The sequence below is a fragment of the Nicotiana tabacum genome, chromosome 22, assembly GCF_000715075.1.
Source record: "Nicotiana tabacum cultivar K326 chromosome 22, ASM71507v2, whole genome shotgun sequence".
Lineage (NCBI taxonomy): Eukaryota > Viridiplantae > Streptophyta > Magnoliopsida > Solanales > Solanaceae > Nicotiana > Nicotiana tabacum.
The window spans coordinates 110,970,199-111,042,287 of record NC_134101.1 but is presented as its reverse complement, the minus strand read 5'-3'; the positions used below and the strand labels follow the sequence as shown (position 1 = coordinate 111,042,287).

Sequence of the window (72,089 nt, the reverse complement as noted above, 5' to 3'; positions counted from 1 at the left end):
AAATTTCCTAAAGCCTTATTGCCTCTAGAATATGAGTACATACGCCCCCGTACCGATCCTTCAAACACTACTAAGCTTGCTCATGACTCGTGACCTAGGCAACCTAGTGCTCTAATACCAACTTATCACGATCTGAAGTCCCAATCACGGGGCCATGATGGCACCTAACATAGTATGTCCAAGCAATCCAATACAACATATAATACAAGATAAGGAAAATCAATAAAAGACTAATACTGGTCAAGAACATAATATAAACCACCCTAAGATCCGATTTCACAAGTACATGAGCGTATAGATTTAGCAAAATATAAGGTTTCAAAAGAAATACAACATTGCCAGAAATAAAATAGAAAAGTGACTTCTAAGGCCTGCGAACGGGATGCAGCTCTACCTCGAGTCACTGACTGGTATTTGCTAAGTTCTTCTCGGGACTCCGCTGATACCAACGTCAGAATCTGCACAAGAAGTGCAGAAGTATAGTATGAGTACAACTGACCCAATGTAATAAGTGTCGATCCTAACCCCGACAAGGTGGTAACGAGGCTAAGACAAGACACCTAAAGTCAAGTTTAACCACGACACTTACCTCACTATGTAACCAAATCAACAATCAATCACAGCTTTGCCTTTCGAACAAGCCTCCAAACAAACTGCATCTAGCCAGTTACAAATCAAACAGTTGAAAATAAGCTTTCGAAACTACCCACGAATAATAAATATTTAATTTTGATAACTTTTTTAAAAAGGAACATTAAAAGTCAACCCCGGGCCCTCTTGATCGAAATATGAGATTCGGGCCAAAACTTATTACCTATTCACCTCTGATCCTGAATATGTGATTTGTTTCAAAAGTCATTGAAATTGATTGAAAAGTAATTAGAGATGCTTATCAATGAATTTGGGAAGAAAATATGCTTCAAAAATCATATCGAGAGAGCATAGGGTTGAAAAATGGTGTAAAATAAGGTAAGTCCTGTTTTTCCTTCTTTTACCCAACTGTAGATGTCGCATTTGTGAACACTGGTTCGCAAATGCGACACACTAATCGTGTGACGACCCGACCGGTCGTCTTAAGAATTAATGCCCCAATCCCCTATTAACTGCTTTCCCCGTGTTTATTTCTGCTATTTTGATTTACCGGGATGTTCGATTTTGAGTTTCAGAGAGTTTTGGGACACTTAGTCCCTAAATGAGAGCTTAAGTGTTGGAAAGTTGACCGTAGTCGGAACAGTGTTAAGATGGCCTCAGAGTGGAAATCCAATGGTTCCGTTAGCTCCATTGGGTGATTTCGGGCTTAGGGGCATGTTCGGATTGTGTTTTGGAGGTCTATAGCTAATTTAGGCTTGAAATGCCGAAAGTTGAATTTTTGAAGTTTGTCGATAGTGAGATTTTGATCCGAGGATCAAAATGGAATTCCGGAAGTTGGAGTAGCTCCGTAGTGTTTAACGTGACGTGCGTGCCAAATTTCAGGTCATTCAGACGAGGTTTGATAGACTTATTGATCGAAAGCGTATTTTTAGAGTTTTTGAAATTCTTAAGCTTGAATCCGATGAAACATAGGTGTTTTGATGTTGTTTTGACCATTTCGAAGGTTGGAACAAGTTTGAATGATGTTTTAGGATTGGTTGGCATGTTTGGTTGAGGTCCCGGGGGCCTCGGGTGTGTTTCGGATGCTCAACGGGTCATTTTAGAACTATAGAAATTGCAAGAAAAATTGTAGCAGCACAGTTCGGGTTTCCTTCTTCGCGTTCGCGAGTGGGGTCTCGCATTTGCGAAGAGGAGCTGGTGCTGGTGAGGAATTTACTCTTTGCGTTCGCGAAGGAGCTTACGTGTTTGCGAGGCTGTAGGACTTGGTGCCTACGAGTTCGCGAAGTCAGTCTCGCGTTCACGTAGGGGAAGAGAACTGAACATCGCGTCCGCGGCTCAGGCATTGCGTTCGCGAAGAGAAAGACTGGACAGTGGAACTTTAGTGCATCGCGTTCGCGAAGAAGGAAATACCTGGGCAGAATATAAATTTTCAAAATCGAGGGTTTAGCCATTTTTATCAAAACTTAAGCTTTGGAGCTCGGATTTGAGCGAGATTTTGAGGGATTTTCAGAGAAATCAATTGGGTAACGATTCTTAACCCCTTTTTTCTTGTAACCCATTATCCAAACATGAATTCATCCTTTAATTTCGAAATTTGTATGAAAATTGGGGAAAAGTTCTTAGACCAAGAAATTGAGTTTTGATTGGGGATTTGACATCGGATTTGGATAATTTTGGTATGGTTAGACTCGTGAGAGTTTAAGGATTCTAAAACTATAAATTACCTGATTCCGAGACATGGGCCCGAGGGGCATTTTGGTCATTTTACCTAATTTCACGTATTAGCTTGGAATTTAATTGTAGAATTAGTTACTTGAAGTGTTATTTACATTATGAAATTGAATTGAATAGATTTGGGTCATTTGGAGTCGAGTACTCGTGGCAAGAGCGTGGTTTCGGATTGATTTTTGAGCCGGTTCGAGGTAAGTGGCTTGTCTAACCTTGTGTGGGGGACCTTCCCCTTAGGATTGGTGTACTTGGTAATTGAAATGCCTTGTACGTGAGGTGACGAGTGCGTACTTAAGCTAATTGTTGAAAATCCGATTTTCATTAAGTAACTTTAATTGTATTTTCCCTTTCTATTTATTCTACTTGCACTTTTAAGCCTGCTGTTAGTTAGAGAAGCATGTCTAATTGACTTAATTGCTTTATTTGCTTTAACTGCCTTATTTTGTATTACGTGAAGCATGCGAGGTTATAATTGTATGTGTTACGTTGTTATAAAGTTGAGTTTATTTGAGTATTCCTTGTGCCATTGTTGTGTGTTATACTTTGGGACTACGGGACGGCATCTTAGGAGATCCCCTATACGCATTTACGATTTGAGTTGAAGTGCGGGATACCGAGAGATTCCCAGCACATACATTGAGGATACCAAGAGATCCTCGGGATACCAAGAGATCCATATCATACATTGAGGATACCAAGAGATCCTTGGGATACCAAGAGATCCCTATCAAGAGATCCTCGGGATACCAAGAGATCCCTATCATACATTGAGGATACCAAGAGATCCTCGGGATACCAAGAGATCCCTATAATTCATTGAGGATACCTAGAAATCCTCGGGATACTAAGAGATCCCTATCATACATTGAGGATACCGAGAGATACTCGGGATACCAAGAGATCCCTAGCATACATTAAGGATACCAAGAGATCCTCGGGATACCAAGAGATCCCTAGTATATATTGAGGATACCCAGAGATCCCTAGCATATATTGAGGATAGTGAGAGATCCTCGGGATACCAAGAGATCCCTGGCATATATTGAGGGTACTAAGAGATCCTCGAGATACTGAGAGATACCCGGTTATTTCCTTGTGATTGTTTTGCCTCTGTTTCAGTTATTGAATTCCTTGTTTTCCTGTATTAAATTCTTATCGTTAGTTTTTAACTGTACTGCTTATCTTATACTTTCATATCTTATATTCTTTATTTTAATCTCAGTAGGGCCCTGACCTTCCTCGTCACTACCCAACCGAGATTAGGCTTGGCACTTACTGAGTACTGCTGTGGTGTACTCATGCCTCATCTGCGCATGTTTTTCATGTGCAAATCCAGGTACCATTACTCAGGCCTATCATCCTTAAGGAGACAACTGCTCTAGAGACTTCGAGGTACATTTGCCGCGTCCGCAGACCGAGAAGTCCCTTTTTATTCCTGATTGTAGTATTTAGCCCTTCTGTATTTTTTTCTGTTCTTATTAGACATTCCGGAGTTAGAGCTATGTAGTATTGATCTTAGTTTGTGATTCATGGGTTTCTGGGTTTTGGGATAGTGTACTTGGTTTGAGAATGTTGCGTTGTATATGCCGAGCGGCATTATACTATTGTTTCCATTCAGTTATTTTGGTTTTGATTAATTCTTGCGCAAGTTTTATTTATGTTCTGCATTTGGTAGGCTTACCTAATAGTAGAGACTAGGTGCCGTCACGACAGTTCACGGAGGGCGATCTGGGGTCGTGACAAGTTGGTATCAGAGCTCTAGGTTCATAGGAGTCATGGATCACAAGCCGGTTTATTAGAGTCTCGTTGATCGGTACAGAGACGTCTGTACTTATCTATGAGAGGCTATGTAATTGTTAGGAAAATTTCCACTTCATTTGATTCCTTTTTGTGCAATATTTTGACATCACAATTCTAAACTTCTGTCGTCTATTCTCTCACAGATGGTGAGGACACATGCTACCTGAGATGATCAGGCACCCGCACCCCCTACTACAGCCGTCAGAGGCCAGGGCCGGGGTAGAGGCCGAGGAAGCGCACGTGGTACAGCGAGAGCACCTGTGCGAGCTGCCGTTGAGATACCACCCACAGTTCCAACCGGAGTCCAAGAACCTGATACGCCTACTGCTACTACTGCTCCAACCCTTCAGGAGACTTTGGCGCAGTTCATGAGCATGTACACCACCTTGGCTTAGGCAGGGTTTCTTCTCGTTGCTGCAGCCATATCTCAGGCCGGGCGAGGAGCACAGACTCCTGCCGCCCGCACTCCTAAGCAGCGAGTGCATATTGAGCAGGTCCTTGAGATTATTCCTGGACTGCCTGCTATGCCAGTTCAGCCCAAGGACAGGGCCACGGCTTCCGAGGAGGAGAAGCTGAGGCTTGAGAGGTTCAAGAGGTACAAGCCTCCTGTATTCAGCGGTCTAGCATCGGAGGATGCTTTGGGATTTCTAGATGAGAGTTACCTCATTCTCCGTACCATGGGTATATCAGGATCGAGCGGGGTTTCCTTCACTACTTTCTAGCTTCGAGTAGCCGCCTACGAGTGGTAGCGCACCTATGAGTTAGACAGTCCAGATGAGGCTGTTTCACTGACTTGGACTTAGTTTTCAAATCTGTTCCTGAGAGAGTATGTTCCTCATAGCCTTAGGGACGCATGGCACGCAGAGTTTGAGCATTTGCGCTTGGGTTCTATGACTGTCTCAGAGTATGTTGTTCGTTACACTAGTTTGGCTAGGCATGCACCAACCTTGGTTTCTACTGTTCGCGAGAGAGTTCGCCGATTTATTAAGGGCCTTATTCCCAGCATCAGGTCTAGCATGACTCTTGAGTTGGAGATGGATATTTCTTATTAGCAAGTGGTGAGCATTGCTAGGAGGATTGAGGGTATGCATGCTAGGGAGAGAGAGGAGAGGGAGGCCAAGAGGTATCGAGAGTCGGGACATTATTCTGGTGCTCGTACCCCAGCTGCAGGTCGTCATGGTAGGGGTTATATAAGTCATCTTGTTCATTCAGCTCTTCAGCAGCCATTAGTGCTCCAGCTCCTCCTAGGCCTCAGGAGCCTTATTATGCACCTCCGGTTTCTAGCGCGCCTCCTGCGTGGGGTGCTTTCAAAGGTCAATCCAGCAAACCTAGTCCGAGCCAGTCACAGCTGCCACGTCCTCCCAGAGCTTGTTTTGAGTGTGGTAACACACGCCATGTGGTAAGGGATTGCCCTAAACTTGGGAGGAGTGCACCTCCACAGACTTCTCAGCCACAGCATACCCCACAGAGTTCACAGGCTATGATTACAGCTCTAGTTGCTACCCCACCTGCTCAACCAGCTAAATATAGAGGTTGGGGAGGTAGAGGTCACCATAGAGGGAGGCCAGGCCAGATACTATGCCCTTCTTGCCCGTACCGAGGTTGTTGCCTCCGATTCTGTCATCACAAGTATTATATTGGTTTGCCACAGAGATGCATCGGTTCTATTCGATCTAGGCTCTACTTACTCTTATGTGTCTTCTTATTTTGCTCCGCATTTGGGTGTATCTAAGGATTCTTTGAGTTCCCCTATTTATGTTTCTACTCCTATGGGAGATTCTCTTGTTGTGGACCACGTCTATCGGCCGTGTTTGGTTGCTCTTAGTGGTTTTGAGATCAGAGCCGATTTATTGTTGCTCAGCATGGTAGATTTTGATATTATCTTGGTCATGGACTGGTTGTTGCCCCATTATGCTATTCTTGATTGTCACACCAAAATCGTGACGTTGGCTATGCCAGGTGTACAGCGTGTTGAGTGGAGGGGTACTTTAGATCACACTCCTAATAGGGTTATTTCTTTTTTTTAAAGCTCAGTGTATGGTTTATAAGGGGTGTGACCCGTACTTAGCTTATGTGAGAGATGTCAGTGTTGATACCCCTTCAGTTGATTTAGTCCCAGTAGTACGGAATTTTCTCGATGTGTTTCCAGTTGATCTTCCAAGCATGCCGCCTGATAGAGATATTGATTTTGGCATCGATCTGTTGCCAGGCACTCAGCCCATTTCTATTCCTCCGTATCATATGGCTCCTCCTGAGTTGAAGGAGTTGAAGAGTCAGTTATAAGAATTGCTTGATAAGGGTTTTATTCGGCCCAGTATATCACCTTGGGGTGCTCCTGTCTTGTTTGTGAAGAAAAAGGATGATTCTATACGTATGTATATTGATTATCACCAGTTGAACAAAGTGACAGTTAAGAACCGTTATCCTTTGCCTCGTATTGATGATTTGTTCGACTAGCTTCAGGGCGCACGGGTGTTTTCTAAGATTGATTCACGCTCTGGTTACCATCAGTTGAAGATTCAGGAGCCAGATATCCCGAAGACTGCTTTTAGGACTCGGTATGGTCATTACGAGTTCCTTGTTATGTCATTTGGGCTGACCAATGCCTTAGCAACCTTTATGTATTTGATGCACAGTGTGTTCTGGCCGTATCTTGACTCGTTTCTCATTGTCTTTATTGATGATATTCTAGTGTATTCCCAGAGTCGAGAAGATCATGAGCAGCACCTGAGGACTGTGCTTCAGACTCTAAGAGAGAAGGATTTATATGCTAAGTTCTCGAAATGTGAGTTTTGGTTGGATTCAGTGGTGTTCTTAGTCCACGTGGTATCGAGTGAGGGTATTCAGGTGGATCCGAAGAAGATAGAGGTCGTGCAGAGTTGGCCCAGACCATCCTCAGCTACCGAGATCCGTAGTTTCCTTGGCTTGGTGGGTTACTACTGCCATTTTGTGGAGGGGCTTTCATCAATTGCAGCCTCTATGACCAGGTTGACCCAGAAGGGTGCTCCGTTTCAGTGGAAGAAGGAGTGCAAGGCGAGCTTTCAGAAGCTCAAGACAACTTTGACTACAGCCCTAATTTTGATACTACATATAGGTTTAGGGTCTTATATGGTCTATTGTGATGCCTCGAGGGTTGGCCTCAGAGCGGTGTTGATGCAGAACGGTAGGGTGATTGCCTACGCGTCTAGACAGTTGAAGATACATGAGAAGAACTACCCTGTTCACGACCTTGAGTTAGCTACCATTGTTCACGCCCTGAAGATTTGGCGCCATTACTTATACGGTGTCCCCTGTGAGATTTATACTAACCATCGGAGCTTGCAACACCTGTTCAAGCAAAAGGATCTAAATTTGCACCAGGGGAGGTGGTTAGAATTGCTGAAGGACTATGACATCACTATTTTGTATCACCTGGGCAAGGTCAATGTGGTGGCAGATGCTTTGAGTTGTCGGGCATAGAGTTTGTGGAGTATGGCTTATTTACCAGCATCGGAGAGGCCTATGGCGATGGATATTCAGGCCTTAGCCAGTCAGTTTGTGAGATTGGATCTTTCGGAGCCCAGTCGGGTTCTAGCTTGCGTGGTTTCTCGATCTTCCTTATTTGATCGTATCAGGGAGTGGCAATATGATGACCCTCATTTGCTTGTCCTCAAGGACAAGGTTCAGCACGGTGATTCCAGAGATGTGACTATTGGTGATGATGGGGTATTGAGGATGCAGGGTCGGATTTGTGTACCCAATGTTGATGGGCTTCGAAAGTTGATTCTAGAAGAGGCCCATAGCTCGCGGTATTCCATTCATCTGGGTGCCTCGAAGATGTATCAGGATTTGAGGCATCACTACTGGTGGAGGCAGATGAAGAAGGATATAGTTGGATTTATAGCTCGGTGCCTCAACTGTCAGCAGGTGAAGTATGAGCACCAGAGACCGGGTGGGTTACTTCAGCAGATATAGATCCCGGAGTGGAAGTGGGAGTGGATCACCATGGACTTTGTAGTTGGGCTCCCACGGACTTTGAGAAAGTTCGATGCTATTTGGGTGATTGTGGATCGGCTGACCAAGTCCGCTCACTTTATTCCTATGTGTACTACTTATTCCTCCGAGCAGTTGGCGGAGATTTATATCTAGTAGATTGTTCGTCTGCATGGTATTCCAGTGTCCATCATTTCAGATAGAGGAACTCAGTTCACATCACGATTCTCGAAGGTCGTTCAGCATGAGTTGGGTACTTGGGTGGAGTTGAGCACGACATTTCACCCTCAGACAGACAGACCATCTGAGAGCACTATTCAGATTCTTGAGGATATGCTTCGTGCGTGTGTGATTGAGTATGGAGGGTCTTGGGATCAGTTCTTGCCATTGGCGGAGTTTGCCTACAACAACAGCTATCAGTCCAGCATTCAGATGGCACCGTATGAGGCTTTATATGGGAGACGGTGTAGATCTCCGGTGGGTTGGTTTGAGCCGAGTGAGGCCAAATTATTGGGTACAGCTTGGTTCAGGATGCTTTGGAGAAGGTTAAGGTGATTCAAGATAAACTCCGTACAACCCAGTCCAGACAAAAGAGTTATGTGGATCGGAAGGTTCGTGATGTTTCCTATATGGTTGGAGAGCGGGTTCTGCTTCGGGTTTCGCGTATGAAGGGCGTTATGAGATTCGGGAAGAAAGGAAAGTTGAGTTCGAGATTTATTGGCCCTTTTGAGATATTGAGGCGTGTTGGAGAGGTTGCTTATGAGCTTGCCTTACCTCCCAACTTGGCAAGAGTTCATCCGGTATTTCATATTTCGATGCTCCGGATGTATCACGGTGATTCGTCACATGTGTTGGATTTCAGTTCAGTCCAGTTGGACAAGGATCTATCTTATATTGAGGAGCCAGTGGTAATATTGGATAGACAGCTTAGAAAGCTGAAGTCAAAGAACATTGCTACAGTAAAGGTTTAGTGGCGAGGTCAGCCGGTCGAGGAGGCGACCTGGGAGACCGAGCAGGATATGCGCAACCGTTACCCTTATCTTTTCGCTACTTCAGGTATGTCTCTATGCTCGTTTGAGGATGAACGAATGTTTAAGTGTAGGAGGATGTGATGATCCGGCCGGTCGTCTTAAGAATTAACGCCCTGATCCCCTATTAACTGCTTTCCCCATGTTTATTTCTGCTATTTTGATTTGTCGGGATGTTCGATTTTGAGTTTCGGAGAGTTTTGGGACACTTAGTCCCTAAATGAGAGCTTAAGTGTTGGAAAGTTGACTGTAGTCGGAACAGTGTAAAGACGGCCTTAGAATGGAAATCCGATGGTTCTGTTAGCTCCGTTGGGTAATTTCGGGCTTAGAGGCGTGTTTGGATTGTGTTTTGGAGGTTCGTAGCTAATTTAGGCTTGAAATGCCGAAAGTTGAAACTTTGAAGTTTTCGGTTCGATAGTGAGATTTTGATCCGAGGGTCGGAATGGAACTCCGGAAGTTGGAGTAGCTCCATAGTGTTTAATGTGACGTCCATGCCAAACTTCAGGTCATTCAGACGAGATTTGATAGACTTTTTGATCGAAAGCGTATTTTTAGAGTTTTTGGAATTCTTAGGCTTGAATCCGATGAAAAATAAGTGTTTTGATGTTGTTTTGACCGTTCCGAAGGTTGGAACAAGTTTGAATAATGTTTTAGGATTGGTTGGCATGTTTGGTTGAGGTCCCAAGGGCCTCGGGTGTGTTTCGGATGCTCAACGGGTCATTTTGGAACTATAGAAATTGTAGAAAAATCGGCAGTAGCACAGTTTTAGTTTCCTTCTTCGCGTTCGCGAGTGGGTCTCGCGTTCGCGAAGAGGAGCTTGGACTGGTGGGGAATTTACTCTTTGCGTTCGCGAGGCTGTAGGACTTGGTGCCTACGCGTTTGCGAAGTCAGTCTCGCGTTCGCGTAGGGGAAGAGAACTGAACATCGCGTTCGCGGCTCAGGCATCGCATTCGTGAAGAGGGAGACTGGCCAGTAGAACTTTAGTGCATCGCGTTCGCGAAGAAGGAAATACCTGGGCAGAATATAAAATTTCAAAATCGAGGGTTTAGCCATTTTTATCAAAACTTAAGCTTTGGAGCTCAGATTTGAGCGAGATTTTGAGGAATTTTCAGAGATATCGATTGGGTAACGATTCTTAACCCCTTTTTTCTTGTAACCCATTAATCCAAACATGAATTCATCCTTTAATTTCGAAATTTGTATGAAAATTGAGGAAAAGTTCTTAGACCAAGAAATTGAGTTTTGATTGGGGATTTGACATCGGATTTGAATAATTTTAGTATGGTTAGACTGGTGAGAGTTTGAGGATTCTGAAACTATAAATTTTACCCGATTCTGAAACGTGGGCCCGAGGGCATTTTGGTTATTTTACCTAGTTTTGCGTATTAGCTTAGAATTTAATTGTAGAATTAGTTACTAGTGTTATTTACATTATGAAATTGAATTGAATAGATTTGGGCCATTTAGAGTCGAGTACTCGTGGCAAGAGCGTGGTTTCGGATTGACTTTTGAGCTGGTTTGAGGTAAGTGGCTTGTATAACCTTGTGTGGGGGACTTTCCCCTTAGGATTGGTATTGTGATAATTGAAATGCCTTGTACGTGAGGTGACGAGTGCGTACTTGTGCTAATTGTTGAAAATCCAGTTTTCAATAAGTAACTTTAATTGTGTTTTCCCTTTCTATTTATTCTACTTGCACTTTTAAACCTGTTGTTAGTTAGAGAAGCATGTCTAATTAACTTTATTGCTTTATTTGCTTTAACTGCCTTATTTGTATTACGTGAAGCATGCTAGGTTAGAATTGTATGTGTTACCTTGCTATGAAGTTGAGTTTATTTGAGTATTCCTTTTGCCATTGTTGTGTGTTTTACTTTGGGACTACGGGATGGCATCCTAAGAGATCCCCTGTGCGCATTTACGATTTGAGCTGAAGTACGGGATACCGAGAGATCCCCATCACGTACATTGAGGATACCAAGAGATCCTCGGGATACCAAGATATCCCTATCATACATTGAAGATACCAAGAGATTCTCGGGACACCAAGAGATCTCTACCATACATTGAGGATACCAAGAGATCCCTATCATACATTGAGAATACCAAGAGATCCTATCATACATTGAGGATACTGAGAGATCCTCGGGATACCAAGAGATCCCTAGCATATATTGAGGATACCGAGAGATCCTCGAGATACCAAGAGATCCCTGACATATATTGAGGGTACTAAGAGATCCTCGAGATACTGAGAGATACCCGGTTATTTCCTTGTGATTGTTTTGCCTCTGTTTCAGTTATTGAATTCCTTGTTTTCCTGTATTAAATTCTTATCGTTAGTTTTTAACTGTACTGCTTATCTTATACTTTCATATCTTATATTCTTTATTTTAATCTCAGTAGGGCCCTGACCTTCCTCGTCACTACCCAACCGAGATTAGGCTTGGCACTTACTGAGTACTGCTGTGGTGTACTCATGCCTCATCTGCGCATGTTTTTCATGTGCAGATCCAAGTACCACTACTCAAGCCTATCATCCTTGAGGAGGCGACTGCTCTAGAGACTTCGAGGTATATCTGCCGCGTCCGCAGATCGAGAAGTCCCTTTCTATTCCTGATTTTAGTATTTAACCCTTCTGTATTTTTTCTGTTCTTATTAGACATTCCGGAGTTAGAGCTATGTAGTATTGAACTTAGCTTGTGATTCATGGGTTTTCGGGTTTTTGGATAGTGTACTTGGTTTGAGAATGTTGCGTTGTATATGTCGAGCGGCATTATAACTATTATTTCCATTCAATTATTTTGGTTTTGATTATTTCTTCCGCAAGTTTCATTTATGTTCCGCATTTGGTAGGCTTACCTAGTTGTAGAGACTAGGTGCCGTCACGACAGTTCACGGAGGTGAACTGGATCGTGACAAATCGCAAATGCAATCATGCATCAAGTGTTCATAGGTCGCAAAACGACAAAAATCTCGCAAATGCGAGGAGTCCTCTCATCGCAAATGCGAGCTAAGCTTCGCATTTGCGAAGCTGCCAGCACCTAATTCCAAGTCGCAAAAGTGACTCCAAGGTCAGAAATGCGACCATCCACTGTCCGCAAATGCAATCATGTCTTCGCATTTACGAAGTCAACAGCCGTCCCCCAGATTCGCATTTGCGAGTCCGACTTCGCAAAAACTGAACTCGCAATTACGAACTGGTCATCGCTAATGCAAGACCTGCAAACATGAGACACCTAACATGCATCAGCAATTCAAACCTTCGGAGAGTCCCTCGGGCTCCAAACCAAACATGCACACAAGTGTAATAACCTCCTACAAGCTCGCTACTTCAAATCATCAAAATAACATCAAATAACAAGAATCGATCGTTAAAACTCAAGATTCCAACCTGTAAACTTAATTTTTAAAAAATTTCACATAATACGCCGAAATACACTCGGGTCACCTCAGACCACAACTAAACGCGCGTAGAAGTTCAAAAACATCATAAAAACCTACCAGAATAGTCAAAATACCGATCTAGGATTGCTTACCAAAAATATTGACCGTAGTCAACTCTAGCCTCTTTTAAGTGAAGAATCTAATTTTCTTCAAAATTTTACATAAAAACTTTTCGGAAAACGACACGGATTACACACGTAAATCGAGAAACATCAAATGAAGCTATGGGAGGTCTCGAAACACTGAAATTAAGGCTAGTACTCAAACGACCTATCGGATCGTCATAGTGTACCCTCCTTTTCTAGTAAGCACTCATCCCCGTCTTTGATTATTGGTATTTATGTGCATGAACATAATCAAAATTAGCACTTTATAATCCATTTTATCCTATAATTGTAATGACCTCAGTTACTTGAAAGAAAAAGAAACAAATAAGAGAGATAACATGATCACACATGATGATAGAACGCTCATTTGGAAAATTTTAATGCTTTTGAGAACAAATACGAAAATAAAGTACATATAGTATATTGAGTTATACTGATCCTTCTATGAAAATTACCAAAGTTTGACCTTTTCTTCTGTATTCTCATTCAACATACATATCCTTCTTTCTCAGGGAAATGCATATCTTTCTCTATAAGGGAAATGCAAAGAAATCAACATGCAAATTTATAATTATTTATATATATTTACTATTCTTACAAGGATATAATGCAAGTTTACATGAAATAAAAAGATTGATAATATTTGTCAAAAGTTCGATAAATGTTAAAAATACATGAAATTACAACTGTATTTGGTTAAAAGGAAGGCTTATGGTGATATCTATCCATTAGAATTGACCGATAAAATTAGTCGACATGTGCGTCAGCTTCGTCATTAAAAGGTGATAAAATTTTGTATTTTAGATTTATTGCCTGAATATATTTAATTTTTATTGTAATCCGATTATTGGTCAGTTTTTCGAAAGCATGAACAGTTTCGATAATTTTACTTTGACCTATGTGTCATCGTGGCTATTTTCCTTTTTTGTTCACTTTAGAGGTCTTGTTGTGATATGATAGACTTATGGTTTAGCTTTTGAAAATTTATATATCAAAAAGTACCTTAGCATTGGAGCTTCAAACTTGTATGCTTAGACTATCTTTCCAAGCAAAATTAAACATATTTTTAGTTTTTGCAAAACTCAATTTAATTATTTCTAATAAGCAATAATATTTTGCGCTCGCGCGAAACGCAGATAAATTAACTAGTTATAATATACTCTCTTCATTTTAATTTATGTGAATTTATATGATTGAGTATGGAGTTAAGAAAAAAGAAAATACTTTTGAATTTGCGGTGTAAATGACGTACATATATTTTGTGCGACTAGTCTTAGAGTACGCACTTTGTGCGTGTAACCTGTCTCAATGCGTTATATGCTTGTTATAGTAAAAATTATGTTTGAGTTACAAAAATAAAAGTTTATAAAAAAAAATTCTTGAGAATAATAATTGTTGATCTTATTTAGCTAATTACTCAAGAAAGAATAAATTCTAACCCATGGAAGTTCTCAATCATGCATCTCAATTACTATATGCAACTTAATATTTCTCCCAGTTTATAATTTTATTACTTTAATTTTGTTTTCTTTTTAGTTTCAATAAGAACCTATAACCTTTGGATATTTAAGAGTTAACTAAAAAAATTGAAAAGTTATATATTCTCAAGTTTATTCTAGAAGACACAAGTTAATTGACGGGTCGGGCCAAACAGGCCTAAACGGGCCGGGCCAATTGTTGATCTCTATAGCTACAATGATAATGAGAAGGCAACGACATGTGTTTCAAAATAGTGATGGTATAGGTAGGATTTAACATTTCCTAAGTAGATAAAAGAGGTTATAGAGGAATTCTCTACTTCACTTTCCAAGAGGAAAAGAAGTTTGATTGATAGTGACAACGTTGATGAAGACGAAATGTTTTCCGTTGGTCATGGCAGTTCCCATAAAGCGGGGATCATAAGACTCTATGATGACAAAGATTATAGGAAGTTTTGTTCTAAACTTTCTTCCAAGTCTGATCCGTACAAGCTTAATATGATATTGGTGATATTTCTTCGGATTCAGACAATGATTTGACCGACAAAAGTATGGAAATGCTCTTAAAAAGAATTAAAGGTAAAGTGTTTTAATCTTTTGTCGGTCAAATCATTGTCTGAATCCGAAGAAATATCACCAATATCACATTAAGCTTGTACGGATCAGACTTGAAAGAAAATTTAGAACAAAACTTCCTATAATCTCTGTCATCATAGAGTCTTATGATCCTCATTCTATGGGAACTGCCATGACCAACGGAACATATTCCGTCTTCATCAACCTTGTCACCCTCAATTAAACTTCTTTTCCTCATGGAAAATGAAGTACAGAATTACTCTATAAGCTCTTCTTTTATCTGCTTAGAAAATACTAAATTCCTACCTACACCATCACTATTTGAAACACATGTCATTGCCTTCTCATCATCATTGTCGCTAATGAGAAGAACAATTAAAGGCACACTTTGCCAGGTACTGTGTCTTAGTTATTCTTGGTGGAAGTTCCATTGCATGTCTAATAACGTCATCAACCTCTTCTAATAATCCTCCGACAATCTAAAATTCCAAAACATAAACTAAAAGTTCAATTCATATCCTAAACCTTCAATTCATATCCACAAAAGTTCAAGTCATATCCTAAAGGTTCAACTCATATCGTAAAAAGTTTAAGTCATATCGTAAAATTTCAATTTATATTGTACAAGTTCAATTCACAAGAGCAAAACCTAAAAACTAGAAGTTCATCAATTCTTATCCTACGAGTTTAAACATAAACTAAAAGTTCAATTTATATCCTAAAGGTTTAATTCATATACACAAAAGTTCAAGTCATATCCTAAAAATTCTATTTATATCCTAAAAATTCAACTCATATCCTAAAAGTTTCAATTTATATCCTACAAGTTCAATTCACAAGAACAAAACCTAAAAACTAAAAGTTATATTCATATCCTACGAGTTTAAACATAAACTAAAAGTTCAAGTCATATCCTAAAGGTTCAATACATATGCTAAAGGTTCAATTTATTTCCTAAAAGTTCAACTCATATCCTAAAAGTTTCAACTCATATCGTAAAAAGTTCAAGTCATACATAAAAGCTTCAATTTATATCGTACAAGTTCAATTCACAAGAACAAAACCTAAAAACTAAAAGTTCATCAATTCTTATCCTACGAGTTTAAACATAAACTAAAAGTTCAATTTATATCCTAAAGGTTCAATTCATATCCACAAAAGTTCAAGTCATATCCTAAAATTTCTATTTATATCCCAAAAATTCAACTCACATCCTAAAAGTTTCAATTCATATCCTAAAAATTCAATTCACAAGAACAAAACCTAAAAACTAAAAGTTATATTCATACCCTACGAGTTTAAACATAAACTAAAAGTTCAAGTCATATCCTAAAGGTTCAATACATATGCTAAAGGTTCAATTTATTTCCTAAAAGTTCAACTCATATCCTAAAAGTTTCAATTCATATCCTAAAAAGTTCAAGTCATACATAAAATTTTCAATTTATATCCTACAAGTTCAATTCACAAGAACAAAACCTAAAAACTAAAAGTTATATTTATATCTTACGAGTTTAAACATAAACTAAAACTTCAAGTCATATCCTAAAGGTTCAATACATATCCTAAAGGTTCAATTTATTTCCTAAAAGTTCAACTCATATCCTAAAAGTTTCAACTCATATCGTAAAAAGTTCAAGTCATACATAAAAGCTTCAATTTATATCGTACAAGTTCAATTCACAAGAACAAAACCTAAAAACTAAAAGTTCATCAATTCTTATCCTACGAGTTTAAACATAAACTCAAAGTTCAATTTATATTCTAAAGGTTCAATTTATATCCACAAAAATTCAAGCCTAAAATTTCTATTTATATCCTAAAAATTCAACTCATATCCTAAAAGTTTCAATTCATATCCTAAAAATTCAATTCACAAGAACAAAACCTAAAAACTAAAAGTTATATTCAAATCCTACGAGTTTAAACATAAACTAAAAGTTCAAGTCATATCCTAAAGGTTCAATACATATGCTAAAAGTTCAATTTATTTCCTAAAAGTTCAACTCATATCCTAAAAGTTTCAATTCATATCCTAAAAAGTTCAAGTCATATATAAAAGCTTCAATTTATATCCTACAAGTTCAATTCACAAGAACAAAACCTAAAAACTAAAAGTTATATTCATATCTTACGAGTTTAAGCATAAACTAAAATTTCAAGTCATATCCTAAAGGTTCAATACATATCCTAAAGGTTCAATTTATTTCCCAAAAGTTCAACTCATATCCTAAAAGTTTCAATTCATATCCTAAAAAGTTCAAGTCATACATAAAAGTTTCAATTTATATCGTACAAGTTCAATTCACAAGAACAAAACCTAAAAACTAAAAGTTCATCAATTCTTATCCTACGAGTTTAAACATAAACTAAAAGTTCAATTTATATCCTAAAGGTTCAATTCATATCCACAAAAGTTCAAGTCATATCCTAAAATTTCTATTTATATCCTAAAAATTCAACTTATATCCTAAAAGTTTCAATTTATATCCTACAAGTTCAATTCACAAGAACAAAACCTAAAAACTAAAAGTTATATTCATATCCAACGAGTTTAAACATAAACTAAAAGTTCAAGTCATATCCTAAAGGTTCAATACATATGCTAAAGGTTCAATTTATTTCCTAAAGTTCAACTCATATCCTAAAAGTTTCAATTCATATCCTAAAAATTCAACTCATATCCTAAAAGCTGCAATTTATATCCTACAAGTTCAATTCACAAGAACAAAACCTAAAAACTAAAAGTTATATTCATATCTTACGAGTTTAAACATAAACTAAAACTTCAAGTCATATCCTAAAGGTTCAATACATATCCTAAAGGTTCAATTTATTTCCTAAAAGTTCAACTCATATCCTAAAAGTTTCAACTCATATCGTAAAAAGTTCAAGTCATACATAAAAGCTTCAATTTATATCGTACAAGTTCAATTCACAAGAACAAAACCTAAAAACTAAAAGTTCATCAATTCTTATCCTACGAGTTTAAACATAAACTAAAAGTTCAATTTATATCCTAAAGGTTCAATTCATATCCACAAAAGTTCAAGTCATATCCTAAAATTTCTATTTATATCCCAAAAATTCAACTCACATCCTAAAAGTTTCAATTCATATCCTAAAAATTCAACTCATATCCTAAAAGTTTCAATTTATATCCTAGATTTCTATAAACCCTAGATTTTTATAAAATGTTAAATAATGATAAATACAACCTAAACCCTAGGTTTCTATAAAATACAATGTTAAATAATCAATTGAAACACTAGTCATTTGAAACTAATTCATAGCTTAATAAACAAAACATTATAAGCTTACACAAAAGATATAAATTGTAATTATAACCTAGAATTTTTAGGAGGTGGAGAAGGAGAGAGACGCAGCAGCGGCAGAGGCGACGGCGACGGGGCGACGGCAGCTGGGCGGTGGTCGTTGGTGGCGTGGGTGGGACATCTGGTGCTGGGAGTTGGAAGGGGGGGGGGGTTTGAGTGTGAGAGAGAAAAGAGAGATTTTGGGAAATTTTTAGAAAGAATGGGAGGGGATCCCGGTTTTGACACTCTGGAATTAAAAATAGCGACCACAGTTGGTCGCTATTTTGGTAGGTAAATCAGTTTTGAATTTTTAGAAATAGCGACCAAAGTTGGTCGCTATTTCTAAAAAAATTATATTATTCTTAATTCAATTTCAAATTATATATATATGTAGTATAAATTTAGGATTTTAATTCAATTTAAGCTATATATATATATATGTGTGTGTGTGTGTGTGTATATATAATACAATTTAAAATTATGTACATATGTAGTATAAATTTAGGATTTTAATTCAATTTAAGCTATATATATATATATATATATATATTCGATATAATACTACCTAATACACTTATACTTAGTGCATAGTATAACGTAAGTATATATTATATATATATTTAAGTATATATATTATATACATAAGCTATATTCGATACAGTATTACCTAATACACTTATACTTAGTGCATAGTATAGCGTAAGTATATATATATATATATATATGTAAGTATATATAATATATATATATATATAAGCTATATTCTATACAGTATGACCTAATACACTTATACTCAGTGCATAGTATAGCGTAAGTATATATATTATATATATATAAGTTATATTCGATATAATACTACCTAATACACTTATACTTAGTGCATAGTATAGCGTAAGTATATATAGTATATATATAAGCTATATTCGATACAGTATTACCTAATACACTTATACTTAGTGCATAGTATAGCGTAAGTATATATATTATATATATATATATATATATATATATATATATATAAGCTATATTCGATACAGTATGACCTAATACACTTATACGCAGTGCATAGTATAGCGTAAGTATATATATATATTATATATATATAAGCTATATTCGATACAGTATGACCTAATACACTTATACTCAGTGCATAGTATAGCGTAAGTATATATATATATATATATATATATATATATATAAGCTATATTCGATACAGTATTACCTAATACACTTATACTTAGTGCATAGTATAGCGTAAGTATATATATATATATATATATATATATATATATATATATATATATATATATATATATATATATATATATAAGCTATATTCGATACAGTATTACCTAATACACTTATACGCAGTGCATAGTATAGCGTAAGTATATATATATTATATATATATAAGCTATATTCGATACAGTATTACCTAATACACTTATACTTAGTGCATAGTATAGCGTAAGTGTATATATATTATATATATAAGCTATATTCGATACAGTATTACCTAATACACTTATACTTAGTGCATAGTATAGCGTAAGTATATATATAAGCTATATTCGATACAGTATTACCTAATACACTTATACTTAGTGCATAGTATAGCGTAAGTATATATATTATATATGTAAGCTATATTCGATATAATATTACCTAATAGACTTATACTCAGTGCATAATATAGCGTAAGTATATATTTTATATATATATATATATATATATATATATATATATATATAGAGAGAGAGAGAGAGAGAGAGAGAGAGAGACGCACGATTCATAGTACTATTCATCCCTTGTATTACAAAAGTATTAACGGCTTATATTTATATTATTTAGATAGTAAATACAAAAGTGATTTTTAATTTTGACCATTGTTGACCTGAATAGAGACCAACTTTGGTCGCTATTTATTCAAGAATTTAGTTTAGCGACCAAAGTTGGTCGCTATATTTAAATTAGATTTAATTATATTTCATATAATATTTAAATTAATAATATAATTATTAAAATTGTATAACTGGGCCCCATTTAAGCGACCAAAGTTGGTCGGTATCTGCCTACCCTTTAAGTAGCGACCAACGTTGGTCGCCATTTTTATATTATATATATTTATATTTTATAATTTTTTTAAAATAATAATATAATTATTAAAATTTTGTAGGTGGGTCCCACTTTAGCGACCAACATTGGTCACTAATCTCAGTAAATGTTTGACCAAGAAAGTCTGACCAGTCCAGTCAACATTTTGACTAATATAGCAACCAAGTAGCGACCAACCTTGGTCGCTATTTTGTTTCTTTTATTTATTTTATTATTTTCGCTAGTTTAGCGACCAACTTTGATCGCTTTTTCCCACAGACCAATTTTGATCGCTAAATTTTGATCGTTTTTTTCCGGATTTCTAGTAGTGAGAGAACTCCTGGCCTCTTGGACATCATTTTCAATCAAATAAAAAAAAAGAGGTCAAAATTGAAGTACAAACTCTTTAGAAAACATATATGAAAGTGCAGGAAAAGAAATTCACAGACAATTGGTATAAATAATAAGAATGGTACAGGAAAATTTATTTTTCTTGCTTAATTCTTCTTTTACTTCCTCTTCGATCTTTAGGTAGATCGTACAACAGAAATCATGACCAAATAATTCAAGAAAGGTCTAATAAAGAAACAATCTCCGAACGATAATATAATTTTAAATTTTTAAGATCACAAATAATAAGAATTTTTTTTCTACATGTGTTGATGAACTTGATGATATGAGTGTTAAAGTAGATAGAATTTGATTCATAATCTATTGTTTTACAAATTCGAGTTTTCTTCAACATATCATTAAATTATATTCATATGGCGAGTTATTTTATATGTGCTATAAATAAACTCGGACATATCACTTTCTCTATGAATCTAAAAACAAAAAGTTGTGAGATTGTGAAGGAAAAAGAAAAAAGTATGCTTGCGTATCTTGGAGTTGGAGAGATGGCCACAAAAGAGATACTGGCGGACGAGATTATATACGTATTCACCACTCCACAAATACTTAAAAAGTAAAAGTTAGGATATTTAGTACAAAATTGGTTAATATATAATATGCAATGAATCCCTAATTAAATTGAGACTCAGCAGAAAGTTTCCTTTGCAATCACAAATTCCTCAATCTCGTTCCATCACAAAGTCTTCCTTTTGTAAGATCAAATTGTTCCATACGTTCCATTACAAAAATTTAGTAAAGTTTGAATTGATTTCAAAGTCCTAAATATTATGAACTAATTTTAAATTTTATAATTTTATCCAACATGGAGTTATTTATAGGAAATATAATTTAGTACTAAGGGTATAAAAGTCGATTAATGTTACAAGAATATTTTTATCGTTTAATATTTAATATATGAAATATTGATGCTTTTATAATAATATAGAAGATAGATAGATAGATATAAATATAAATATAAATATAAATATAAATATAGATAGATATAAATACACATAGATATTGATTACATAAACTATTGTACAAAGAGAAATTATTTTCAAATATAAAAAAATATAGGAAATCATAGCGTCGCCGACACGAGTGATGGATAGTGTACTTGCGTGCGAGAAAGAAGATATCAGAATCTCTCTATATAGAACCCAACGCATCACCCAAATAACAGATATGGCACACACTTCAATGACATTATTCCATCAAGTACACCGCAATCTTCCCTTTCTTCCTATACGGATGTGCACTAGGACGAGTTACTAACTATACAATTCGCGCATACACTTATAGAGTACAATCAAGAATATGGAGAAATCATCACAGGAAAATCTGATACTGGTGAATCGGGAATCCGACGGGGTTGCATGGGTCACAATAAACCGTCCCAAGTCCCTAAATTCCCTGACCAAGTCAATGATCGTTGATCTTGCTCGAATTTTCAAGTCCTTGGACGCAGATGATTCGGTTCGGGTCATTATACTCACCGGATCGGGTCGATCGTTCTGTTCGGGCGTTGACCTGACGGCAGCGGAGGACGTGTTTAAGGGTGATGTGAAGGATGTGGAGACTGATCCGGTGGCCCAAATGGAGCGCTGTAGGAAGCCTATCATTGGGGCTATTGGGGGATTTGCTGTGACTGCTGGTTTTGAGATTTCTCTTGCTTGTGATTTGTTGGTTGCCTCTAATGATGCTAAATTCTTGGACACTCATGCTAGGTTTGTCTTATTTTTCTTTTGCTTTTTTTTCTATATTGATAGTAATATGGAAAAAAGAATGGGTTTTTTTTTTCCTTCTAAATTTACTCATTTGGGCGGTTCTGTTTATGATGTTACTCTGTTGATGATGAAACATACGATCAATTTTAGGATATATTTGGATAATGGAACTGTCGAAGCTGGATGGTGGTGATTTTTAAGATGTGAGCTTTATTACCTAAGTCATGCTATATTGGAGAAATTGAGACTGGATTTAGCATTTTAGCTTGATTCTTAATTAGTAAGTTATGACTAGGCTGAATGAGTTCTCCCCCATACTGAGCATCTCAATTCTCAGGTTTCAATTTAACTAGTTGAGCCTTCCCATAAAAATATTGGAAAATAAACCACTTGGCTTTTGATTAGTGTCTTAAGAAGCTTAGATTACACCAGATAGGAGTTGGTTTTCCTGCAAAATTGTGCTTTCAATTGTATCTTAAGTAGTACTTCTGTATTGACAGTTAGCAGCAAACCAAACTATTTAGCTTTACTGTTTTTCGTTTTTGAACTTGATTTTTAAAGTATTGACTGTGCTTCAGTTTCATAGTTGATTTTAAGTTTTACTTACAGAGTAGTTTAAGTTTTAAGCTTATTGTTTATGTGACCTAAAATGAAATTTCTGCATTTGACCAATCATTAGTCACCTGTGGACTTTAGCCCCCTGTAAGCCGCTATAAAAATGAGACAAAGTCCTTAGCTGTATAAATCCTAAGCTGAAAATTCTTTTGAATCCAGAGAGTTCCCGTCAGCGTCTGTGTTACTAGTTAATTGAGGCTATCAACCCCTTGAAAAACCTGATCTACCTAAAGTTATAAGTGGTCATGTTATTTTCAGTTGTTCTACTCGAGTCCTAAGCTACTTAAACACTTGAACCCAATCTATATACAAGTTCTGTGATAATAATGTTAACTTTCATATGTGTTTCTAGATGATTTTCTGACAAGTGTCTTTGCTTTTGTGTTGCAGGTTTGAGATATTTCCTTCTTGGGGTCTATCTCAGAAACTCTCTCGTGTTATTGGACCCAGCCGAGCTCGTGAAGCATCTTTAACTGCAATGCCTATCAGCGCAGAACAAGCTGAGAGATGGGGTTTGGTAAATTATGTTGTAGACAGAAGTGAACTTTTGAAGAAAGCTAGGCAAATAGCAGAAGCCATCATCAAGAACAACCACGACCTGGTTTTGAAGTACAAGGCAGTAATCAATGATGGGTTCAAACAAGACTTGACCCGAGCCCTTGCTCTTGAGAAGGTAACAACATCTCCTGTTTTTGTTATGATCTAGTTTGAAGCAGTGTCCATCCTGTCTAATTTTAACTTATTGCCTATTATCTGTATCTAAATCTATTAAGTATTATATTAAAAGAGAACACATGCATGCATTGCAGGTATACTAGATGCTAATAGCAATTAGAAAGAAAGGGCCATACTCTGGAAAAACAGTCTATCGCTCCTTCCTAGTACCCATAGCCCCATCCACCCTCCAGTTCTCTCACCGGGAAAAAAAATGACCTCGCGAAATACCAGATAAGAACCCATCCAACAGCCCTTGAAGAAAAAAGATAGCTGAGATTGAAATAGGGGGAAAGGGAGAAACCAATTCAGGTGGTTGCACCTTTTTAAAGCTAATCCTAAATCATGCGTGAAGACTCTGATATTTGTCTAACATCAAGATCGATAGTTGATTATTAGTCTCTGGTGTGGCTATTCCCTATGGTGTTCATACCCTCAAATGTAGTAATTCACCTTACATTGCCAATATCGTTGTTGACGTTGGTGGAGCACAAGTCCATACAATATCTTGTCGCAATGTTGTGTCTCTCATCTCTCTCTCTCTCTCTCTCTCTCTCTCTCTCTCTCTCTCTCTCTCTCTCTCTCTCTCTCTCTCTCTCTCTCTTTCTCTTTGCTGCTTTTTCTTGGTTGTGTTGCTTGTCTTGTGAAATCTTCTAGCTGCAGAGAACTGTTGACGAGATAAAATAAAAAAGGGAAAAATGGATGTCGACTATCCAAGTTACTCTCCAACTTAAGTGATCCACTTAATCTTGTTAGTTCACCTCTTCTGGATGCGTTAAGGCTGTATCATCAGAGTTAATCTGACCAGCTACTGTCTGCCATGTCAAAAATTAGAAACTAATGAATACTTGTACAAACTCTTGCAGTCACCCTCTAGTCGCATTACCTGCAAGGCTACAACTTAATATATTGACACTTAGAAACTAATGAATACGCATACCAAATCTTGCAATCACCGTGTAGTCGCATTACCTGCAACATAATATATTGATGTGTGCGCTTTATTGTCATTTCCAGGAGAGGGCACACAAGTATTACGATGGAATGTCCAAGGATCACTTTAAGAAACTGCAAGAGTTCATTGCTGGTCGGAGTTCAAGCAAACCTTCCTCAAAATTATAGATTTCTCATGTTATTCTGCTTTTGAAATAAACTAGTCTAGGCGCATGTTTTATTGAGAAATTTCAAATAAAAAAGTAAATATTACTTTGTTTGTCTCATTTTACATGGCAATGTATTGATCAAACGCTAAGAAAGATGTTATTCTAATTTCAGTAGAGCGACGATCTTGTCTTGTTAACAAGGGACAACCATGGTCAACAATTTCACTCCGTCTTCCTTGTGGCATGACATTGTTAAGGTTTTGTATTACGCCCTATAATTTCTTCCGCGGTTTACAGATTTTTCTTCCGCGGTTTACAGATTTTGATAATTTTAATGATCTCTGATCATGGCCAACTTTAGTCCTAAATAGGATAAGCGATCGTTGCAATTATAATTCGGTCTAAAAATCCGGAGTCGAATGAATCCCACAAAGAACTAAGGCTTAGCTATAATTGTTCACAATTGCGATTTTTATGTTAAATTAATTAACTAGCAAGTATTAAAAGCAGTAAAAATTATTAATTAAGGAGACTAAGAGTTGGAGACAAGATTAAAGAGGCCTAGAGTTATGATTTTTTCAATTGTTGCAATCTTTCCCTCTACGTTTTCTATAATTTCGCTTAAGTATTCTCTACTGATCGTGAGCACTTCAAGTGTCGTAATTCTCTCTCGAGCAACTAAAATAATTTACTAAATATATTTTTTCGAACTACGCTAGCTGGCACAATGTTATCCCTCACTATGATCACGTCAAGACTTTGTTATTCCTAAACTCATCTTTAAATCAGTCGTATTGATTCCTCACATACGTTAGGAGTGATGTTGTTCAACAAGCACCTAAATATGTACCCTTTTCCAAGTTGTTCATAATAAATAGGCACAATCAAGTGATGACTATTCAATCAACTTAAGTAAGTAGTAACCAAGTAGAGAAAGTTAAGTAAGCAGTTGTAGACAATAAATTTGCTTTGAGAAAATAAAATCAAGACCGAAAATATTGCAACAACCGTAGTATTTTATTTCGAATATTTGAGTGTTACAATCTCTATGAATCCTCTGATTCTTTCTTCCAATAGTAAATAAATTCAAGGGCCTTTGAGCTTGATCTTGAATATGTATTTGTTGCCTCGAACGATGATCTTGTTCTTGAGCTTGAGCTTGAGCTTGAGCTTGAGTGCTTGAACTTGACTTTGATTTGTTCTTCGTTCTTGAACTTGCACTTGATTTCTTGAACTTGAACTTGAAGCTTGAAACTTGTGGAGGAATTTGCAGCGTTTGATCCACGAGCTCTTTCTTACTTCTTGTTATAACTTCTGGTGTCTTTTCTGAGTTATGAAGACCCCTATTTATAGTTGTGGGAGGGAAGAGTTATAATAAGAACAAACTCTTTCCGACCAATCAATTTGAAGTGTGACATGGCCGTATTTGATTGGCCAGAGCATGTCACTTGCACACGTGACACGATTTCATTGGCCTTTTAGTGTGACTTGGCATGCCTTGTCATTTTGACATGTGGCATGATCCTATTGGCTCTTTCGTTTGACTTGGCGTGCCACATCATTTGACACGTGGCACCAAACTGGGCCTCTAGGAAGATGACATCTTGGGCTTAATGAAGTGGGCTCATCACTTTAACCCAATTAAATGGGCTAGCCCAATGGATTAAGACTTATTTATTTAATCCATTTATATTGGACTTATATGATTAATTCAATTATATTAGCCCAAATCTTTATTTGGACCAATATATCTTGAATTTAAAATATAGTCCAAATCATTTTATGAATTTAATTTCAATAAAATTTATATGCCTACAACAGTAACCAGTAGAGAAATCCAAAGGCTAAATTATATAAAAAGGTAACAAGAATTTATCCTACAAAGGTTCCATCAAAACCCTTGATAAGAAATTATAATAGTATGTAAAACTACAATACTAAAATTCATAACCATGGAAAATAGGAAGAAAGAGGAAAAACGTGAAGTTGAATCATTCTCCTTGTTCCAAGCATGTTCGTGCCTCTCCAAAGTCTTCCTCTTCCTCCCTAAGTAGTGTTTCCTCTCAAAAGGACGTTTTAGGATGTATTATATCCATTAGGGTTTGTATGGGGCGGATTAAACACTTCTACTTCGAATTGGAAACTCTAGGGCATGTCTGGACGCACGACCCAGACCGCTCCCAGTTGTTGTATTCTTCTGCTCCGGTCCCGGTCTGGTGAAGTGAACCTTGCTTCGATGTCCGGAACTTTTCTCTTTAACTCTTTTTTCACTAATTTTCCTCCAATTTGATCCCTTTTTCGCGCAAGTTCATTCCTACACATAAGAAACACATAATGATCATATTTTCACTTAAAAAATCATGTGACTTCCCATAACTCACATACGAAATAATATACAAACATACTAAAAAAATATGCACTTTTCATCATTTATCACCCCCCTCCCCCCACTTAAAATCTTGCTCATCCTCGAGCAGCTTAAAATTAAGCACATTGACAAGTAAACCAATTCTAAAACATACTCAAGCATCATACCAATGACAATGGTTTATATCAATGCTTAGAACCCAACATAAAGACTATTGATATCTTTCCTCATTTTTAGACCAATGTCAAGACTATTTAAAATATTTATGTGACTTTTCTAACATCCTATCCTCAAAAATTGACTCCAATACGTTATGTACTATGACTTGCTTCTTGTGCCAATTACTCAAATATCAAGGACTTTACCAATCCTTTGCAAACCATGTGCCCTCACCAACAAATAAAATAAAGACAATAGTCCATACACTCAATTATAAGTTCAAGTATAGTCTAAGGACTCAAATATTGAAAGAATTCACTCACTCTCACAAAGAAATTCTTATTCCACCCAAGTTCATACCATAGGCTTGCCCGTAGTGTAAGACGACTAATTTAAGCTTGCAAAGTCTAGGATCAAGTAGGACTTTGTAGGTTGTACTGTAGGCTAAAGGATGGGTAGGATATATTTGAAAAAATAGTGACTAACCCTCCTAAGCACTTTAATACAACATACTTCACTTAATCTTCTAACTACTTAAGTGCTTTCGGAGGTAAAGGTTCAGTAAGATTTGATTAAGAACAAAGGAGATTCGTCTGATAATGTGGTTGCTAAAGAAAAGGCTACATACTCAAAAGGGGTGACTACGGATAATATTGGCACTGGTAAGCAAATATTTTAAATAGTCAATCACGGAAAGCCTATATCACTTCCCAAACTTACAAGACTTAACCATTTCGCTTTGACTCACACGAGATAAGTCTGAGACTATCAAGAGATGGCACAGAGTACACTGAGATCTCACCTCACATAATGCACATGACTCACTCAGTATGGCTCAGACTCGATTTTTAAGTTATGGCAACTTAGCACAATCATCATAAAATTCAACCACGTAGGAAGTACATAACAAGAGTCAACAGATGATCCCAAGAGTGTGTGTGTGTGTGTGTGTATATATATATATATTCTCAAGGCATATAATTACAAGAATCACGAAGAAAGTACTCAACGCAAATATTACTGCTCTAAGCCCCGATATAAAACATGTCAAAAAGCAACGATATTCAAGTTCTCCCCATTCCATTATCAACCCAAAAAGAGAAAAAAAATATTTTTCTTTAAACTTTAATACCCTCAATAAAACTGTCTAGGAAGTCCATCGTCGGGGAAAGTTCAAAATAAAATTTTAAAAGGGTTTAAAAAAAATCTACCTAAACTCACCCGGTTCAAAGAAAAAAATCATCTCTTGAAAAAGAACCGTATCCATAAGAAAAAACAAGAGGGGTTTTTTATTTTTTTTAACACACATAACATAGCACAAGAAACCACTCAGATAATTTTTCTACCCCACACTTAAAATTGTGCATTGTCTCTAATGCACACCTTAAATAACAAGAGGATAAAGAAACTCCCTAGTAGGCTAAAAACCGGAGCATTAGCAACTCATGGGGTAGTTAAACATCTCCCAGGCATTGGTCCTTTATGCGGGCACCCCCCACTTAGTCTAGTCATCTTGTTTTCTTTTGCTTCCTTCCACTGGCTTTGCATCTTATGATCCTACTTCTACAATACTAAAGTTGCAATACAAAAATAATATAATAAAATAAAAATAAAAATTAACAAAATAGTAAAGTTGAATTTTGTCCCAACAAGTGTCTTAGTTAATGTCGTGGCACAACGTGAATTAATCACTTTTCGCCTCCACCTGGAGCTTATGAATTGAACTCCTAATTTTGATTCAAGTTTTTGTTATGCTCCAGGAGTTGTGGAACAAATCTAACTGGTCCAACTCACTTTTTGGCTTTTGCATGAGGTGTGTAATCCTGACTTTCTATCAAGAGAAATTCCCAAATGTAGGAACGTTATTCCTCATTCCTTGACTCCTCAATTGGCTCGGATGAATCTACTTCCATATTATTATCCAAACATAATGTGAAAAAAATGCTTGGAGTGAAAACAAATGCCCTCAAACTGAAAATTCACAGGCTTATTCACATCATCTTCATGACACAATCTAGAGTCAACTAAAGTTGCATATTTAAGGTCCTTAGTTGACTCAAATGCATTCTTTAACATCGACATCATCATATTCTATTTGGTTAGTTTATTGGTATTCAGCCCTTAACTCCTCCATTATAATATCAATTTTTGCCGCTAATTCATGCTCTTCTTGGCTTCTATCCACAATGTCAGTATGTTGCGCTTTACAAGGTTCACCTAGTTGATTCACTTGGGCCTTCAAGTCGTGAATAGTTGCCTCTTGCCTATGTATCTGCAGTGATTTCTCATCATATTGTTCCACAAGGCAAATTAACATACCCATAATCTCCTTCAGGTCAGTATCCCTGGGTTCTTTGATCCTATTAACTTCACATGAAAAAGTAGACTCGTCATAATAAGGATCTTGGAGAGGATAAGAAACAAGCACAATCATAAGCGTGACCATCTTGACCCCCACACATATCACGCACATTCAATATATAAGATTGAGTTGGTGCACATAACTCGCTCTCGAAGATATTTTGATAATTTTGCCACGGGTGGTTTACTCCAAAATAAGTATAAGGAGGAACAAAAGTAGAACTATAGTAGTTGACAAAGTCCAGCGGATTACAAGAATGGGTAAACAAGATTTCCCATTCACCTATTTAGGGTGTCCAATGTTTTACAATAGAAGGAATATGGATCACTATCAGGGGTTTATGAATAAGATTTTGGACAAATTACAATCCTGGAAGGGCAAGTTATTGTTAATTGGAGGAAGAGCAATTTTGATCTCACATGTTTTGCAAAGCATATCTACTCACTTGCTTTCAGTTGTGAATCCTCCTAATTCTATGATCAATAAGCTCCATAAGCATTTTGTTAGTTTTTTCTGGAGCAACTCTATTGATGGAAGAAGTAGGCATTGGGCATCGTGGGACACCTTGTGTTTACCAAAGAAAGAGGGTGGGGTAGGTTTTAAGTCCTTACATGATGTCTGCAAAGCTTTATTTTGCAAACTTTGGTGGAATTTTAGGACCAGACCTTCTTTATGGAGTTCATTTATGAGCCAAAAGTACTGTAAGAAGACGAATGCCATGGTGGTGCCTTGGAGGCATGGTGGTTCACATGTATGGAGAAAGATTCTTGAATGTAGGGATCAAATTGAGCATCAAATTGGATGGCATATTCGAATGGGATCCTCATTGTTTTGGTTTGAAAACTGGACAGGTTTGGGGGCCCTATATTACATCACACCCCCAAATTTCTTTTGTGATGAATCAATTCAGAATGTAAAGGATGTTGTGCAAGTTGATTTATGGAATGGTGATAAGCTTAGGGAAATTTTACTGAAGGAGTTGACTGCCCATATTCGTGGCAATATCAAGCCTCCAAATGTACAAAATGAACTGGACAATCCTTATTAGATACTCGAAACAAATGGATCTTTTAGTGTCAAGTCTTCTTGGGATTACTTGAGGAGGAGGAGGAGGAGGAAGGAACCTGACAATGCTTACAAGAAGATTTGGGTAAAGGGACTACCTTTCAAAATTTCCTTCTCCATGTGGAAATTGGAAGAACAAGTTGCCACTTGATGATTCCATGAGGAGATTGGGATACTTAATAACTTCTAAATGTTGGTGTTGTATGAATCCGGAGGAGGAAACTTTTCACCAACTGTTTTTCAGATCTTATGTTGCTAACAAAGAGTGGTCATACTTCCTATCATGTGTAGATATAAGAGTAAAGGAATTGACATTTCATCAAGCAGTCATCAAATGTTGGATTGCTAATGTTGTGCCCAGATTACAACCAATTACGCAAGCATTACCATCCATTATTGTGTGGGAACTTTGGAAGTGAAGAAATGGCTACAAATATGGAGATCCAGTTACTCTAAGTAGGGTAATATATCAGGTGTCTACTACTCTTCAATCACTTCTTAAATTGAGAAAGCCAAGACTCCAAAATTTTCCTCATAAGTGGCTTTCTTACTGCATATAGTGGAGCGTTACACTCCTCGTTTGAAGGTTACTAAAGTGATATGGGAATACTCTAATCCAGGGTGGATCAAGGTGAACACAGATGGAGCTTCTAGGGGCAACCCAAGTAGGAGTTCAATTGGTGCATGAAATGAATATGAGGGTGCAGTCTATGCATATAGCACAAAATACAAGATGGTACCAATACAGAAGCTGAAGCAAAGGCAGTAGTAGATGCTTTGAAGTATTGTATTGAGTAGGATTATGTGCTTATTGATTTGCATACAGTTCAATGTTACTTCATAATGTAATATCTGGAGAGTGGGTTGTCCCATGGTCAATTGCAGTATATGTGGAGGAAATCAATGAGCTTATGGCACGAGCTAATGTCACAGTGTCACATACTCTTCGAGAAGGCAATAAGTTAGAAGATCACCTTGCAAACTATGCCTTGGATGTAGGCCATATAGAATGTCATTGTTTTGGAGATCTGGATATTCAAGGAAGGAGGATTGTCAATAACGACAAACTACAATGCCCATACCTAAGGATCAGAGTTGCAAGGAGATACGAGGTGAGGAGGAAAGGAGTACAAAGGAGAAGAAGAAAAGTGGAGACAATATATATGATCAACATGCTCAAATCCTTAAGGAGGAGAACATGGGGGTATATTTTTATACTAACTTTGTGTTCTTTTTTGTATGAGATATTACTGTATCCATGCCTCACCATTCATGTAACGATCCAACGGTCATTTTTCTTTCTAGAATCCTGTTTTCCTAAATAAAACTCCCCGTATGTGCTTTTACTATTTTATGACTTGGGGGATGGTTAGTTCGGGATTTGGAAGGTTTCGGGTTGAAATCAGAACATTTAGTTCTTTATTATGGGCTTAAAAGGGTTAAGTTTGACTTGGGTCAACATTTGTAGTAAACGACCTCGGAACCGAGATTTGCAGTCCCAATAGGTTTGTATGATGAATTTGGACTTGGACGTATGTTCAGATTGGTTTTGGTTGACTCAGGAGCGTTTCAGGGCTTAGTATTGAAAGTTGGCACATTGAAGGTTTTTAAAGTAATTTAAATTTGGTTTGAAGTTAGTTTTGGTGTTATCGAGGTACGTTTGGGATTTCAAGCCCTGAAATGGTTCTGTATGGTGATTTAAGACTTGCATGCAAAATTTGGTGTCATTCTGAGTAGTTTAAGTATGATTCGACGCGTTCGGAGCAAGTTGGAAGAACTTGAAGTTCATAAGTTGATTCGATTTGGTTTGGAGTGTGATTCTTAGTTTTGGTGTTGTTTCCCTATTTTGAGAGGTCGAGCAGGTCCATCTTATATTTACGAACTTGTTGGTATGTTTGGGCGGGGGCCTCGGGTGCTATTCGGACGATGCACGAACCAAGTTTTGGACTTCATAGAACTGCTGGTGCAACAGTTTTGGTGCATCCGCACCTGCGAGATTTTGGCTGTAGGTGCGAACTCGCAGGTGCGAGCATTTGACCACAGAAGTAGCCTGGCATGGACTTCCCAGTGATCACAGAAACGAGGCAGGGACCGCACCTACAAAAGCGCAGGTGCGAGGCAAGCGACCGCAGAAGTGAGGAAAGTCGCAGGTGTGACACGTGTGTCACAGAAGTGAGCGGATGTTTGCATAAGCGAAAGTAGGCCAGATGGGGAGGGGCCGCATCTGCGATGCATTTTTCGCAGATGCGGAGCCACATAAGTGGCCAATTCTCCACAGAAGCGGAAATCGCTGGAGGTAGAAGGGTTCATTTAAGACGGGACTTAAACCATTTTGGTTCATTTATATCACTTCTTGTGCGATTTTTGGAGCTTCTTAAAAAGGGGTTTCTACCTAGCTATTGAAGGTAAGTAATTCCTACTAAATGTAAGTTTAATACATAGATTATGGGAAGATTTTAACATGTAAAATTGTGAAAATTATGGGTTTAGTTGAAAAACCTAGGTTTTGATAAAAATAGGATTTAACAACGAAAATAATTATGGAATTGGGTGAAAATGATATATTTGAGTTCATAAGGTTATGGGTAACAATTATCTTTGAAAATTTCCAAAATTTGGGCAAGTGGGCCCGAGGGGTAAATTTTTAGAAATCTTCCAATTAGGGGCGAATAATTACCCTAATAGTTAAATTATGAACTTTTAAGTATATATTGACTTATTTATATAATATTTGGCTAGTTTCGGGTTGTTTGGCACCAAGTTGAGGATTTAGAGCGTATTTGTAGATTGGAAGTGAGCTTAAGAATGAGGTAAATCTCTTGCCTAACCTTGTAAGAGAGAACTTATCCCTTTAGGTGTATTTTTTTGTTGTGAATTACTTGTGTGGAGAGCTACTACGCACTAGGTGACGAGAGTCCGTGCATAGCTATATTCCATGAGGTTTTCGGGTAGTCGTAGGTTTACATAATGCTTTAATTGTACTGTCATGTTTGTTGTACATATTAATTATCTTGAATAGAGCTGAGACTAGAGATTTTAAAGTTGAAAACTTCCAGGTTAGATTTCTTATTTTGGGGAAAGAATTAAAGAATATTTAATAACTCTGAGAAATTCATGTCCTCTCGTGTCGCAAGTGCTTCCGCGAGCGAGGTAAACTTCTCTATCCTCATGGGAGAGGGCCATTCGCCTCAACAGTTTAATAGATGCATCTATAGTTCGTACCGTTCGACCCTCGGCAGTGCACACAGTATATTTTTGGATCGTGATGTATGACCACGGCATAAATCGTGCGTGATAATACTCGGAGCCTAATTACACTTGATCTTATTTTATGGCTTGAGAGGTTATAATTCATTTAATGACATGAATTGACTTGGGATTTAGTTTTAGGGAAATAATTAATAATTTATTATCAATTAAGGAACCAAGTATTCACTGCTTGTTATTGTGTTATTATTATTATTATTATTATTATTATTATTATTATTATTATTATTATTATTTTCACGTTCCATACCTGTTTAGAATTTTTGCATTTTATTATTGGCCCATAGTAAGTGTCGATGTTAACCCCTCGTCACTACTTCTTCGAGGTTAGACTTGATGCTTATTGAGTACATGTTGTTTATGTACACACACTACACTTCTGCACTAAGCGTGCAGTATCTGAGGCAGGTGCAACTGGCAATCATCCCGACGCGCACCCCTGATACTCTGAGACTTAGTGGTGAGCTATTTCCGAGTCCGTTCTGCCGCACTCGAAGTCTCTCTTTTATATTTACTTTCTATTTACTCTATTTCAGATAGTAGTTTAGTGTTTGTAAATTCTACTAGTAGCTCATACACTTGTGACACCGGCAATGTTAGTAGACATTTGATGGTTTTTTGAGTATTTATTTCACCACACTTGTTCTTATATTTGTTTAAGCTTTATATTATTAAATTTTTCACTTCTTGATTACTTAATAAATAAAAAAATCAACTATTTCGAAATTGTTAAAAAGAATAAATACATGGCTAGTTCATCGTTGGCTTGCCTAGCGGCAGCATTAGGCTCTATCACAACCTATAGGAAAAATTGGGTCGTGACAATATGGTATCAGAGCAGTAGGTTCACGTAGGTCTCACAAGTTATGAGCAGGCCTAATAGAGTCTTGTGGATTGGTGCGGAATGTCCGTACTTATCTTCGAGAGGCTATATGGTATTAGGAAACTACTCTTTCTTCATCACCTATTGTGCAGTTGATGTTGTTCTAAGTATATTTCTCTTATTCTCTTACAGATGGTGAGAACGCGCGCGGTAGATGTACCCGACCATGGAGGAGCTGCTCCTCATGTTGCTAGAGGCCAAGGCAGAGGCCGAGGGAAGGCTCTAGCTCATGGTAGGGGACGAGGACGTCCCAGAGTTGCTCCAGTTGTGCCACCAGTGGATTCTATGGAGGATCCTGCTATTGAGGAGCATGTTGAAGTGCCTGCAATGGAGCTAGACCCAACGGGTTTCATGTCCGCTCTAGGATTCCAGGACATCATGGGCCGTGTGCTGCGGTTCATGGATTCTATGACTCAGGCTGGTTTATTTCTAGCATACCCAGCCACATCTCAAGCGGGAGGAGGAGCACAGACCCCTACCACTCAGGCTCCTAGGCATGCAACTGTCATATATCAGACCCCGAGCGCACTACCTATGGGTGGATCCCAGCCAGTTACAGCAGTTATACCTGAGCCCAGACCAGTTGCGGCCAGCGAGCCGCAGATGCTATTGAACAGATGGACCAGGCTACACCCTCCTGTCTTTGGAGATGAGCGACATGAGGAACTCTATGACTTTATTAATCGTTGTAGGGATAGACTACACAACATGAGGATATTGGAGTCCCACGGGGTGGACTTTACCACCTTTCAGATAGAGGGCAGGGCCTGTAGATGGTGGCAGTCCTATCTTCTCGGCAGACCAGCATGTTCTCCTCCCTTGACTTAGGACTAGTTCACGCGTATCTTTCTGGATAGGTATATTCTACTCTCTCAGAGGGAAGAGTTGCGGTTTCAGTTCGAGTAGCTCCAGTAGGGTCAGATGTTAGTGATCGACTATGAGGCGAGATTCTATGAGTTGTCTCGCCATGCACTTATGATACTTCTCACCGATGCAGAGAGAGTGAAGAGGTTTGTTGCGGGGTTGCACTCTAGTATCCAGGACACTATGGCCCGAGAGGTTGAGATGGGGTCTTCTTACGAGCTAGTTGTAGAGATAGCTCGGAGAATCGAGGGTGTTCGTCAGTAGAGCCGAGAGTAGGTGTCTAGAGACAAGCGGTTCCGTTATTCCGTAGGGTTCAGTGGTGCTTTGTCTTAGGGCAGAGGTCAGTTTGGGAAAGGTCAGTCTAGCAGACCCACATATCCAGCACTGCTGCCTTTTCAGGGTGCTCCAGTGCGGCCCTATTTTAGCGTCATGCCAGAGAGCTCCTACCACCCACCAGCTATTCAGGGTTCCTCTAGTGGGTATTCAGGCCATTAGGGTCAGGCTTTAGGTCAATAGTCCTGCTTACTGAGAGGTTTTTTGTAGTGGAAAGGTTCGTTTGTTAGTGCATCTAGTCGTTTTATCTCTTTTCTGAAGGCTTGCCACATGGTCGAGAAGGGTTGTTTAGCTTATCTAGCTTATGTTCGGGATACTACTACGGAGACTCCGATGATTGATTTAGCCCCCGTTGTTTGGGAGTTCTCCGATGCGTTTCCCTTATAATCTTCCAAGCATGCCACCAGATCGTAATATCGATTTCTGTATTGATTTGGCTCTAGGAACCCAGCCTATCTCTATTCCACCGTACCGCATAGCTCCAAAAGAGTTGAAAGAATAGCTTGAGGAGTTGCTAGCAAAGGGGTTCATCAGACCGAGTGTGTCACCTTGGGGTGTACCAGTGTTATTCATAAAGAAGAAAGATGTGACTATACGAATGTGCATTAACTACCGCTAGTTGAACAAAGTTACCATTAAAAACAAGTACTTGTTGCCACGTATTGATGATTTATTTGACCAGATGTAGGGAGCCCGTGTGTTCTCTAAGATTGACTTGAGATCGTGGTACCATCAGTTGAAGATTCATGATTCGGATATTCCGAAAACGGCTTTCCGGACTAGATATGGCCACTATAAGTTTCTGGTGATGTCTTTCGGTTTGACTAACGACCCGGTGGCATTTATGGATTTGATGAACCAAGTGTTCAGGCCATATATTTACTCGTTTTTTATTGTCTTCATTGATGACATTTTGATCTACTCGCGTAGCATGGGGGACATGAGCAATATTTGAGAGTGGTGTTACAGACCTTGCGGGAATAGAATCCTTTAAACATAAAGCACTAGTGTCACGAACATGTACGATCCCAATAAACTGCTCCACCATAGATCCCATTCTATCAACATAACGCAAGACAATAACCATTTGTTCCTTGCATGAAGTGTCACAAGATCATCCACTAACAATGCAAAATAGTCACCATTTAGATCCTCTATAATAGCTTTAATTGTCTCAAGCTTACATGCAGTGACAATATCTTTTTGAATTTTATGAGAAGTCAATTTATCATTTTTTGGAGCCTTTTCCAACACAAGATCACGAATTTTATCACACCTTTTCACATACCTATCACGACCCAAGTTCTCCCTCTGTGAACCATCGTGACGGCGCCTAGTCTCTACGACTAGATAAGCCTAACATTTTGTGAAAATGAAACGAAAACATAAAAGCTAACAACTAAAAGGTAAATTTTAATAAGAAATTAAGAATGTCGCCCGGCATATACAATAACCACTCTCGAAGTGTACATGAACTCTCCCAAAACCCGGAATATCGCAAGTCATAAGCTACAGAAAGAAACAGTATTTCTATACTCCAGAGTCTAACAAAAAAGAAGATACAAAAAGTGTTTGACATGAGGAAGAGTAGATAGGGACTCTGAGGTTTGCGGACGCGGCAGATATATCTTAAAGTCTCTACAGCTGGCCCGCCTTACTGATAATGCGGCTGATAAGCGACACCTGGATCTGCACACGAAAACATTTGCAGAAAAGGGCATGAGTACACCACAACGGTACCCAGTAAGTGCCAAGCCTAACCTCGGTCGAGTAGTGATGAGATCAGGTCAAGGCCCTACTGGTATAGATATAATAAAATAAGATAATGAAATATCGCAGTAAGAATAAATACTAAAATTTAAGAAGAATGTAATCATGGAAAAGCAACAGCTCAGAACACAGAGATAACAATAGGGGATCTCCCAGGATATCGTCTCATAGTCCCAAACGTAAATATGCAGGGAGGATCTCCCGAAATACCGTTCCTTAGTCCCAAAATAAATATGCAGTGCTGGGGGATATCCCGGAATACCATAGTTCCAAAGTAAATATGCAGTATAGAGGGATCTTCCGGAATACCGTTCCATAGTCCCAAAGTAAATATCCAGCTCAAATAATAGAATTACAACTACCACAAGGAATCCTACAATTTAGACTAAGTACAAGTCCACGAAGAAGCAGGAAATTACTAAGCATGCTGCACAGAGTTTAGTTAAGCAATTAAGACACGTGAACATGCTATTCTAAACTAAACATGATAATTACATATACTAGTGTAGCTTAGTTAAAGAAAAAATAGAATATTTTATTTAATGAAAATGGAGTTTTTGCAATAAATAGCCCGTGTACGCACTCGTCACCTCACATACACGACACTCATATATCAAAGCAATACCAAATCCTAAGGGGAGTTTTCCCACACAAGGTTAGGCAAGCCACTTACCCTGAATCAAGCTCAATCAATCAGTCACAATGCCTTTCCCATGAATATCCGGCTCCGAGTGGCCCAATCTAGCCAAAATCAATTACATAACATAAATATAACTACAAAAAACTAATCTAACTAATAGAATCATAGCTAACGCAAGAAATGGGAAAATCCCCCAAAAGCCTCCCCGGGTCCACATCTCAGAATCGAGTAAAAGTCACAAATTATGAACACCCATTCACTCACGAGTATAACCATATAAAATTTACTCAAATCCGATACCAAAATCCCAAAATTCGGCCTAAGAACTTTTCTCAAATTTTCCCTAATTTCTCACCCAAATTCCATAATTAAATGAAGAAAACAACTATGGATTTATGGAATACAACAAAAAACGAGTTAGGAATAGTTACCCCAAAGCTCTCTCTGAAAATCCCTTGAAGAATCGCCAATTCCCGAGCTCTCAAGTCCAGAAATGAAGAATAAATTCAAACCCTTGAAATTGCCCCTTTTCTGCCCAGCAATTTCGCTCCTGCGACCTCTTCATCACAGGTGAGGAAGGGATTTAAGGGACCTGGGACCGCTTCTACAATAAGGTGGTTGTACCTGCGCGTGCACACCTACGGAAACTGGTCTGCTCATGCAGTACTTCACCGCTTCTGCGATCCTCTCTCACATCTGCGGGCATCACAGATGCGGAATTAACCTCGCACCTATGATTCTAGCCTGGGCTTCCCAAATCTGCTTTTGCGCTTGCTTCTCTGCATTTGCGAGCCCCCACATGCGGCCTCCCTATCACAGGTGCGAAAACACCAGATGTCTGAAACTTCAACAATCGCCTAAGTCCAAATTTCAACCAGTTGAGCATCCACACACCTGAGGTCTCCGGGACCCCAATAAAATATAGCAACAAGTCCTAAAACACCATACGAACTTACTCAAGCCCTCAAATCACATCAAACAATGCTAGAATCACGAATAACCCTCCAATTCAAACTTAAAGAACTTGAAACTTCTAAATTCAACAACCAATGCCGAAACCAACCAAACCACGTCCGATTGATCCTAAATTTTTCACACAAGTCATATTCAACATTGCGGACCTACTCCAACTTCCAGAATCAAAATCCGATACCGATATCAAAAATTCCACTACCGGTCCAAATCTCCAAAAATTTGACTTTCGCCATTTCAAGTCTAAATGAGCTATGGAACTCTAATATATAATCCGAACACGACCCTAAGTCCAAAATCACTTAACAGAGCTAAGGGAATTGATGGAACTCCATTCTGAAGTCATCTTCATACAGTTCCGACTACGGTCCGAATTCTAAGACTTAAGCCTCCGTTTAGGGACTAAGTGTCCCAAAATACTCCAAAAACCAAAACGAAACCTCCCGGCATAATAGCAGAAATAGATATGAGGGAAACCATTAATAGGGGACCGGGGCTCTAACTCTCAAACGACCGGCCGACTCGTTACAATACCACTTAAGAATTTCAAAAAAGTTACCTTTGTTTAATGATGATTCATCTTCATGATGTGCACGGAATGCTAATCCTCGATTCAGAAGGAGTCTCACCACCTCTATTGAAGCCTATAAACGAATTCGCTGTTCGAGCTTTATTTGACCGGATTGCCTATCAAATGCAGTTTGAATTGACTGTTTTTGTTGCATTAGATCTTCACATTTTTTCTTTGCTTGGTTATGAATACTGCTCAGCCCTCCAATATGCATGTCTAATCTTTTCTTTTTGTGCCAACTTTTAAATTCCATACTCGAAAATACATCACATCCACCTTGATGAATGCTTTCATCTTGAAATAAATAACAACACAAATAATAAGCTGCATCTTCTATCATGCTATACTCCAACCAATCATGATATTTATCAACCCGTTTGAGAATAAAACGATGCTTTAAACTGGAAAAATATCTTTTAGGAGACTTATAATTTCGAGGTTGGTAAGGACCTCTTTGAAGGTATGCTCTTCTAATCTCATCACGCTCATTTGGATGATAGTCCCTAACAGATGTTCTTTCCGTTGTATCAGCCTTTAAAGAGTCCAGATCAACTTCTTGCCTTTGCTCATATGAACCCGTTTGATCTCATGTAGGTTCGCCCCTGAGGAAGTCAATCAAATTACATTGAAAGACATTAAAGCCCGCTTAAGCTTGAATGTAAAAATTTGATTTTCTAAAATTGAAATTTATTTAGAGTGAAAGTTGTTGGAATATATTAGGTACACTTCAAAGAGTTTGAATCTTAATTTTGGGGCAACTTGGTGGGTTGAGCCAAATTTAAAGTATAAGATGAACATGGAAGAAGATGAGATGTGTATCCCATATGTATAATTTATATATCCCATAGATATTGTGTATCCCTTATATTTTTCTATATATCCATATATACATGTGTGTGAGATACATGTTAGATATATGTATTGTAAAGAATCTTTTAAACTAGATTTCACTAACAAATTTTGACTTCAAACCAGTCCAAATCAGCACCAATATTCCTCAAATTTTTAATATTACCTTATCTATGTGTTTTCAACGAATTCTAATCATAGCCATTGAAAAATAACCCCATTTTTTGGCCTAGGTTGAATATTGTATATCATTAGTCACAATTTTAGCTTCAAACCAGTCCAAATTACCTCCAATCTTCTTTAAATCATGCATATTGCCCCATTTATGTATTTTTCACAATTTTAAACCATTCCTGTTGAAAAAAATAAATCCTTTTTAGCATATATTTTTTGAATGTTGCATATTATTGGTAACTTTTTCTGACTATTTTTAATAGGCCTTAATAGTTAATTGGTGATAAGTAGTATCTATTTATGGCTTATTTATGTAATTTTTTCTTAGGTTGATTCTCTTGAATGAATACACTCTCACAACCAATATTGGGCCTCTTGAAAGGCAAGCTTGAGGATAAAGTACACAAATAACTCTCAAGGTGGATAGTCTAAAATTTTTGTCTCTATTTGCTTTATGAGGTGGATAGAGCTTCAAATTTCTTAAGTGTTTGATGGATAATACTTTTAACTTTTGACCTCAAATTCACCATGAGGCAAACAAGGGTCAATATTTAAAGACCGCCCTCAAAAATATCATATTTCTGCAACTTTTCGCAAGCTTGAGGAGGGGGCCCTGTCTGGCCCGTATTGGAATGGATTCAGACAGCAGTAACAGCCTAACAGGGCCATTCGGGGAATTTACTTCAGATGTCATTTTCCGTGACCGTCCATCAGTTTCTTCTCCTGTGAAAAGGTCAAACATTCCCGGCCACCGGGAGACCGCGATTCTTCTCGCCGGAGAACAGAACTCTGTGCGCTCGATACCGTTGCAGCATAACCGCTTTCTAATACTACACCTTTGAGAAGGAAATAGAAATATAAATTACAGATGGTTCGAATAACAAGCTGTTTTTGCATAGTGATAGTTGCACTGAGTCTGTTCACGACTCAGTCCGAATCAGCTGCTCAGGCCTATCGTAGAGATCCAGGTCACCAACAGTGGCACCATGGAGCTTTTCAAGACGTTAAAGACAGTGTTCGATCGGATGTTCGTCAAATGCTTCTCTCTCGCGCCGAGGTAGATCTAAATTTTATCTAATCTGGCGTTAATTACATATATTTATTTTCGACAATACCATCAGTTATTGCATAATTTACTTAAAAATCACCTTGCTGGTTCACTGCTTAAACTAGAGTGAGAATATAGTGAAATTAGTTCGAAGTTCGTATCAAATTCTACTGGAAGCCTAGAATTTTGTTTTAATTTGTTTTTGAATCTCCTAAATCCACGTTAAGGCTGTTACTGTGTTGGTGCTATTAGTCAACTCAAAAGTCCAACGCATTGAAACTTTCAATTTTTACAAATGCGATTTAGCTTCTAGTATTGTGGCATAGGCCCATAAATTGATCTTACTCTTCATTCACATATCGGATAATCTTATTTCCTATTTGGCTTGAATGCTGAGAGAAATAGATAATAGGCCGTCGAAGAACCTGGGGAATATTGGCAACTTGAGGTCATAATGCAGGCTATTTACATTTTCAAATTCTCTTCATATAAAAAGCTCGTTTCAGATGCCTAATTGTGTTAGTCTTGGACAGGTTCCATTTCAAGTCCCTCTTGAAGTGAATATAGTTCTTGTTGGTTTTAGTGGCGACGGGGGCTACAGGTACGCATTAGATTCTCCTAAGTTGGAGGAGTTTCTGAAAGTTAGTTTTCCCACTCATAGGCCCTCATGTTTGGAGACGGGCCAGCCACTTGATATTGAACATCACATTGTATATAATGCATTTCCGGTGAGCTTCCTTGCTTCTCTGACATATACTTCTACCATTTTGCTATTGTGGTTTTTCAAGTTCGTGATTCTTTTTCTTTATGTGGGATTTTACTGGGTATGTTGTTGATTCTTTTTCTTTATGCTGGGAATCTTTAATTTTGCATAGAGCTACAGTACAGTTGCAATTACTGCTTTCTCACTGTTGATTGCTCTCCTATGAATATGTTTCTTTTTTCTTTTTCTTTTTGTTGAGAAATAGTAGCAGTTCCTATGAATATGTTTCTATTATTCATTCACAAATCATTATGCCTCAAAATGATTAGTTAGACAATATCGCCTTGGGTTCCTTTGTTCTTAGCAACAAGATTCTGATGCTAAGGATATTGAGGAATTTTTGAGTGAAACATAAATATGAAATTTCACCACTAGATAGAAGTCAGATGGCCTAATTTAGTGGGAATTTTTAATTAGGATTATGGCTTATTCCTGGCAATAAGACAAAATCTAATTTCATCTCAATAGTGATTTATGGTACTTTGGGATTGCGGCATAAAGGTAGTTGTTGTTGTTGTTGTTGTCGTCATCATTGTAATCTTGTTTTAAGGCAGGAGATTTTAACTTATTCAAACTTAAATGTTCATCGAGTGGGGTTCCTGATGAGCAAAAAGCTGTCCTTCATCAGACAAATGAAGTAGGAATACTCTTCCGGAAATGGATGTAGTTCTTGCCATTAAAATTATGTGTTTGGTGTCCCTTACCCAAAAAGTAAATAAATAAAAACATAGATGTTTGGGTCCTTTGAAAGATGTTTAGAAGATGAAACTAGAATTGTTGGTGCTAATGTTTAATGGTTAATGTTGTGATTCTCGTGTCACCTGTCCCTCAGGCTGGGCAGCCAGAACTAATAGCCTTGGAGAAAGCACTTAAGGCAGCCATGGTGCCTGCTGGAAATGCAAGAGAGGTAACTGCAATGATTCTGCTTCAGATTTTCCTATTTAAGTTTCTAGTTCATGAAAATCGAAATGAGATGTCAACCCTGTTTGGTGATTTGTAGACTGATTTTGGAAGGGAAGTTCCCCTTTTTGAAGTTGAGGCAACTGCAGTGGAACCAAGAATTTCAGAAACTTTACACTTATCTATTTGATCTTGAGAGTTGGGGACAGTCCGGTGAAGAGATGGATAGACCTTGGCCTACTGTAATCTTTATTGTTAACTTTGATAAGGTTTGTTTAGCAAACTTGACCATCAAATTTTTGATTGTTCTGAACTGTTGATTTTATTACTGAAGGATATTAAGTGTTCAGGTTGACTTTTTGTTTTAAGTTTGTTATTTTGTAAAGTTTTTTATTTCCTAGCCTTGGATTGCTTTTCGTCCTTACCCAGAAGTCAGTTTTTCCACACTAACCCATATCATCAGACTTCAACCTTATTCACTAAGTTCTCTCTTTCTTAGTGCTGAATAGGGACGTCGATTAACTGACCGTTGTTCCCATGAAAATTTCATTGCAGGTAAGATTGGACCCCGGGAACAAGGAAATTGACCTGGACAGTTTAATGTATGGCAGAATCACACAACTCAATGAGGAAGAGATGAAAAAACAAGAAGGAGATTACATATATCGCTATCGTTATAATGGAGGGGGAGCTTCTCAAGTCTGGCTTGGCTCTAGCAGGTATTGTTGGTTTTTCTCGTGTGTTACACTAGATATAGAAATAGTGATTTTAGTTTCTACAGAGAAGATAACAAACTGTGCCCTTAAAAAAAGTGCCCTTTACACTCGATAATTACAGTGCTTCCTCTATTTGGATTGCAGTGTAGCACCTTTTGTCTGCCTTTGTATTCTAATCCATTTCTGGCCTATGATTGACACTACGTCCTAATCAAATCTTTATCCTTTTCCCAATCCTCCAATTTCTTTCACATGCAAGTTTCGAATTGCATAGATTTTGCAGGTTTAAATATCTGTGCTGTGGGTTTAAAGCTACAGTCTTGTGATTATGTGGCATACAAGGCTGACGATTAGTTTCTCTCTTGTTGGTGTCTTCATGTACCTCTTCATGCTTTGTAGCTTGTATTTTCTTTTCTCATAAGTTTAAGCCCTTATATTAACTTACATATGGAAGCCTAAAGCCAGGATGATCTGTTTGGGCCAGAGATAAGTAGCGGAGGTAAAAGGTGACGGGTTTGCTGTAACATAGAGTTAAACAGTAGAAATAGCTCTGCAAAAAAAGTTGCAGCCAATCTCACTTTCTTCATTTGACCGTCAAGTGGTCATGGAAAATCATGCATTCCTTTTTGGTTTTCCTTAATAGAAATCCTTACTTTGTTCAGATGCCGTATAGTGTATGCTATTGAATTTTTAATAATCACAATGATCAATTAATTGAAAGCTCGATTGGCTTTAGCATGTTGTCCAGAAGTTTGAGTTTCCTGGCATTATTTTTTCAGGTTTGTTGTGGTTGACCTCTCAGCAGGTCCTTGCACTTATGGAAAGATTGAAACTGAAGAAGGAAGCGTTAGTTCTAGATCATTGCCTCGTTTGCGGAATGTTGTTTTTCACAAAGGGTTAGGTGTAGTTACTGAGCATGCCGCTCATGAAACTTTTGTTGGTCAGCTTGCCTCACTAGTTGCAACCACCATTGAACACGTCATAGCTCCGGATGTTAGGTAAAGTCATTTTATTTCTTCACACAAGGTAAACAAATGTTTTGGTTACTTTTAATGATGGTTTTCTTGGTTCTGAAGGCACTAAATTAGTGTTTAAGCGTGTATTTGATTCTTGAACTCTTATCCCTAGTAATTTATGTCTCATAACATCTAAAGAACAGGAAGAAAACTAAAAGGCACTAGCAATTGCAAATATCTCTCTGTTACACTTAACATATCAATGTGTTTCTTTGCATACTTATGAAGATGCCATCGTGAGGATTAGATCTGTTTATTTTGTCATATAGTATAACTATGGTTGTCTCTGTCCCCTGCTTTCTCTGTGCTGACATTTTGTAGCAGTTATAGATAAACTTTGTTCTTTCTTGGAATACAATCTTAGTGTTTTTCTCATGTATTCGTCAGGTTTGAAACAGCTGATATGACAACAAGGTTGCTTATCCCTATCATTGTCCTTCAAAATCACAATCGCTTCAATATCATGACACGTGGGCATAACTATAGTCTTGATGTTGGAGCAATAGAAGCTGAGGTAAAACTTGGACCACATTATCCTGGGCTCCTGTGATGCTTTTCTGTGTATCCAGCGACTTGGATGGTTGAAATGTCTTAATGTTTTGTAACTGAGTTGAGAATGTTTTGCACTTCAACATTGTTGTGGAGACTTCAAATTTTGTTTCTTCAGTGAACCACTTGTAAGCTTTCAGATTTTTATGAAGAAGGTATACTTACTTTCTTAATATACTTGACATCAATCCTTGCCTGTAGAGAAATGTCAATTTAAAGACTGCTACTTGGTCCTTATCAAGACTGCTACTTGGTTACTTATCAAGAGTGTGTGTGTGTTGAGGGGGGAGGGGGGACTGCTACTTGGTTGCTGAGGTATTAATCCTATTATTGATGATTAAATTAAGCGATTTACTTTGCTTATGTTTTTCCTTTTACATGTTTTGACAAGTATATTGACTTAAACATGTGATCTACAGAAGCAAAAAGTTTCTAATAATTATTGTTTAGTCTATAAGATTTCCCTTACTGGAAATCTTTTTATATTTTCCTTTATCTATTTTCTCAAGTTAATAATGACGCCACCCAAAAAGAGAAATTCTTAAAATTTAGACAGAACCAGAGGTATACATGAATTATGAACTTTTAGTTGTTTGTCCTTCAGGTGAAGAAGATGCTTCACAAAGAACAGGAAGTAGTGATGATTGGAGGTTCGCATGCTTTACATCGCCATGAGAAATTGGCTATAGCTGTTTCAAAAGCCATGCGTGGTCATTCCCTTCAAGAAACAAAGAAGGATGGACGTTTCCATGTTCATACAAAGACATATCTTGATGGTGCGATCCTTAAAGAGGTGGTTTCTGATTTTTCCTTTTGTCTTTTCCTTGTTACCTGCCAGTTGAGATAATAGATGCAGTTCGATGTGAAAAGCCTTAGGAGTATGTGAGAAAGGGTCTTCAGTTAGTTTCAGTAGGCAAATGGTGTATCTGTTACTGATATCTTTTTTGTTCTTCATAGCTCCAAGGATTTGTCTGTGTTGGTTATCTGATGCTTTTATTAATTTTTTGTTTATTTATTCATTTGTTTTGGTCATCTGATATTTCTGTCAGATTTGTCATTAGGAGTTTCTTATCACGTATCTTTATGCAATTGCCAAATGCAGGAGATGGAACGATCCGCAGATGTGCTTGCCGCTGGTTTACTTGAGGTTTCTGACCCTTCACTCTCAAGTAAATTTTTTCTCCGCCAGGTTGTTTTCTCCATTTCCTTGCCTCGTAAATATTCTGCGGAACACACCATTTGGCTTGTATCAATATTTATCCGTTGCACAAGCGTATACCTCTATCTATGCCTGATTTTTTTGATCTTTTTCTTTTTTCTAGCACTGGATGGATGAGAGTGATGGTACAAGTGATTCCATACTAAAGCATAAACCTATATGGGCTACTTATAGCCAGAGCCGAAAAAAGGAGAAGAAAAGAACAATAGAAAAGAAAAAACAAGGAGATCTGCACCGCACATATGGTACTAGAGTCATCCCAGTGTGAGCACAACAACTTTTGACCTCATGCTTTGTGGATTGCTCAGAACTTGCTCTATTGATGCCTCTCTCTCTCTCTCTCTCTGATGTTTAACATTGCCTTCTGATACTGAATAAACACATTAGAAATATCCCTATATAAATCGATAGTGCTAATTAGCAGCTTTCTTTCTTTGCTCAGTGACCAATTATTAGTTCTGCTAAAAGACTCGTCTTTGATCTTCTAGAGTATGTGTATTTTACTTGCTGAACCTTTTTACCTATGGCAGTCAATGATTAGATATGCTCATCAAATGCTTCTGCATTAATCATTGGTTTGGTATGTGATATTGGATGGCTAGCATAATTCACTATGTCTATAGCCCTCTTTTAGTTAGGTCAATCAGTAAGATTGATGAATGAAAACAAACTTCTGCTGTTTGCTGTTCCATTTTTACATTATTGACTTATAGCAATTTGATTGCTGAATTATTGGATGATATTCCCAAAATGCGAATAGAACATTGTCTTTGATACACCTGTCTCTTCTATTTGATTGTTCTGATTCTTTCTTATTAATTTTAAAATTGTTGCTTCTGTTTGTTTGGCAATGAATGAATTCAACAACAACAACAACAACAACAATAAAAACAACTGAATCTCTGTCTACCCTAGAAGTTCTATACATTTTCCGCTGACATATAAATTCCCTAACAAGATTAAAGAGACTCCTAGTTTTGCAATGAATTTCTTTTTGCAATGAGCCAATGAATGAATAGATCTCTAAAAGGTCTAAACCTAAATTCCAGCAGATTTTTGTTCCTATTACTGCCATTTTGAACAAGAGAGGCATATTTAATTGTCATTATTTTGATGCTCTAACAATCTCCTCCTTGTTTACAGATTTGTTCTATCTTTAGCTGATGTGGATGAACATCTTATGATGGAAGGTGAAAGTCTTGTTTGGACAAGTAAGGATGTAGTTATTGTACTCCAACATCAGAATGATAAGATACCTTTGAGGTTAGTGTAAAGTCTTTCCTCATTCTTCACTGCCTTGTTTATCTTGTTTGTTTTCATGTCTTTTAGTATGGCTTTCTACTTTATGCTACCATCATGTAATTTTTAATTTGCCATGTCAAGGTTGCTTTCAGTTTCCTTTGTTGGCAATGTTTTAGCTGCAGAAACTTCTCCTATGTAAGGAGTAGTAGTTTCTTGGTTCTGTCTTCCTGGCCTCAAATAAATTATGAATCTAGCAAGCTAAGTATAGCGGTTGATAATATTTACAATTTTGACTTTGCAACTATTCTTATCAGAGTATGTCAATAGAAGCCTAATTCCCTGATAACAAATTCATACCTGATTCAATTTCATAACGGGAGATCGATGGCTTATGTTCTCCAACCAGCCTAACTTTTCTGCTAACTGGAATGACACAGAGAGCGAATGAAGATGGAATGTCAATTGAGAATCATATGCGAAGTAGATAGCAAAATTCTAGATCTCTTTCCTCCTTGAAGTAGATAGCAAGATTCTATTTCCCTTTCCTCCCTCGTATTCTCCTGTATTCAGCCTTTAGGCATCTAAAAGATTTTGCATGCAATCTCTCTCCAGTATTTTTCTATTCATCAGAGGCATTCTTAAAACTGGTGTTCTAAGTCTATTACATCTACGAGAAACACAAAATGTGGTAAAGGAAGATTTATTTTTTTAAAATTATTTCATTAGATGAACTTACAATTCTTCCCCGTAAATGTTTTCTGATGTTTATTCTCCTTACATGCATCTGGTTATGGACCTTTGCTTCCTCTTGGTGTTTGACAGCTACGTTTCAGAAATAGAGAGAAGGCATGCTATTCCAGTGCTATCCCAACGACATATATTGGCAGGGTTGGCTTCTGTAGTTGGTGGATTGAGTGCTCCATATGAAAAGGCTTCTCATGTGCATGAAAGGCCTGTTGTTAATTGGCTCTGGGCAACAGGTTGCCACCCATTTGGACCATTCTCTAACACTTCCCATGTCAGTCAATTGCTCAAGGATGTCGCCTTGGTATGTCATGCACTTTCTTTATCTGCTTTACAATTATCAAAGAAGAGTTTACATGATGTAGATTTGATTGTAACTCATATGGAACTAAACTCTCATCATTTACCATCACCTGCAGAGGAACACAATATATGCACGTGTTGATTCAGCCCTTCACCGGATCAGGGAGACATCAGAGGTACTGTTAGTTGTCATTCACTATCTTTTTGGTTCTAATCTGTATTTATCCATATCCCTCTCTTTCCCAGGCTGTCCAAGCTTTTGCTGCTGAACATCTCAAAACTCCTCTTGGTGAGCCAGTGAAGGGTAAAAAGAACAAAACAAGCACTGAACTATGGCTGGAAAAGTTCTATAAAAAGACTACCAACTTACCTGAACCATTCCCCCATGAGTTAGTTGATCGACTAGAAAAATACTTGGATGTAAGTAATTTATTTTCCTGTACTTGGTAAATCTAGTATTAGCATTTTGTAAATGGCTTATCCTGACGTCCTACTAATAACAGAGCCTTGAGGAACAACTCGTAGACCTGTCTTCCCTACTATATGATCATCGCCTGCAAGAAGCGCACTCGAATAGTTCAGATATTCTGCAAAGTTCCATTTTCACTCAGCAGTAAGTTAGACATGATACTTTTATCCCATTTAGATTAGGAAATTTCGTTTTAGTTTCTTATATTCTTGATTGTTCGATATTTTATTTTCAGGTACGTGGAACATATTTTGGCGTCTGAAAGGGAGAAAATGAGATGCTGTAGCATTGAATACAAACTTCCACTGCAGTCTTCTCAGAATTTAATTTACGCCGGCATTCTTTTAGCTGGTTTTTTCGTGTATTTTGTTGTGATCTTCTTTTCATCACCTGTACGTTAAGTTCAAGAAGAACCCCTGTTATTAGTCCACATAAATTTTGAAGGAAATTATAGTAAAACGAAATTTGATCAGGACTTTTTGCCAGTGTGTAGTCGTCTTTAAATTTGAATGATCATTCCATGTTGCGTTGTTACATACAAAATTGACCATGCAATCGAGAACAGAACTCAGGGTAGCAATAATGCTATTGTTTACGGGTTTGGTTTGACCAATTTGTAGAGTTGTAGTCGCATGTTTTCTATGTTCATTCTTCGTGGTGGTCACTGATTGGAGCTTCTTGAACTATTATCAAAAGAAAGTACTTTTCCCTATCAAAAGTACTGTATGAGTATAGTTTTCTATATAAAATTTGAACATCAATAATTTAATTTTTAATAATAACAACATTTAAAAATAGCAACTAAATAGCAACTATTATTAATTTCAATTCCTTATAACACTAACTATTTACAAAAAGGTCATTGGGATAAAATTCTGCTTTATATTTCCCATAAATTTTGCTTGCAAGTATAATTGCTGTTAAAATTCCTCTCAAATTCTCTGTTCCAAATTTTAGTTCACAAGAGAAACTTGGGGAAGTGGCCATATGGCCTCTTTTTAAATTTGGATTGTCAAAAGACCTTCAAGTTTTTAATTATTATTCAAAAGACCTTGTTTAATTCGGGTTAATGAAAAGGTGAAGGGGGAAGTTCAACTTGCAGCCCCAAAGTTTTACTTATTATATATTGTCCCAACTTATATAAAATTATTATTACCATTATTGATTTTTTTTTAAAAAAAAAGACCCTTCCCGCGTTCCTCAATACCCATTCCGTTCCAAATTTACCGTGAGAATCCGTCATTGAAGGTCACTTTTTTTTTCATTCCTCGCATAGAGGTCAGTTGGACCTGCTCCCTTCTTCCCTATTCATCTCAAAGCCACGTTCATCGGATTTGGAGATTTGGAGAGGAAGCTCGAAGTTTTTGATTTGTCGATTTGGATATGGAATTGGTGGTACGTTGGATTGAGCATTACGTTTAATGGATATATTGTGTTATCTGTTCGTTTGGTAAGTGTTTACATCTCATCTTCTTTGCCATTACACATTTGGGTGCCTGTAGATTTTTTGCTCTACAATTTGCTCAGCCCGACTACTAGTGCGTAATAGACCATAGTTAAATAGATAATTGGTTCTCAATAGACTGATGAGAAATTATATATTAGTATGTGGTCTTTATTCTAATGAATGGTTGAGGAGCCAACTAGTTGGATTCGGGATTGTGATACAAAGGCGAAAATACCTATTCGTATACATACAAATGGTACATATAATGATTTTATTGATGTCATGATTAAACGTGCAAACTAACATGTTCGCTGAGGCACCTGAATACTACTTACATGCTTAGCTCTGCGCCAACAAGGGACAAGATTCCTCCTTCCTTCATTAGGAATTACAATGATTTGTGTTCGTACCTTTTTGATGTTAAAAACATTGGTATAAGGCCTTGTTTGAAGTTTTTTGCGTCTAAAAATGCGATTGAAGAAGCTGCTAGAGTTCCTCATCAAAGTTCAAATATTGCAGTTGCACCACCATCACCTCCACTACCACCATATCCACCACCATCAATTTTTGAAGTAGATGAGGAAAGAATGGTGAATGATGGATGCAGTGAATTTACTCATGGATTGAATGATTTTGGTGAGAACGAAATAAATTCTTATGGTCCGAAAATGCAGACGGATCATATGATGGAGTCATATATCAAATTCCTGAAGAACGAGTGTTTGGATTAATTAAGCCGACAGAAGTACTTTCACCCGACAGCGAGACCAAAAAGGGCAGAAAGAAGACAAAGCGCTCGCTATGTGTTTTAGGAACTCTGGGACTGGGAAGAAAGGAAAACATAAATATTCCAATTGGAAGAAAGTGGCGACAAAAAACATACATGTAAAGAGTTATTATAGAATTTACATTAATTTTTTAAAAGAATTAATTTATTGTTATTCTTGTATTTGTTACTTGTTAGTGCTGCTGTTGCATAACTTTATTTAATTTCTATTATTATTGCACTTGTTGCCCTGTCATGCTTGTAAGTTGTAATAAACTCTATCATTTATCAAATGTAGTTATATTATTTATAATTGTATTTTTAACCTTTTGTTTAGTATCAACCCCCTTGTAGGTTTAATAAGAGTAATACTTTTCTCATTTACCACGTTCGAGTCTATTAACAACTATTGGTTTAGTTTGGTCATATTGAGCAATCGCTGGCAGCTATTCTATTAATTAATAAAGATAAATTTAAACATGCCTCGGCAGTTATTTGGTTAATTAAAATGTAGGCGATTCAAACCATGCACCCAAATTTAAAAAATAACAATAGTCGTGTCAATTATGAGATGCCATCTGGGAAAAAAAATTAGGTGGCAAAACTTGCTATAAACAATAGGGTTGCAATACAGTATAAAATAACTAGAAAATTACTATTTCATATTCTTCAAACAATAAGTAAAAAATAATGTCTCTTTTAGGCCAAGGCCTACCCCAGATGCCCTATTCATAATAGAGGCTCATCTGCGAGATTCAAGATGAAAGAGTCCGACAAGAGATAAACATACACAGAATTGCTCGTATGCTGTGGGTACTGCTGCGTAGGGTAGGTGAGCACATCAAAAATTACGTCAGCCTTCTAAATTCCTCTCCCTGCGGCCCTCCCCTATGTAGTTTAATATTTTTGTATTAAAAATAGAGCACTAATTATGACTCCTCTTATTATTAATGAAAATTTTAGTTTCTGCTATACTCCATGTCTCGTTGCATGTCTATTTTATTTTATATTATTTTATGAAGAAAACTCTGGAAAAAAATTAAGGAAAAAAAGATAAAGAACTAGTCACAATGTTCAACTGGGCTTGAAGCCCTAGTAGATACCAAAATAACAAGTACTGGTAGATGGAGTATCGACCTTGGTTCTTTACTAGTGCGTGAGCCCTAGTTGCGACCAGTGGTGGATAAAAATAATTTGTCTAGCAACTAAGTTTGACACCTAGGGGAACAAAATAATTCTGCGTCGGCATCCCAGCCAACATTATTTGTTTATACTCTGCATGTCAAGGCCTAGTCACTTGGATTATATGTTATGCTTTTGTGTTAGTTGGAGAAGAAGACAGTGGCGGAGTTAACGAGGTTTTGGCTTTATATAGAGATGTCTCCATGTCTCTCCACCCTCGACTGAATTTCAAATTTCAAATTAGAGTAATCTATAGTCTTTGGACTTGTACACGTGATTGATTGGGGTTCGGGGCGACCCGAGCGCATTTCGGTGTGTTATGTGAAAAAGTGTGAAAGTTCAGTTTTTAAGTTGAAATCTTGAGTTTTGAGGATTGATTCTTGTTTGTTGATGTTATTTTGATGATTGGAGGCAGCTAACAAGTTTTTGTAATTTTATTATACTTGTGCGCATGTTTGGTTTGGAGCCTGAGGAGCTCGAGTGAGTTTCTAAGGCATTGCGGATTGATTCAGAATAGTTGGTGCACTTCAGTTTCTGGTGTTGAGCTTCAGGTCTCGCATTTGTGAAGACATGCCCGCAAATGCGAACTCCACTTTTGTGAAGTCGAGCTCGCATTTGCGAAGGTGGGTTAGGGGGCTGGTATTTCGCTTTTGCGAAGAAACGTTCGCTTTTGCGAACTGAGCTGGGTTCGCATCTGCGGTCTCAGTGTCGCATTTGCGACCATGTGCATGGTGAAGCTTACACCATATTTGCGACGGATGGGGCTCCCAAATGCTTGAAAAATGTCGCATTTGCGACTTTTTCAATCCTGATACACTGATTGCATTTGCGATGCGTGTGTCGCATTTGCGGATATCACAATTGCGAATAAGTGTTCGCAAATGCGACATCTGCAGCTGGGTAAAAGAGGAAAAAATCGGAACTTAGTTTATTTACACTATTTTTAGCCCTAAACACTCTAGAGACGATTTTTGAAGAACTTTTTCTTCCCAAATTTATTGGTAAGCATGTTTAACTAGTTTTCAATCAATTTCAATTACTTTGCATGAGTTTTTAGCATCAAATCTTTGAATTTTATGGTAGAAATTAGAAGTTTTGGGTAGAATTTAGAAATTTTATATAATAGAGATTTAGACCTCAAATTGAAGTAGGATTTCGAAACAAATCACATAACTGAGCTCGGGGGTTAATGGGTAATCGAAATTTGGTCCAGATCTTGGGTTTTGACCAATCGTGTCCCAGAGTTGACTTTTGTTAATCTTTTTAATTTAGCTAAAGATTAAATCTTTTTCATTCGTGGGTAGTTTCTAAAATTTATTTTGAATTGCTTGAACGATATTTAGCTAGATTCGGTTGGTTTGGAGGCTTGTTTTAAAGGAAAAATGCTGATTGAGTATCGATTTGGTTGCGGAAAGAGGTAAGTGTCATGTTTAAACTTGACTTGATAGAATTATGGCTTGTTTGGTCTATTTGCTATGTGAATTTTTTGTGGGGATGACGTATATGCGAGTTGGCGAGTTTATATGTGTTGACTTGGGCTAAAGCATGCGGGTTAGGTTGTTTACCTTTATGTCATTAGTTATACCATGTTATGTCTCATTATTTGCCTTGATTTCTATATGTCATTAGCTGTTATTTAGGCCTTATTTGTTATATGTCATTTAACTGTTGCTTGTTCTTGTTACTTATTCCTTGATCAATATTTGCTTACCTGCTATATGCTTTAACCTACATTGAGGGATTTTCATCTATCTCAGTCCCATTGACCAAGTTAACCTAGAAGGGTTCTTTTTTCAGATGGTTCGACGAGTGTGAGATGAGCTTTCAGAAGCTCAAGACTGCATTGACTACAACCCCAGTGTTGGTGTTGCCTACTAGTTTGGGATCTTACACCGTGTATTACGATGCATCGTGTATTGGACTTAGTGCAGTGTTGATATAGGATAGTAGGGCAATTTCTTACGCGTCTCGGCAGTTGAAGGTTCACGAGAAGAATTACCCTGTGCATGATTTGGAGTTGGCAGCCATTGTCCTTGGCTGAAAATTTGGAGGCACTATCTATACGGTATTCCATGTGAGGTTTATACCGACCATCCAGTACATGTTCAAGTAGAAAGACCTTAATTTGCAGCAGCGGAGATGGTTAGAGTTGTTGAAAGGCTATGATATTACCATATTATATCATCCGGGAAAGGCTAATGTATTGGCCGATGCATTGAGTAGGAAGGCTAAGAGAATGGGCAGTTTGACATATTTACCAGTGGTAGAGAGGCCACTAGCTATGGATGTTCAGGCATTGGCCAATCGATTTGTGAGACTGGATGTTTCGGAGCCTAGCTAGGTTCTTGCGTGTGTTGTGGAACGGTCCTCGTTTTTGGAGCATATCAAGGCTCGCCAGTTTGATGATCCTCACTTGTTGGTATTTAAGGACACGGTGCAGCTGGGTGGTACTAAGGAGGTTGTGATTAGAGATGATGGTGTTATGCGACTTTAAGGTCAGATTTGTGTTCCAAATGTTGATGTGTTGAGAGAGTTAATCCTTAAAAAGGCCCACAGTTCGTGCTATTCCATTCACCCAGGTGTCACAAAGATGTATCGTGACTTGAAACAACCCTATTGGTGGCGAAGAATGAAGAAAGATATTGCTAATTATGTCTCTCGGTGTTTGAATTGTCAACAGGTGAAGTATGAGCAACAAAAATTGGGCTGATTGACTTAGATATTAGAGATACGGAAGTGGAAGTGGGAGCGCATCACTATGGATTTTGTGGTAGGCTTACTACAGAACTTGAATAAATATGACACATTTTGGGTTATTATTGACCAGTTGACTAAGTCCGCACACTTCATTCCGGTGATGACTTCCTATTCTTCAAAATGGTTGGCTCAGATTTATATCCGGGAGATTATTTGCATGCACGACATGCCCATTTCTATCATTTCTAATCGAGGCACGGAGTTCACATTACATTTATGGAGAGTCGTGCAGCATGAGTTGGGCACACGGATCGAGCTGAGTATAACATTTCATCCTCAGACGGACGGACTATCGGAGCGCACTATTCAGATCTTGGAAGACATGTTACGTGCCTGTATTATTGATTTTGAAGGTTCATGGGACCAGTTTTTACCTCTAGCGGAGTTCGCCTACAACAATAGCTATCAATCGAGCATCCAGATGGCTTCGTACGAGGCCTTATATAGGAGGGGATATCTTTTGCCTATTGGTTGGTTCGAGCTAGGGGAGGCTAGATTGTTGGGCACTAATTTGGTCCGTGATTCTATGGAGAAGGTTAATGTGATTCATGAGCGACTTCGTACAACTTAGTCCAAGGTGAAGAGTTATGCAAACTGGAAGGTTCGAGATGTAGCTTACATGGTGGTTGAGAAGGTTCTTCTTCTTCGAGTGTGTCCTATGAAGGACGTGATGCAGTTTGGGAAGAAGGGCAAGTTGAGCCCAAGATTTATTGGTCAGTTTGAAATCTTGGAGAGAGTTGTGGTGGTTGCTAGGCTTGCATTGCCTCCTAGCCTAGTAGGGATACATCCAGCATTTCATGCTTCGGATGTATCATGAGTACAAGTCACATGTTTTAGACTTCAGCACGATTCAGCTTGACGAGAACTTGACCTATGAGGAAGAGCCAGTAGCTATTCTTGACCGACAGGTTCATAAGTTGAGATCCAAGAATTTTCTTCTATGAAAGTGCAATGGAGAAGTTAGTCGATTGAGGAGGCTGTGTGGGAGTCCGAGTACGATATATGGAGTAGATACCCCTAACTTTTTACTAGTCTAGGTAGTTCCCTATGTTCATTCAAGGACAAACATTTTTTTAGAAGAGCAGAATGTGACGACCAGATAGATCGTTTTGAGTACTAGCTATTTTCTTTGTTCCGAGACCTCCCATAGCTTCATTTGATATTTATTGATCTGCGTGTGTGGTGCATGCCGTTTCCCGTAAAGATTTTACATAAAATTTCGGTTAAAAAGTGATTTTTGACTTAATATGAGGCTAGAGTTAACCACAGTCAACATTTTGGGAAAATAACCTCGGATCAGTATTTTGATGATTCCGGTAGGTACGTATAATATTTTTGCACTTGTATACATGTTTGTTTGGGGGTCCGGGGTGACCCGAGCATATTTCAGCGTGTTATGTGAAAAAGTGTGAAAATTGAGTTTTCAGGTTGAAATCTTGAATTTTGAGGATTGATTCTTTTTAGTTGATGTTATTTTGATGATTTGAGGTAGCGATCAAGTTTATATAATTTTATTATACTTGTGAGCATGTTTGGTTTGAAGCCTGAGGGGCTCGGGTGAGTTTCAAAGGCGTTGCGGATTGATTCGGAATAGTTGGTGCACTTCAATTTTTGGTGTTGAACTGCAGGTCTCGCATTTGCGAAAACCTGTTCGCAAATGCGAACTCCGCTGTTGTGAAATCGAGCTCATATTTGCAAAGATAGGTTGGGAGGCTGATACTTCTCTTTTGCAAAGAAAAGTCCGCTTTTGCGAATTGAGCTAGGTTCACATTTGCGGTTTTAGTATCGCATTTGCAACCATGTGCCTGGTGAGACCATTTTTGCTTTTGCGAATCTTGCACCGCAAATGTGAAGGAAATGTCGCATTTGCGACTTCTTCAGTCTTGATGCACTAATTGCATTTGAGAACCGTGTGTTGCATTTTCCGACATTGCATTTGCGAAAAAGTTTTCCCAAATGCAACATTTGCAGCTAGGTGAAAGAGGGAAAAATCGAGACAGCTCAATTTACAGCATTTTCAACCCTAAACACTCTAGAGGAGATTTTTGAAGAACTTTTTCTTCCCAAATTCATTGGTAAGCATCTTTAACTAGTTTTTAATCAATTTCATTTACTTTTCATGAGTTTTTAATATCAAATATTTGAATATCATGCTAGAAATTAGGGGTTTTGGGTAGAATTTAGGGATTTTGTAAATTTGAGATTTAGACCTCAAATTAATGTCAGATTTTAAAAAAAAATCCCATAACCGGGATTTGGTCTGGATCTCGAGTTTCGACCAAGTGATCCAGGGGTTGACTTTTGTTAACCTTTTCAATTTAGCTAAAGATTGAACTTTTTTTATTTTTGGGTCATTTTTAAAGCTTATTTTGAATTGTTTGAACGATATTTGGCTAGTTTTGTTGGTTTAGAGGCTTGTTCTAAAGGAAAAGCCGTGGTTGAGTATCGATTTGGTTGCGGAAAGAGGTAAGTGTCGTGTTTAACCTTGACTTGAGGGAATTAGGACACGTTTGGTCTATTTGCTATATGAATTATGTGTGGGGGCTGCATATATGCGAGGTGACGAGTGTGCATGCGTCGTCTTGGGCTAAGGCATGCGGGTTGGGTTATTTACCTTTATTTCATTAATTATACCATGTTATGTCTCGTTATTTGCCTTGATTGCTACATGTCATTACCTGTTATTTAGGACTTATTTGTTATTCGTCATTCAACTGTCGTTTGTTCTTGTCACTTACTCCTTGACCAATATTTGCTTACCTGCTATATGCTTTCACCTGTACTAGTTGAATATTTTCACTGTTTCATGCCTTTACTTGCCTTTATTACCTTTACCTTACTTGTTGCAAGTTATTATGTTATACCCAATTGTGTGAGTCCTTTAGCTGTTCTTGTATTAATTAATTGTTGAGGTTTGTGAATATGAAGTATTGGTTATTCTCTGTTTTACCAGTAGATCCTTGGTGCTTTGTACGTTTGGTTACCTTTTGTGTTGAGATTACGTTATTGGTCGTGTTGAGTTGTATATGTAAATGAGTTGATACTGGAAGCGGGTTGCGCACCACAACAATATTGTAATGAAATGATAATGGGATCGGGTTGCATGCCGCAACAGATATGGCTGAGGGAACTGGAGCGGAATTGCTCCCGCCGAGATGGCCGTTGCTCACCAGTTTACCTGCAACTAAGCAATACAAGCATATGTTGTGCGTAAATTTAAACATGATGCAAATTCCCGTTGGACCATGAATGTTGTCTTCGGACGATGAGGAAGACGTCTGTTGATACCAAATTTTTCCGTATATATTTTTAATACTCAAAATACTTTCAAAATAGCATGTGTATGCATATATAAGCATGCCCAAGTATTTTGGTATTTTTTCCAAATTTTTAAAGATTTTCAAAACCAATTTATTGTCTATTTTAACAGTACAAAATCCAATAATTATTTTCGAAATTATTATTTTGGTGAATAATTTATTTTCATCCTCATAGTTACACCAAAATATAATTAACGTGATTTTTTGCATATTTTTACAAATTCATTTGATATTGTTTAAGCTAAATTACATAAAATTGCAATTATGGCCTATATTACGATTAAATCATTTCCAACATTTTTAGATTAATGTTTATATATTATTAGTTAGCTCAGTGCTTTTAATTTGTTTTTAAAATCATTTTACCATTTTTTTTATAAATAAAAAGGGTAAAACTGGCTATTTAACATGTAGCCTCAGTTCATTTCAATTGTAGCCCCATTACATTTCAATTCTAGCCTAAAAGTGACCCAATTTCAAACTCAAATTCGGACGACCCAATTCTTATTTTTACTTGACCCCTTAACCCGTTTTCAAACCCGTCCGAATTTTCTTTTAAATCCTGGTCATTGATCATTTTGATCAACGACCCTAATTCACCCTTTCCTTTTTTAATCCCCTAACCCCTCTAACCCTAACCCCATTTGCACAATGACGCCGCCTCTGAATCCCAAAACTCTTTCAAGACTCTCAAGGTCCTTCGGAACCCTAGCTTCCTCCTACCTTGTTCCACCGTGTTTTCACCGGAGTCCATGGCTTCTCAGGCCATGGACAGCCTATACTCACCTCCTCCGGCTCTTGCATGCATGATGCTCGAAGGTTCGAGGCCAGACCTCGAAGGTCTTCACTCAGACCTTCACCGATTCAAAGATTCTGGCCATCTCCGGCCTTGCTCCGGCATACCATGGTGTTTTGAGCCTGATTCTGACCTCTCCGACTCAGATCGGTGACCTTTTCAAAGCTTTTTCTAGAGTTCTTCTGAAACCCTAACCCGTCAAGGTTTTACCCGATTTTTCTTTTAGATCTGTTGTGTATCTATGCTCTACTTGAGGTTCAAACGATTTCCCTAACTTTTCTTCCAAAAATTACTTTCCGAAGCCTCTTTTACCATCTAGGGTTTTCTGAAAATGCGTAAGTGTTTATCTGACTTTCTTCTCCTTTTCTTTTGAATGTATTTGCCTCTATTGTGTTCTTATGTTTTCCTTCTACCACGTATGTTCCTATACCGTGCTTTCTATATTCCGTTCTTGTATGTTCTGCTATTGTATTTTCTACACTATGTCCTTGTATGCTTTTCTACTATGTTCTACTATTTTCTTCTACCATGTTCTGGTATGTTTCACCTACTGTATTCTTCTATCATGTTCTTAAGTGCTCTTACTATTTTTTCCTTCTACTGAACTTTGTTTAAGCCTCTTCTAAAAGGATCTTTTTAAGCATGCTTCCTTCTACTGTTCTTATCAGTTTTTTCTCATCATACTTCGAATTAGTTCCTTTACTCTGTTGCTTTGAACTCTTCTATTGTATTTACATGCTATTCATGAGTTCTGTTGCTGCAAGAAGCATGTTAGAAGTTTCAGTTCTTTTCAGAAACCTCTGAACATGTTTCGATTCAACTGCTGGCCCTCTCATCTTTGCTTTATGGTTTGCCGGAACTGGGGTTCTTATTTCAAAACCCCCAACTCTTTTATATCAATCTCGAAGTTTCATATGATTCTGACAGGGAGCCAAATCACCACTAAAATACCACACTTACCCGTCACCTCCACTTACATATCAGCCTATCCCGAATTACCAAGCACCCGCACCCTCTTACCAAAATCCACCACCCGTTTACCAGTCATCTCCACCTCCCACATATCAACCCACTTCACCTAGATACTCTCAACCTGCACCTGTTTACCAAGCTTATAATGGCCAACCCTCTCACTACCAATCACCTCCCACTCGCCAAAATTTCCCTAGACCCAGACCAAATTCTGACCACAGACCTCCCAGACAATATACAACCATCGCTGAGCCAATTGACCAGCTGTATGAGAAACTTAAAGCTGCTGGTTACGTCTCCCCTATCCCTGCCATAACTCCAGAAAATCCTTCCCAATAGGTCAACCCTAATAAGACCTGTGCGTACCACTCCGACATGAAAGGTCACACCGTTGACGAATGCCGCTCATTGAAGGACAAGATTCAAACTCTGATTGACAATAAGGTTATCGTAGCAAAGGAGCCTGCTCCTAATGTCCGCAACAACCCTCTGCCTGATCACAAAGGTGGGGACATTCACATGATCGAGATCGAAGATGACTGGGACCCCAAGGGATCGATAGGATTGATTACTAAGGATGATGAGCCAAAGAAACTAGCAGTCACACTTAACCCGATTATTGTGCAGAACCAACCCTCTAGGGGCGATGAAGTAAACATGTCTACACCTCTCGAATTTGAAGCACCTTCTTCTGCGAAGGTGGCCGGGCCAATTGAGGTTGAGTTTGGGGCTCCAAAGGCACCTGTACTCTTTGAAGTTGCTGTGTTACCACCGAGGGTACCCATCCCTGTAGCAATGTCAGACATAACACCGTTCCACTCAAATGCCATACCATAGGATTACACAGCTGAAGCAAGGAGGAAAGGAAAGACCAAGACGAAGAAGCAATTGCTGTGCAGGGTATGACCAGAATAGGCAGGGTTTACATTCTAGAGCACCTAGCTGAGTCCAGTAAGCAAGCCTCGGGACGGACTACTGAAACTGGTCCCGATGATCTTTGGAGGAAAATACAAGCTAAGGAGTATTCGATCGTTGAGCAGTTGAACAAAACACCAGCACAAATCTACATCCTAGCTCTTCTACAGAGCTCTGACGCACACAAAAATGCCTTGATGAAGATATTGAGCGAAGCTTATGTACCCAGCAACATAACTGGGGGAGAAATGGCAAATATGGTAGGACAAATACTGGAAAGCCACAAAATCACCATCCACGAAGATGAGCTGCCGCCGGAAGGACTGAGTCACAACATGGCCCTACACATCACCGCGCAATGCGAGGATTACTTCGTCACTAGAGTCTTGATCGATGGAGGCTCCATCCTCAACATCTGTCCGTTGATAACTTTCAGAACATTGGGAAAGAGCCTGCACGAAATCAAAGATGGGGCCATCAATGTCAAAGCCTTCGATGGGTCCCAAAGGTCTATTATCGGAGAAATCAGCCTATGCTTGCAAATGGGGCCAACCTGGTTCGACGTTGACTTTCAAGTGATAGATATCCCAGCATCCTACAATTTGCTGTTGGGACGACCATGGATCCATGCCGCTTGAGCTGTAGCATCGACCCTGAATCAGGCAGTGAAGTTCGAATGGAATCACCAAGAGGTGATCATTCATGGTGATGGTAGCAACCCCATATATAGTCGCCAGACCATCCCGATAATTGGAGGCAGAAGGAGAATATGCGGAGAAACATACCACCACATTGAAAGAGTCAACGCTGTAGACAAAGATAAATGGTGGGATAACAAGATTGAAAGTATCCTGAATTGGTGTGGACACGAACCTGGAAAGGGAGTCGGCAAAAACCTCCAGGGAATCGCCAAACCCATCAAGCTGAAGAAACATGACACTACATTTGGTTTGGGGTATGAGTACACTTGGGAGGAGTTCAATCACTGGTCGCCACCATGGCGCGGTCCCTACTACCCACTGGAGCATCCGATACCTCACCTGGAGCAGACTTTCCAGCCGGCAGATACTATATATGGGTCGGAGGAAGATGAAGCATTGGCAACCGTGAAGAATCTGTTCCCGGAGGATGATGATATGGACTGCTGTGTTATTTTCGAGGAGGAAGGGGATGAAGGCCCTTCTATACAAGTTGTGAACCAAGGAGAGCGCCTCAGCAATTGGTCGATCAGAACCATCAGGGCCTGGAAAGCTTTGGGGTAGCAAGGCTGAACAAAAGCACCACATTTTACTTTTTACTAGCTAATTTTATTTCTGCATTGTCTTTAATTCTGAAAAAAGCTCTGATACTCAAAACAATTACGAATTTAATCGAAGCATTTCAGTTTATTATATATCTCGCTCTTATTATTTTTTTATCATTCACTTTATTTTACACAACATTACTATTACTTGCCTTGATGATGAACCAACGATTGTGACTTGCAACGAGACAACGCAACAAACGGATACAGACTCAGAAGAGGATGATATACCAGAAGAGGTCGTCAGAGGAGTTGAGAATTTTGAAAATAGGCCTAAGTCTAACTTGGACGAAACTGAGGTCGTTAATATGGGAGATACAGGGAATGTCAAAGAAACACGCATCACTATTCACCTGTCACCATCAGAAAAGAAAGAATACACGGAGTTCCTAAAGGAATATGAAGACATATTCGCCTGGTCATATGATGATATGAATGGTCTCAGCACATCCATTGTAGCTCACAAACTGCCAACAGATCCAACATGCCCGCCGGTAAAGCAGAAGCTCAGGAAATTCAAACCCGACATGAGTTTGAAAATCAAAGAAGAGGTTACCAAGCAAGTCAAAGCCAAGGTTCTCAGGGTAGTAGAGTATCCGACATGGTTAGCCAACATCGTGCCAGTGCCAAAAAAGGATGGGAAAGTTAGAGTTTGTGTTGATTACCGGGATCTTAATCGGGCCAGTCCCAAAGACGACTTCCCCTTGCCTAACATACACATTCTTATCGACAACTGCGCCAAGCATGAGTTGTAGTCTTTTGTTGATTGTTTCACTGGGTATCATCAGATATGGATGGATGAGGAAGATGCAGAGAAAACGGCTTTCATCACGCCGTGGGTAATATACTGTTACAACATGATGTCATTCGGTTTGAAGAACGCTGATGCCACCTACATGAGAGCCTTGACTACCATCTTTCATGACATGATACACAAGGAGATCGAGGTATATGTGGATGACGTCATCATCAAATCCAAGAAAGCCAGGGATCACATGGCAGATCTAAGAAAATTCTTCAACAGACTGAGGAGGTACAATCTGAAACTGAATCACGCCAAGTGTGCATTCGGGGTTCCTGTTAGAAAATTATTGGGTTTCATTGTGATTCGTCGAGGAATAGAATTGGATCCATCAAAGGTCAATGCTATCCAAGAATTGCCGCCGCCAAATAACAAGAAGGACATGATGAGTTTCCTGGGAAGACTCAACTATATCAGCCGGTTCATAGCTTAATCCACGGTCATTTGTGAACCTATCTTCAAAATGTTGAAGAAGGACGCTGCTACCAACACTACTACAAAAAAGGCCTTTGGCGGCAATTATTTAGCTGCAATAAGGCAATTGCCGCTAATAAATTCTTTAAGCTTAAATATTAGCGGCATATGACCATTAGCCACTAAAAAATAACCCTTTATCGGCAATAAAAATTAATTGCCATTAAAAATTAAAAATAACCTTTAATTTTAAGCCCAAATTTTCATCGCAACAAGTTTTTTTTTTAATTTTCCCTCCCCCAAATTATTAATCTTTCCCTCTATATTTTTTAGGACAAAATCGAAGATTCCCTCCAATCAGTAATTCAGCGGAAACCTATCCCTCCTATGATTCCTTCATCGACTTGAATCAGAAAATTAGGAAATATGATTCCTTCATCAACTTGAATCAGAAAACATATTCCTTCGTTGAACTGGAGACGGACGAGACGATTTGTTGTCAAAATCGCACTTATATATAGGTCGTCGGCCAGCCTTTTGCCCAGATAACTGCATTTCTTTCTGAGGTATTTTCTCTGTTTACCCAGCCAATGCGATTAACAGTTGAGTTTTGGATTGTGCTGCTCGATTATGCTCTATCGTCGTTGTTAGTATTCTCTGTTATATCCGTTTCTCACTTCTATTTTCGTGTAGGTTTGAAGATTGTTTCAGAACTCATTCTTCTCCTTCAATTTCTTGTATTTATTGGCAAAGACATCTGCTTACCAGGTACGAATTTGTGCCTTCAACTGTTGGGATTTGAGATTTGCGAAAGTTCAATTTTTTCTGCATATGCCCGTTGTTTGTGATATCCGACTGCTGTTAAATTGAGGTGGGATGATTGGGTTTATTCCTCCTCTATTCCGTGACTATTTTTCTAATTTTTTTCCTCTGTTTTCTGCTATTCATGTGATTATTCAGAAATTTCTAAGTGTCGTCGATGCATTGAATCTACCACTAGTCGAGATGTTGTATGTAATTTTCATTGTCGTCGATGCATTGTGGTGTCAAATTTTTATATTTTCATTGTCGTCGATGCATTTGTTCCTTTGTATATTTTCTGTTATTCTTGTCATTGTTCAAAAATTTTCATTGTTGTCGATGCATATCTGTTTCAAATCCTCCGTAGTCGATGCATATCACTGTTAAAGTTATTTGAAGAAAACTACAAGGCTGCATCAGAAGCTTATTCACAGTATACTCAGATTGTTGGTTTCTAGTTTCGAACAAAAAGCGGGTGGTTATCTTTCCTGTTTTTGTTTTTCATCGTCCTTTTCACTGTTCAAAAGGTTCCCCTTCGTCAGGGAATAACGGGTAGGAGGGAAGAAGAATACAGAAGGGTGGTTAAGAGGTTCCTTATAGATATACTAAAATATGCATCCCCATTCTTTATCCTGGTGTCAAGCTTCCTGTATCACTTTTATCTTGGTAAGAAAGCTTGATGAGCACTTGTTGCACGAACTATTGTCAACAAGTTGTTAAAGGTGAAATTGATGTAACTTTCTACATTAAATAAACATGGAATAAGTGATCTGAAGGAGCTGTTTACACTTTGTATATCTATTTTCCCTATCATTCTTGAGTAGAATATGCCATGTATAAGCTTTTCAACTACATTTTCATGATAGAGATGCAAATGCCTACAGGAGATAATAAGTTTTCCAACTATTCTTGGTATTGGCATTGTAAAAAAATGCTCAATCGTGCTGATTATTCCACTAAAAACTAAGAAGAAACTTCTCCTTTTTGTTTATTTTACACCATTTTCTGGAATTTCCCGAGCAGGTGGGATCATATTCCTTGGTAACATTGCATGCTTGCAGTTTTACTGTTTGAAGAGAAATTCAAATTTCTAGGTTTAATTCCTTTACCTTGCCAATATGTAGTACCTGTAAACACTAAACATTGATAAGCTCAGTGAAGTTTTTGCCTTTTTTTCAATTCCCTAGTCTTATTCACTACCCAATATTCCTTCATTCACGTTCATGTAAACTACATCCAGATAGCAGTTGAATAGTCTTTTGTGGTTAAGACTCTACACCTTTTAGATGACTGTGTTCTGCCTATGTGTATTTCCTTAAGTAATACAGAAGACTTCTGCCTGAGATGAACTTTATGATTAAATAAATTTCCGTTTAATAGCTTTAATTGTGAAAATAATATTTTTGAGCCATGGAATTACCTGCTAATAGGATGATTATTTTATTTTAGCTACATTTTTCATTAATTCCACCTTTTTACTAACGTATTTTTAGCTCTTTCAGTAATTATAGAAAAGAAAAGACTATCTTGAACGTCATGGACAATCCTACAAATAAAAGATGGATGTATTGTGAAAGAGTTAGTAAAGAATATTTGGATGGAGTAGAGGATTTTTTAAATCATGCCTTTTCTGAAAAACAAGATGGAGAAAAAATTCCATGTCCTTGTACGGAGTGTGTGCTTATCCATCAAGTAAATCGGGCTACAACATATGATATTGTGGTTAATGGTATTATACCATCCTATGATACTTGGTTTTGTCATGGTGAGTCTCTAAAGGGATCAAACAATGCTGAAGCAAATAATCGCAGTCAGTCAACTCAAAGGGATGATGATATGAGAGGAATGATACATGATGCATTTGCAGGTATTACATAGTTCATGGATACCGACGTTAGTGAATTAGGTGGCGTAGAGCATAACTTACAAGAGAATACTACTCATCCATCTGGAAATCAATCGCATCCAGAGGTGGATAAGTTACATGTAGATGATTGGAGAAATTTTGACAAGGAGGAAAAGAAGAAATTGGTGGATTTTGTGAGGGTATGGAGTAGTTATTATTATTTATTTATTTGTTTGTTTTATTATTATTATTATTATTATTATATGAATGGGTTCAATCTTTTATACATGATATTATTATTATTATTATTATATGAATGGGTTCAATCTTTTATACATGATATTTTTTTCTTTATTTTTTAGAAGAAGTTCTCTATCCCAAGACGAGGAGAAGCTTATGTCCTAAAGTCACTAGGAAAGAAATGGAAAGATTACAAGTGTGAGTTAAAAGGTGAGTATTTGTGAAAATATAAGACTAAAGACCTTTTGCTGAAAAATAGACCAAGTCGCATACCGAGGGATCAATGGAGTGGTCTTGTCGCTTATTGGCTTTCAGATAAAGCTAAGGTATTAACAAATCTTTAAAACACCTCAAGTTGATTATTTTCAGTGTTTTAATTTTAGTGATGCTCTATTTTTATGTATAATTTATAAGATATCATTTTAATATTTCAACGACAGAGACGTTCCCAATCAAATAGAAATAATAGGGCCAATCAAAAGATGCCTCACACAGGAGGATCCAAAAGTATTGCTACCTTGATGGATGAGCAGGTAAACTTGTTCAAATTACTAACTATAATGTTTTAATTTTTTTCCCACGTATATCTTACATCAATTTTATTGTATTAGGCTGTAAATGGGATAGAGCCTACATGAGCACAAGTTTTCATATTAACTTATACAAAACGTAAGGATGGTAGACCACTGGATGATGATTCTGTCAAGGCAATTGTAAGATTTTTTTTTCTTTTATTTTCTTAATTGGGAAATAGTTAGGAAAAAACATAAAAGTGAATAAATGAATTTCAAATTGGATTTATGTATTTTATGGCCAGGAAATGATAAATGAAAGGACGAACAATAGTGAGAGCTCTACTGACCAACCTCCTCGCGGTGTTGCTTGGGAAGGCGATGTGTATTCTCAGGTGTTCGGAAATGACAAAAGTGGATATGTTCGTGGTTTAGGACTTGGTCCAACTCCTTCTGGTCTATGGGGTAGTAAATCTTCCTTAGAAAATATTATCGGAGAGGATTCGTCTAATGAAGCTGTCCAAAGGTTAACACAAGAGATAACCGAATTAAAGGATACACATAATGAAGAAATGAATCTGATGAAACAAAATTAGGAGAAGATGCAATCAGAATTACTCGAAATGCGACAATTGATGCGCAAATATGCTTCCAATGAATCTCTGCCTCAAAATATCAATGACACCTCAATTGAACAGGTAACTCAATTTTATAAGTTATGTACATTATTAATGAAGTTTTAATCCTATAAAAGTATTGTTATCTGGTGTGTTAATATTTATTAGGTCCCTGCTGCCAATAGTCGCCATGAACGAGTACCACAAAGATCAAGGATACCTAATGTTGCTGAAAATACTTCAACGTCTCATGGTACTACTCATCTTTATCCTTCGGCAAGCTACTATTTAATTTTTCTATTGTTTGATCAAACTTCTGCAGATTTCACCTGCTCAATATGCCTAGGAGATTAATTTCCATGTTTAGTACATTGAGAAAATTCTGTAGCCCAAAGATCTGTGTTCTTTTGCATGTCAATCACTTGTTTGTTACCTGTGTTGTTGTTATTTTGGAATTGGACTGTTTCCAATATAACAATAACCTCTGCTGCAATCTGCACCTTGGCTGCCTGTTTGTTTGGATCTATTCAATTTACTCTACTTATAGTGATAGTGATAACTATGTTAATTCAAGAAATCAACTATGTTAATTCTTGGAGCCTACGACAAATAAAATAAATACTAGCTGGAAATCAGGAATCTTAGAATATAAATGCTTTTTTGGATTGCTATGTTATTGTGAAGCTAACAATTCCGATAAGAACATGCCTGGCTTCAGTGCTATCTACATCATAACCTTTTTCTTCAGGTGTGCTTTTTACCTTTTCTCTGTTTCGAACTGAGTAATTGCTCTATTGGGAGACTGAGTGTGTTCTGCTACAACTGCTGCATAATTGAACTGCTCCAATAAAAACTGGACTGAAGCCAAGGATCACTGAAGCCAAGATTTGCTCTGTATTTTTATTTTTGTTTGTGTGTGCTGATTGTTTCTGAACTATTGCCTTTTACTGAAGACTGAAGCCAAGGATCACTGTTTAAAACTCAATCAACTGCTCCAATAAAAACTGGACTGAAGCCAAGATTTGCTCTGTATTTTTGTTTTTGTTTGTGTGTGCTGTTTGTGTGTGCTGATTGTTTCTGAACTATTTCCTTTTACTGAAGACTGAAGCCAAGAATCACTGTTTAAAACTCAATCAACATGACCAAGCATGACAGATAATTGAGCTAGAATCCTGTTTCTGAACTATTGCCTTTGAATGTGTTTTTTGGGTCAGTAACTAGTTAATATATATATTAGCATTTGAAATGAGATGTGTGAAGTTTAAGAAAAAAGGATCACGACGAGAACTTGGAAGTGTTATGAAGCCATGTCAAATCACTATAAATCTGCGTTTCGTGTCTTAAAAATAATGTCTGGTTTCTCACCACATTTGGTGCTGTTCTGTAGCAATTCATCTGATAGAAAACTCCAGATTCTAACATAAGAATTATAGGATTGCAAATATCTAGAGTTGTAGTAATTTCAGAATATTATCGACTTAAAGAACACAACCAAAGTGTTTGAGATGGAAATTCTGATCTGTTATGCGCTAACATCATATTGAAGTGTTTGAACTATCTAATCTACGAAGTTAACTGAATTGTGTGGCCGACTAGTTTATAATTTAAACTGTTAGAGAAAGGACACTCTTTATTAATTTTTACGTCTACAACTGTTATTAAGCAGAAAATTGTTAAAAAGTGTCACAAAAATGATGAGTGCTAGTTGAGTAATGTATGAAAACCTCTGGATGATTTTGCAATACTGAAAAAGCCTCATTTGAATTGCTCTCGCCTGAGTTTGTTATTTTATTTTCAGAGAGATTTAAAGAATGTATTTAACTAGTTTAGTATCCTGCTTGCTTCAAACAGTTTTGACTTCCATAGCCTTGCAACCTATTCTTTTGTATTTGCTTCCCTGGGCAACTGTCTTGGTAATCTATTATCTCGCAAACTATTATCAGCTTTGTTGTTTGACAACATTTACTTCCTATTGACATAGTTATTTTATAATTTCAGGTCATACAGTCTGATGTTCGATAATTTAGCGGGTGGAAGATTTCAATATGAGAAAGAGTTTCAGAGATTATTTGAAGATTCTTATTCATTAAGATTAGTTATATAGTGACATTAGCTATTTACTTCAAACAATATGAGTTATTTTTTAAGGTTTTGTGATATTAATATTTTGGATTATTAGTGCTTCCTTTTGTTCGTTAAGATTTAACGAGATATACTATAGTTTTATGAATTAATATCAATATATTTTGGTATTTGCATTATTTTTTGGTTGAATGTAGTAGCTATTATTAATGGTGGCTAAACTTACCGTTATAGCTTGTGAATTTTAGTGCCAATTTAACAGTATTAACATGTTTATATAGGGATATTGTAACCATTATATTGCTATTAAAGATGATTTTTAGCGGCAATATAATTGACTTTGCTATCCATTAAAATGGACGCTAAAGGGGCATACTAATATGTTTTTAGAAGAGATATTGTTGCCAATTTAATTGCCACAAAACAATTACCACTAAAGGTATGGACTTTTACCGACAAATATTTTGAATTTAGCGGCTATAAAAATGGACGTTAAAGGAGCATTATTAGTCGTTTTTAGAATGGATTTAGCATCCATAATAATTGCCACAAACAATTGCCGTTAAAGCATATGAGTTTTAGCGGCAATAAATCATACCCTTTACCAGCTTTTGGCAGAAATGCCGCTAAAGGCTTTACCGACCCCGGCATCACCGGCTAAAGATCAATTGCCGGTAAATGCTATAGCGGCAATTGTTATTGCCGCCAATGCTAATTTTAATTGCCGCCAAAGGTCTTTTTTGTAGTAGTGCAAATGGACTAATGATTGTCAGAAAGCTTTTGACAGAATTAAGGAATACCTGTCAACGCCGCCGGTCTTGGTTCCTCCTGAGCCAGGAAGACCCCTATTGCTTTACCTTGCGGTATTGGATAGAGCATTCGGTTGTGTTCTAGGACAACATGATGAAACAGGGTGAAAGGAGCAAGCCATCTACTATCTCAGTAAGAAGTTCACACCGTACGAGGCCCGATATTCTCTTTTAGAACGCACTTGTTGTGCTCTGACTTGGGTCGCGCAGAAGTTGAGACATTACTTCTGTGCTTACACTACTTATCTCATATCCAGAATGGACCCTCTGAAGTATATCTTCCAGAAGCCCATGCCCACGAGCAAGCTCGCCAAGTGGCAGATCCTGCTAAGTGAATTCGACATTGTTTACGTGACCCATAAAGCAATCAAAGGGCAAGCCTTGGCGGACCATCTCGCCGAGAATCCCGTGGACGGAGAATACGAGCCCTTAAAAACGTATTTTCCCGATGAAGAGGTATCTTTCATAGGAGAAGATATTGCAGAATCCTATGATGGTTGGAGGTTGTTTTTCGACGGAGCTGCAAATTTCAAAGGAGTTGGCATAAGAGCAGTCCTAGTATCAGAAACCGGCCAGCACTACC

The 72,089-nt window shown here is 37.7% G+C and overlaps 1 protein-coding gene and 1 non-coding gene across 3 annotated transcripts; both read left to right on the top strand.

Annotated features, from left to right (window-relative positions):
- Positions 1–21,613: 21,613 nt before the first annotated feature.
- LOC107802869 (putative enoyl-CoA hydratase 1, peroxisomal) lies at positions 21,614–24,923 on the top strand. 2 transcript variants are annotated; one of them, XM_016626445.2, is made up of 3 exons: positions 21,614–22,247; positions 23,253–23,535; positions 24,594–24,923. In XM_016626445.2, exons 1-3 carry the CDS (start codon positions 21,838–21,840, stop codon positions 24,696–24,698), a joined length of 798 nt encoding a protein of 265 aa, XP_016481931.1. In that variant the 5' UTR covers positions 21,614–21,837; the 3' UTR covers positions 24,699–24,923. The 2 variants fall into 2 exon arrangements, with proteins under 2 accessions (XP_016481931.1, XP_016481932.1); XM_016626446.2 differs by lacking the exon at positions 24,594–24,923 and adding an exon at positions 23,672–24,060.
- A 16,576-nt stretch (positions 24,924–41,499) lies between these two features.
- Positions 41,500–50,410, top strand: LOC107802868 (uncharacterized). The gene is made up of 16 exons (XR_012705617.1): positions 41,500–42,013; positions 42,538–42,732; positions 43,600–43,674; positions 43,768–43,936; positions 44,223–44,386; positions 45,163–45,381; positions 45,787–45,913; positions 46,553–46,741; positions 47,051–47,137; positions 47,271–47,431; positions 48,311–48,430; positions 49,232–49,457; positions 49,573–49,632; positions 49,703–49,876; positions 49,960–50,069; positions 50,161–50,410. It is a non-coding gene; the product is annotated as an uncharacterized LOC107802868 (transcript).
- The last annotated feature ends 21,679 nt before the right edge of the window (positions 50,411–72,089 follow it).

What these genes read in the sequence shown, in the direction of transcription:
- LOC107802869 (XM_016626445.2), top strand. Translation starts at nt 21,838, where the DNA reads ATGGAGAAATCATCACAGGAAAATCTGATACTGGTGAATCGGGAATCC. An exon ending in TTCTTGGACACTCATGCTAG is followed by an intron (nt 22,248 to 23,252) that starts GTTTGTCTTATT and finishes TTTGTGTTGCAG; the next exon opens with GTTTGAGATATTTCCTTCTT. An exon ending in GAGCCCTTGCTCTTGAGAAG is followed by an intron (nt 23,536 to 24,593) that starts GTAACAACATCT and finishes TGTCATTTCCAG; the next exon opens with GAGAGGGCACACAAGTATTA.